Here is a 72,089-nt window from a genome sequence, read left to right as displayed (position 1 = left end):
GTTTAGTATTTTCAATATCCTTAAACATGGATGACATTACTGTACAAAAAAATGAAGTCTTATCTTAAGTAAGTGGCGACATCGAAAGGCTTTGATCATGTTGGACTTTCAAGCAGCAAAAAATAGGATTGGGTAGGGTAACATCCTTTTTAAAAGCAGGTAGTGTAGGTAGGAATCAGGCTTGATATACGATCTTTATGGTCATAATTGGAGAATTGGTATTAAAGTAATATTCTGTATAAAGATTTAAGGTTTTAAACTCCATATTCATACATACACTTAAAAAACTAGCTACCAACTGACTACAAAAAACGGTATGGTCTGTGCCTGTTTCGTAGGGAGGGTCTAATAACCCAAACCAAATGTATTTTTAGGCCTTATCGGGATACCTAAATGTTAAAGCCATTGTAAAACCCAAATACATTAACGTAGCATGCTGTTTAAATGTTTCTAGTTGAACTGCCTTGATGACTTTTGCTTTATATCCAGATTAACAGTTCAAACATTATGTGGTTTAGTTTCAGTTTTAATTAACATTTAAACGTGAAAAACTTGTGTGACAAAATGTCAAAACATCAGCATACATGTAGAAATATTTTAGATTAATACATGTGTATTTTAAAACTAAACTCACTTAATGAGATAAAATATCACATAAAAGCAAATAGTCCTTCGAGCTCAATTGCGAAAAAATATCTCAGAATGTTTTTTTAGAAATGGCACCATTTTTTCATACTGCAAAATAGTTCTGGTATTAATGTACCATCAAGAGTTTGAACCACCAAGCACATCATTCGCATTACAAACATTATCAGATTCTACAAGATCATTTACGTTGACCTCAATCGTTGTAGTGTTTCCTGAACCTTCAATGTCAGCATTATCTAAAACATCCTTACATCTATCCTGTATTGCATCACCTGTTTCCACTTCAGGTTTTGTTTCATCACTTGAACAAATATTAGAGGCAAGACCAGTGTCTATTTTTTGTTCTGTAAATTGTGTCTCATCATTTTCGACCTTTCCCGTTACACCATCAAGTGTCTTAGTAGTAACGTAAACCTCAACATCATCTTGCTGAGCATCATTTGTCATTTCTTTACCATTAGATCTAGTGCTTTTGGTATCTTTACTTTCTTCATTATTTTGTACATCAGAGTCACCATCATTTTCACCAGCCTTTTCCACTTCAATGACATCAACCCCTTTTTCATCTTCAGACCTTTCCACTGTTAGATCTTTCTCTATACCATCATTTACTCATGTGTCCTCACTTTTCTTTACAACGTCATCAACCCCTTCCTTATCTCCATTTTTGTCAGCCTCTTGCTGGTCCTCTATAACGTTAGTACCTGAGTCTCCACTAATACTAAAACTATCCCCACTCTTGTCAGTTATTTTCTGATCTTCTATGACATTGGTTCCTGTTCTCCTGGCAAGTTCAGTCCGATAATTCCGGAAGTCATGGCTGCAAGCTTGGACTTCTTTTCATTGATCAGATTTTTCACATTCGCATTGCTCACTGGTTTCCAGTCTGCGGGAAATAAAGATTTCGATTGAAATGTAAGAAATGAGCACAGTAATACAATCACAATCCATTCACAAATCTATGCAGTCAGGTAGTTGACCTTTTTTACATAATATTTGTCAATACTTGTGATATCAGATCTCAGTTCTTTTGTTGTTGTTTTTTGTTCAAAAATTAAGTTTATTGGCTAAAAGCATTACTTACGGTTTACCAAAATGTGTTTTTCGGCATAAAACATAAATTTTTAACTTAAATATGATAAATTGTAGTCTGGACCTTCAATATCAGTCTTATATCACTGATTCTTAGACATTTACAGACAATTTGGCTCATTGTAAGACAAGAAATAAAACAGGATTTAATATGTGGAAAACAAGAGTAAAAGTTCACCATATTTGACCTTTTCTATGTGCACTATTATTTAAAGGAATTGAAACAAAAGAGGAATTGTTTCAAATTTGAAATACTGACTATCAGACAATTTTAATGTTTAAATGAACTATAGAGAATCATTGATTTAAAATTAATTGATTTCATAATTACCCAATGAAGGACACAAAGTATGTGTCTATTAAATTGAAATCAATACCTTAAAGTTGGCATCACAGGCAGGTAGGTTGACGCTCGTTTGGAGACAGCTTTGAGTGTCTGTAGTATAGGGGTTGTGTTGGCCACATTCATCTCTTTGTGAATGTCGATGGCTGTCTTGAGTATATCCTTCATCTGGTCAGACCTGGCCCTTTCCAGGGTTGTCTCACCTCTCTGAAACAGAAAATATTACGTGTCTAACTTAGCAACTTAGCACTGTAAGGACTGTGGTGAAGACTGTGACTCCTTTTGATCAAATCCAAAAATGAATCATCAAAACATGCTTATTGCCGATTTTTCTGCACCGATTTTGGCAAATTTCCTCTGTGTTCTATCTTTGGTATTAAGGGTTTTTACCTGTGTTTTTTTCACCAAATTGTTGGCTTGCGTCCTATGTATGCTAGTGTCCTATGAGCAGTGTAATATGATAACATTATCAGATCAAAAAATATAGATTACCAGACACATTGTTATAAATAATATATGGGAGGAACTGTACATCTAATTTTGCTTCACATGTGTAAATGGCTTTAAGTCTGCATTCAAACAATGGATACATATCAATTTTTCACCTACATTTAAACACTGCTCTTCCAAACACTGTTTATCCAAAATCATGGCGGGGAATCCACGTGACCAAATGGTTGGTTTCAGTGCAAGATGGCGTCACCAAAATGCTGGACTCGAACCGAAAATCAAGGTAATACATATTATTATAATAGTTTCTTGGAGTTTAAACATATACTATCATATGCCCACCTACATAGTGTGTATAATCATATTCATATTTTCTTTGAAACTGTAACCGTTTTTGAGAACACTTCTGCAATGTTTCCAACATGTACGCAATCCGACTGGTAGGTTACAGGCCCATTTATCATTTAGGCTCGGACTTAGTGGAACATGAGGAATAGGTTGAGAAAACCGCATAAAACACGTAAGTTTTGTTTAAATATAACAGGTACGTGCGTTTGTGAACAAATATTTAAATGATTTTAAAAGATATGAGAACGAAAAGAAAATGATAGGCTGCAGCTCCGATTTTGGCAGAGGTAGGTTCCAGTTCCATATATAGGTTGCCGTCTGGACTACAAATTCTTTGACTTATTTTTAGTGTTCAAGCCAAATATTTACGTTCACCTGAACTTAAACTTATATTGTTCTACACCATTATCAATTTTTCATAGTTTAGTTTCTTAAAACACTTCGACAATCCCTTTTTATTATACGGCCGTCTGACGGAGCACTGTAAAATCATTATTTTGGAAAAAGGTTTGTTTTCGAAGCGTTTGATAAAAAAAAATCACATTGACAAACTTGGTTATAAAACGAAGGCGGGCCTCATGTGACCGGTGCTGTAAAAACTCGTCTTACACCCTCCATGTAAAATATAAGTATGCAATACTTTTAATTAAAATTGAAAACAAATAATCGTAAAACCGCGACAGCGTTGAGTTCACAGCCAGCGTCAATGAGGGCCATAGCAACCTCAGGTAGATTATGGAACGCACCCCAGTCAGGTCGGCCTGAAAACATCAGAGTAAGACATTCAGAATTTCAAGCACCAGCCAGACTTTCTTTCTTCTCTAATAAATGAAATATGCATTACCATAAAATTTCATCTTATGATAAGATACATGGTGTGAGAGTTTGTTCACTTGTTTTTACAACACAAATTTAAACAGTACTCAAGGGAAATGTTTTAAAAGGCAGGACTATTAAAATTCATTTTATCGATATTTAACAGCCTACACAAATACATTATTGTCTGAAGAAGCAATAAGCAATGTAATTAAAAGAAGGAATTCTTCAACAATGTTAAGATTTTATAAATGTAATATGTATTTTTTTATTTTAAGTTATAAAATATTATAATTTTGCAGTTTACATTTAGAACTGATTGAATCTTTTTAATTTCTGTTTAATTCTTATAGTGATTACTACCGATAAATATATACAATAATGATAATACTTGATCAAAAAGGTTTACCAAAATACATTTAAGTTGACATGTTTTTTCATATTTCTGAGAGGAATGTGCGGATATTTTTATTGTTTTGTTCGTCCTGAGCTCACCGATTTAAAAGAGCATATAAAGGACTCACACTGAACCTAGAAAAGTACAGCAATTTTCCAGGTAGGCCCTAAAAATACGGGGTGGGGCACCCCGCTGCCCTTTTCCAGTACCAAACTGCCTTTTTACTACACCCTGCTGTGCCCTTTTGTTTGACACAGTCAATTTTCAGAAATAAATATAAACAATAATAAATATACATAATTTTGACATTAAAGTAAAGATAACAGCTATTAAAGGTATTCATAACAAACTATTATTATCCACAATAAGAATTCAACATTGGCCATTGCAAGTGCCCCATTACGGCTCATTCAATGCGCATCATACTGGTAAGTGCCCTTTCTGACCTAGCACCCTGCCCTTTTCAAATCTTGGCTGGAGCACTGTACAGGTATAAGAAAACATCTAAATATTCACAATCGAACATTCTTTGATGTAACAATAAATATTTTCTCTTAAACAAGCACATTTAATTTAACACAATCCATTTCCTGGTTGTTACAATGGGCCTTGTTTACGCGGATTGAAAACGATGTTAATCGCCGGTGGCCGCATCGCACGTTCGTATAATCTCGAAGCTTGCCGGAGATAGCCGAGTTGTTACGATTGGAGTCTTGTATGAACCACACAGTTTAATAGATTCAAATCGTTTTGTACAATCAATCGAGCAGCGCCGTATCCACTAGGTCCAAAATTGATAGTTTTGATACGCACTTATGGGCCCTTAAAACCAACTGCACCGCCTTTAGTCCGCCCGGTTAGCTCAATCGGTAGAGCGTAGGACTGTGTATCGGACAACAAGGGTAAGATTCCCGGGCGGACCAGGTCACTTCTATTGTGATTGGTTACGAAATCCTTTCTACGACCATTTGCCCTGAACCACTGCCCCTGGCATGTACAGAAGTTGTCAGTTCCTTGCAGTGGTGAAGACACCTAGAACTGGTTAACCGCCTGATAGTCTGCCTAGGATAGTTGTGCGGTGGTTGAACTGTCACTCTGGGACCCTTCAATGTGCTCACGCCGGGACCAGGAGTATAAACTTCTTACACCACCACTGCACCGCTTCAAACTGGTTTGTTGTAGAACGAAAATAAGTTTCGGATAAATCACACTTTTGAACCTGTACAAACCGGTTTCAGATATCATTTTTTAGCTGCGCAGGACAAAAAGTTGGCCAAAATGCACAATTTGGTTCTAAGGGCTATAAAAACTGCTTGTACTGGTTCAAACCGATTTTATAGTGAAAGACGGATTCCACTCGGGTGAATCACACATATGAATCGGTTCAAACCGGTTTCAATAACGGGTTTAATAGGGAAGCACACGACCCCAAGTTGGACAAAATGCGCAATTTTGGTTCGCACTTAAAATCCATTGAAACCGTTCACCAAAAAGATGCCAACAATTAAAACTTTTGGTACACACTTAAGCGCTCCTGAAACCAACTGAAGAACCGATTATGTTTTGGAGTTTAAATGAGTCTATGTCGAGCATAAGTTTTAAACCGGCTCAAACCGGTTTCAAAAGCCGATGTTATGAGGCAGCATAGGGTACCAAGATGGCCAAAATAAGCAACTGTGGTACCAACTTCAGGGCCATTGAAAATGTCTGAACGGGTTCATATCGGATTCCTCGTGGAGTGAGGATGGGCCTCAAATATACCTCACAATTTAATTTGGAAATGCATGTTTTTAAATTGATTAAATCGAACAACGCCGTACCCAAAATAGAGACTTTCGGACCCTTCAAGCCACTTGAACCGGTTCAAACCTGTTTTGTCATGGTGTGTAGATGAGTCTCCTATGAACTACTTTTGAATCGGTTAAAATCAATTTCTAAAACCGGTTTAATGGGGAACGATCAGAACCCAAATTGGTCAAAATGCAAAACTTTGGTACGCACTTAGGTCCCTTGAAGCCGCCTTAATCGGTTTAAACTGTTTTTGAAGAGTGTGAATTAGTCTCGACTGAACCACACTTTTGATCCGGTTCAAATCGATTCCAAAAACCGGTTTTATGGGGCAGTCAATTCATCAGTTTTAAGAATCGACAAAATCGAGCGTTGCCTTACCCAAAAAAGCCCCACATGCGAGACCTTTGATACCCACGTAAGTGCCATTGAACTAACTGAATTAGTTTTAAACGGTTTTGTTGTAGAGTCTCGGATGAACCATACTTTTGATCCGGTTCAAACCGATTCCAAAAACCGATTTTATGGGGCAGCGTGGGTCCCGAACTAGGCCAAAATATGCAACTTTGGTACGCCCTTGAAACGTTTGGACACACTGAATATGATAAAACTGTTCGCAATTTGTTTATTTATATTACATCAACATAATATGCAAAACACATTTAATTCATCACTTTCAACTACCTAAATAAAAAATGAGATTCTTTGTCAAAGCAGTCCATGAACGACTTGAACGCGAGTACCCCTCCTTCCACTGATATATCCCCGGACACGAGGGCAGCCGCAGAGCTGCGTGATTCGGCCACCACCTCCTTCCAGACCGCCTCGCTCACCTTCACACGGATGTCCCAGTGTTTCGGCTCTTTGTGCCTGGAGATGGCCACACCGTTCCTTAGCTGAATGGAATGTATAGAGGGAGGGTCCGAGAACTCGAACACAATGGTTTCATTTCTGTCTTCACAGTCTTCAGGTTTAAAAATACGCGGAAATGTATCGATAATGTAGTCGATAGGAAATGCATTGATAAATTCAGCTTTGGACCCTTGTGGGGTTGTGAATTTGAGTCCTGTAGCTATTTCCATTGCACAGGTAAGATAGTAATTTCTACCGTTGTTACTTAACTGCCTAGACCCTAGTTCCGTTAGAGATTCTACCTGAATGTCTTTAGCGACATTATTCCCTGCATCCAACCTAGCCACGTACGAAGACAGTTCCAACGCCCATTGAAAATCGTTGTTTTGAAGAGCCGTTTTAGCATTTTCAATAAGTGTTTCAGCGCCGACCAACTCGACCATCTTTAGAGCTTTCTCATCCCTTGTGAGTGGGTCCAGGTCAACGGGGTCCCCACTAAACCAACCCTCATGCTCCGTAAACACAGATTTGGCTGACCATTTCACCGAACCATAAAATTCCTTCAAAAAAGGGCTGCTGGCAAGTTTTACAGGAAGTTTGACCATGTTAGCGATTTCATCTGGATGGTAGCCATAATTCGTCAACCGCAGTGATTGGTCGTGGATGAACTGAATGGCGTCCCGGTACTCGGTGAGAACCTTCATGACAGTGTCGTGGCCTCTGACGGGCCGAGTGTGGCTGGGAATAAGGATGTCCGGTTCCAAGTCTATTATCTTGTCCAGGGAACGAACCCACGTGAGCAAGGAACGCGTCTTGGTGCCCCTGATCGCGTACAGGTTGGGGAACGTCCGGTACAGATCATCCGCGCACAGGAAGGCGCGCTCGCTGGGGACCCACACTCCGATCTGGTCGTCAGTTTCACCCGGGATGTGCACGATTTTCAAATCAAGTCCTAAAAAGAATAAAAAAAAACATATTTAATCCTTATAAACGAATGAATGAAGAAGGTTTGGTCTCCTAATATAGGAAGGTATCATTTATAAAGTTACAAAATGTGAAGTTTGAATACTTCTTAAGATTGAAATTGAAGGCCTCTTTTTTGTTGTTTTTTGATGTTGTCAAATTGCTTACATTGCTAAGTTATCATTTATTTTCTACTATCTCCCTTAAATATGTCGTATCATAATATATTTGTCATTATGGTGTTATGCAAGATGATATAATGGTTTATCAATATTGATAAATATTTTAAATAGTCTCGATGTCAATATCTTAAATGCGCTAACATACTGTTCATGGATGGCTTACCTTTAAGTGTTTCTGTCTTCTATATGTATACTCATACACAATAAAATTATACAAACAAGATAACTAGTAAGACGTATATATATAAGGTTTTCAAAATATAATTCTCAACGGCTTCAACACAATTACCTCCCAGTTTCACGTCCAATTCATCTCCAGGGACAAACTTGGTCGGGAACATAGGACCGACATCGTTATCCTTGTCCCCATAATTCAGCCGGTACCCGATTCCCGCGGACACCCTTTCCGGAATAAACACGCCGAACTGCCGCATGGACCGCGCATAATGGGCGTCACTCGCTCCAGTAAACAGAACCTCAAACCCTTTCTTTATGGACTCATGGGCCCATACGTTAGGTGGTGTCAAAACGTCTTCGACAAACGCCTGGTAGTGAAACGTATGTGAAAAAACAACAACCAAACATTACTTATTTTGAGTACAATTTAAACAAGCAGTGTTTCGAAACCTCACTATTATCTCAATAGGTTAAATACTACCTTAAATATTATAAGCGTATTTGATTTGTGGTGACATCATGTTAAGTACTATCAGCAGTAAAAATGTATACATGTGTGTTGTAGGCCCTTCTCGTGACGCATTTAGTAAGCATTTTTGTATGATAACTATCGTACGTACTGTGGCGCCATTTACGTGGTCAGCGTGATTGTGCGTGAATATGATGTCAGTGACGGGTTTGTCCGAGATTTTTCGGAACTCGTCGAAGATTTCCCGAGCTCCTGTCAGCGTTTCCGTGACATCCACGATCACAAGCCCGGATGGACCGACCAACATGATCGAGTTGGCGAGTGCGTACCCGAGTCCAACATAGATGGAGTCCGTAGCCTTCGGAGAAAGGAATAATAGTAACGTTAGTTTATTAAGGGCTCACCACAATTTGAAGGGAAAAAACGCGTTCAAACAGTCAAGGGTATGTGTTTTTAAGCTTCAATGTTTCACAAACAGTCAAGGGTATGTGTTTTTAAGCTTCAATGTTTCACAAACAGTCAAGGGTATGTGTTTTTAAGCTTCAATGTTTCACAGACAGTCAATGGTATGTGTTTTTAAGCTTCAATGTTTCACAAACAGTCAAGGGTATGTGTTTTTACGCTTCAATGTTTCACAAGCATATTAATTAAATGCATTCGTTAAAAATGTTGATGTTCAGAGGTTTTAAAGAGATTATCATATTAATGAAAGGAAATAATCAGGTTTCGGCTTCCCAAGGTATGATTTGCAATTTCAAACGCAGAGCTCAATGTATAAGCGAGCCGTTGATGTCTGAGATCAATTAACAAAACAAAGCTTAGTATTACTGATTTATTTCAGCTTAATTGTGAAGAGTAACCCGATATAAGCACAAGCGGATCCAGGGGGCGCATCCCCCCCCCCCCCCCCCCCAGAATCATCCAAGTATACTTTTTATTTCAATGTAGGAGAAATGAGTAATAATACACGCCCCAAATGCACCATTGCAGAGAAGAAATTGTTAAAATTTTCTTAGGGGAGTCCCCCCCCCCCTCGCCAACGTTTTCAACCAAATAAATTTCGGTTCGGACGGAAGGTGCAAGTACAAAGGTTACCGTCTCCTAAGTTACACCCCCTCTAACGCGAAATCCTGGATCCGCCCATGATAAGTACATATATTTTAAGAGGTCATTTGAAGTTGCTGCAGTAAGAAACGAACCCACGACCACTTTGTTGAGACAACACCTCAAACGTTTTCGTACACACGTTTTCCCTTGTGGCGAACACTGCATTTAATTATAAAGTTTAAATTGATTTAAATATAATTTGCAACGATTTCACTCGCATTCTGATCCCAGTGAAACACATGTTAAGGTAAGCCATCGACCATTACTAGGATGCAAATATGCGTTAAGTGTATTTAAGATATTGACATAGTGATAGTGGCTATGTTATCTTATATTGATTACCCATCATATTAACTTTGCTTGGATTACATTTAAAGTACACGATAATGACGCGACTATTATGATACTATATATTAAAGGGCGGTTATACAGCAAAAATTAACAATGAATTTATAGCAATTTCTTGAATAATAAAATGTCTATATATAAAAAAAGCTCTCATCGAAAAAAAAAATAATTACACTGAACATTTCGTAATTTTACAATTAAACTCTACTGGAAGCCTTTTTTGTATTGCTAGTAATGATGGATGGTGTACCTTAAATTCAGTAAACGTATAGGCATCATATTAATATATCATCATCATCAGAGTACATTCATCTTATAGTTACATTGAAGTTTTATACTTGTATACATGTAGGCCATTAGTACGTTAAGCAAATTCAAATTTAATTTAGATTGCATTAAATACCATATATATACATATGCATGCATTCACACTAAATCATCTGCAACTTTTATAACTAGTGTGATGGTCTTGACTGACCTTGATAATTTCCTTCCTGTTGAACTCTTTGGCGTGCTCCTGTATCTCCCGGAGCGTGTCAGTACTCCTCACCAACTTCCGGTGAATGGCCTCTCGCGCAGCCCTGCTCCACTCCTTCCGCCCGTAATACACGGCCGCCAACAACAGGACGAGCCCTGTAAACACTGCCAGTTTACTCATTGTTTATAATCTATTCATAGATACAAAACTATGAAAGCTAGCGGTTTACCCGTGTAGTCTAAACGCCAGTGAACATACTGGATTATGCCCTGCATTCATGGTAGGACGTTTGTGTTGGTTAAGTTGTCTAAACAAGGTTAAGCATGGTCACTGGTGATATTAGATGGTCAGGAGTGTAGAAACCTGGTCAAGCGACGCTGTTAAATCTGATAGTGTTGACCGAAAGTTGAACACCTTAGGCCGGGATAACCCGAGAACATAAATGTATTTATGCATAGAATTACGTTTACCAATGATCAAGGGTTATTTTTTACCTATTTCATTGACTATATATGTTTTAATTGTTTAAAAACCGAAGTAATGTTTGTTCTGTTCTGTTCTGACAACAAAATAGAGTGAAATATAAAAAGGATCTATTTTACAACATCTGATCTTAGGGGAGAAAGTATGAACTACAACTGTACATTGCATATATTTAATCATGTTAATATACAACATGTTAATTACGTTTAGCTATGCATGTCTTCTATCTGTAGCAAATGATAAATGAGTAGCAATATTTTATCATTATTACAGGACATCAAGTTGTTAAATATGGTCATATTAACCAGTGAATGTATCCCACGGGAATATATTTACGGATCGCGCCGAATCATATTCAAAATTGTTTTTCTTGTTATTGTTTGTATTGTATAAGGCACCGACACTTAAATCAGCATATAAGAAAGTATATATTTATGGTCTGTAAAATGAATTGTTGTCATTAGTGTTTCAATTTACGTTTAAAAGTGATTTGAAGTGATTGATTTTTCACTGCGTTATTGTGGCGTCACTTGTTAACTGTTCCCGGTTACGATCGGGTCGTTCTATTTTTCAGCCTAGGTGAGAAATAATTACTGTAAGGCTTTCTTAAATGTTATGAAATATTTTTTTAACAATTCTTGAATGATTTAATAAACTGTTAGTGTAAATATAAGTAATGAATCGTGGGATTGATGTCATTGTTGGGGGATATGAACGCAATTGGGCTGGTCAAAGTTCGGGCTCCACACATTTTAACCAGTCCAACTGCGTTCATACCCCGATATTGACATCAATACCGCAGTTCATTTCTTACATATTTAATACATAAAACTAGCGGATCCACCACGGGGTGCACTCCCCCCCCCCCCTTAAATCGCCCATGTTTTCTATTTTATTTCAATATAGGAGAAAAAGAGTAATGGAATACGCCAAAATTCATTCATTAAGTTCATTAACTACAACATTAATCAAATTCATTTTCTACAGCATTCATAATACATTTATTGCATTTTCTATCTTCTTGGTTCATATTTTGTTAACTTGTTTATTATTAAGGTTGTGTGCCAATTTAAAATCTAGTAATTAATATCCTTAAAGTATTGTTATATGGAGGCTATTCGTTGCCAAAAGTCCAGACGTGTATGTGTGTATTTTAGGTTTGTATCATTGATGATTTACCAATTTACATTTTACAACCGCCAACTCATCGGTTGTATGTTTACATTTTACACTGCACATTTTCATTTTTCATTGTACCGATTGGAGTTTTATTCTCGTTGCATCCATTCATCAGACGATTCAGTCGTGTTTATAGTGTTGTGTATGTTAAACACACGTCATTCTGTGAAAGTCACATGCCGGGTTTTACATTGCGGTGTGTAGAAGACAGATTTCAGTTTGTAGTTCTACAAAATACATTGTATGGTGGTAACTTTTCATTCGCAGTTGAACATGTTTACGAGATGAATTTAATTTTATTTATAGATAGCTCCGCCTTAACCATGTCGTAACTCCGCCTTAACCATGTCTTAACTCCTCCTTACGTCTTTCGGAAATTTCCGCTATCACTCGTCTCTATTTAAACCAATTATGGATACTTTGGACCATGGACATTGCGAACCTTATTATGGACATTACGAATCATCTATATTATGACACTATGGACTATGATTTGGAAACAGGATAGATTATAAATTATTTCATGTCGAATAAAATAATATATGATATTACAACATGTTTTTGTCTATATAATAGTAATTAATACGCACATATGACATGAAATGAGATGTATGCAAAATGATACTTGACTCAAACACAACAAAATGTAAGCCATTAGCATTAAATTATACTTCAAAAATAAAAAGTCCCATTGTCTTATTTTTCTTTGAAAGCTGCACTCTCACAGATTGGCCGAGTTGACAACTATTTTTATTTTTTTGTTTTGGAATTAGCCAATTTTTGCGTAAATGTCTGGATACCAGTGGTATAAGACTGCTGACAAAAGATCAGATACAGTTTTTCAGTTTTACGTTGGCAAATTGATGTTTTATGGCTAAAAGTGATAATACAGTGACACAGTAACGTTTTAAGAAAAATGAAAAATGTCGGCAGTTTTCCAAACAATTTAGATCTGTTTTATTGTGAGTAATCTTATTATTTGTATAGAAAGCATTGCTGCCAAAATCAGCCGAGTCTGGGACAAAAAAAGGTTGTCAAAACTGTCAATCTGTGAGAGTGCAGCTTAACATTACTATAAACACTATTTTAAATTCAACCATTAGAGGACACTTTCTTGCCTTTTTGCAATGTTTAAGATTGCAAGTAATATTAGATAATTTAAAATTTGCGAAGAAAAAAATCTAAATTTTCATTAAGTGGAAATTATTCACTAAGATGCCCCAGAGGTTTCTTACCTGGTAGCTGGAACTGTATGGATAAAATACACTAAGATTACAACTTCATATAACTCGTACATTATACTGTAACGAATATTATTTTATAGGTATTTAATAAAGTATTTTAATGATGAAGTCAATTTATTGCTTATAAACAATTATTACTTGCTGCTAGCTTTTATACCCCACCCACACTCAACAGTCAGGGCTTTTTTCACATTTAGGTGAAGCGGACCTAGCCCTTTTGGAGGGGAAAAATCGCGCGTTTGTTTTTCTAATCTAAGACTCACGATATCTATTTTTTCATGTTCTTGAAATCCCCCACTTGATTGTTATGGTTCACAGTGGCAGATCCCGTAATTCATAACTGGGGGACACAAGTGGGTTGGAGGGCTGTTCTTCCATCCACATGGATATTTTGTTTCAATGATGTATTGAAATTACACGTTTACACCATACATGCTTATTAAGATAGTAAATGTATAACATCAGACAAAACTAGGTGGATATCATTATGATGTCCATCAAAAGTTTCGTGGGTTTGCTGGAGCAGGTTTTGAACAGGGACTTGCGTTAGAGGGGCGTTACTTAAGGGCACAAATTTTTGGACATGATCCCTCGAGTGGGCATGACATTAATATGTTTAAAATGTGGGAAGTGGGGTTAAGGGGTACTCCCCCTAGAATATATCAAATATTTTTAGTCTGAATTGGTGCATTATGGCGTAATTAAGTACTTTTTTTCTGAGAAATATTGACAAAAAAATAACCTTTAAGTTTACTTGCGGGCCAACTGGGGGGGGGGGGGGAAACAGGCCCTACAGCTCCCCCCCCACTGAACGACCCGCCCATGGTCCACTTGTAAATAAAATAAATGAACAATTTTTGCCTGCCTGGGTACATATAAGTAAAAAGAAACTGACAGTGTCAGTATAAATCTGGGTCCGTGAGCCCAGCTCAGATACACCCAGCTGCAATTGACTAAATAATATGGTGATTTAAAACCCATTTAGGAACATTGATCGTCAAAATTAAATATAAGATGAAGTTAATTTCAGTTTTTATTGTGAAATCAGAGAGAGTACTCGGACTTACAACCGGGAATTTACAGGAGGTAGGCGAAGATGTTATCTCCCTTGCTTGATTCGACGGAAATAAACGAAAGAAAATCTGATTCGTTAGCTCCGCCCATTCACCTTCGTTTCTTTCGGTGACATTTACCATATAAGGTATAGGCGAAATCGTCTATCCTTGTAATTCTGAACTTGTCAATTGACTTTTGTAAACCTGGACTTGTTGGACTGCAAATGTTCATTTTACGAATGCGAATGTCGACTGTAGGATTGCAGCTTTACATATGCATGATTCGGCTTTCTAAATTACATCATCATATTGTTAAAGGCAAGTTATACGATCTATGTTTTAGTGAGTTTATACAGGGTCGATCTGACAAATATACATTTTGACTAATATAATGACAAATGACAAATCAATACGGAACAACTGACGAATAAAAACAACAAATAGCACGTCTACATTGACATATATATGTAAGAGATATTTAGTACGATTAAGAAGCACATTGTGGGAATTACACGTCTGGACTTTAGGCAACGAATAGCCTACATAGACGGTATGAGTCCGTTCGTCGTCTGTCATTGCTTGTTGTAAAAAATCTTTTAAAAACAGATTTCACACAGATAGCTTTGGTAATTAACATGTATTCCATTGGGTTATACAACTATGTGGAATCATTTTTTGACGAGACAGAATTCCTGCATTGGTAGATTAAATGATTGAATAACAACCACCGCATTGTTACTTTGACAACAACAAATGCACAAACGTTCAAATTGCATAATACGCATAGTCATGGTTGCAACAAATGTTCTTGCCTGAAAGCGATGGACCGATTTGAAACCATTCAAAGCAATATTCCTTGTGTGATTCTCCGTCAAAGTACCTCATCCATCGTAAATCACAAGTACAGTATTGCAAAGGACAAAGGTGTTCATGTCCGATATGTCAGTAAAGAAAGACAACATTTGGCGTTATAGTGAAGAAGACTCATAAATAGTGTAGTATTATTGAAGATTTTAGTAGAACATAGAGGAACTGTCGGTACTCGAAAGGACTGAGGGTAACACCCTTAAAAGCAACAGATGACCACGTTACTAGCGATAAAGGCTTTGGCTATTTGTCATTGATATACCTGGACTATACCAGGATATTTCAAAATACGATACCTACTTACTGCGCAATAAGCTGGACATTACATGAATTTAACAATCAATTTATACATAACTCGTGTTTTGCGCTTGTTGCTTACAATTTAAATAGCTCGGGTAGTGGATGTATTAACGAGTTCTTGCCCTGGTTAGACATTTGGCATGACAAATGGTCCCATCTAGGCTAAGGGTTGTTTAAAGTGCCTGCCTGGTGTCAATTACAGCTATAGTAATCATGTGAACCTTACAGAGCTATATTTTCGATCACGGCCCCTTGGTATATTACATGTATGACAAAGGGTATAAATAATAGTATATGTTATCCTTTTTTCTATTTAAACGTTCCTGATTAGCCCAGATATGGGGAAACCTGTTCTCTTCTCTGGTGTTTCAACGGGAGATCAGCTTGAAGAACACGTCAGAGACGGCGATGTGTGGGGCTCGGTTCTGTCCTCTCATAAACAACACGGACATCGTAACCAGACCTCCGCAATCAGAGGTAAGGCATAACCAGACCACTGCAATCAGAGGCCAGGCGTAACCAGACCTCCGCAGTCTGAGGTTAGGCGTAACCAGACATCCGCAGTCAGAGCTAAGGCATAACAAGACCACTGCAGTCAGAGGCCAGGCGTAACCAGACCTCCGCAGTCTGAGGTTAGGCGTAACCAGACCTCCGCAGTCTGAGGTTAGGCGTAACCAGACCTCCGCAATCAGAGGTAAGGCATAACAAGACCACTGCAGTCAGACGCCAGGCGTAACCAGACCTCCAAAGGCTGAGGTTAGGCGTAACCAGACATCCGCAGTCAGAGGTTAGGCGTAACCAGACCTCCGCAGTCAGAGGTAATGCGTAACCAGACCACTGCAGTAAGAGGCCAGGCGTAACCAGACCTCCAAAGTCAGAGTTTAGGCGTAAACAGACATCCGCATTCAGAGGTAAGGCGTAACCAGACCACTGCAGTAAGATACCAGGCGTAACCAGACCTCCAAAAACAGAGAATAGGCGTAACCAGACAGGTAAGGCATAACCATACCACTGCAGTCAGAGGACAGGCGTAACCAGACCTCCGCAGTCAGAGGTTAGGCGTATCCAGACATCCGCAGTCAGAGGTGAGGCGTGTCCAGACTGCCGCAGTCAGGGGTAAGGCGTAACCAGACCACTGCAGTCAGAGGTCAGGCGTAAACTGACCCCCAATATAAAATTAAGGCGTAACCAGACCTCCGCAGTCAGAGGTTAGGCGTAACCAGACATCCGCAGTCAGAGGTAAGGCGTGTCCAGACCGTCGCAGTCAGAGGTCAGGCGTAACCAGACCTCCGCAGTCAGAGGCCAGGCGTATCCAGACATCCGCAGTCAGAGGTTAGGCGTAACCAGACATCCGCAGTCAGGGGTAAGGCGTAACCAGACATCCGCAGTCAGAGGTCAGGCTTAACCAGACATCCGCAGTCAGAGGTTAGGCGTAACCAGACATCCGCAGTCAGAGGTAAGGCGTGTCCAGACCGTCGCAGTCAGAGGTCAGGCGTAACCAGACATCCGCAGTCAGAGGTCAGGCGTAACCAGACATCCGCAGTCAGAGGTAAGGCGTGTCCAGACCGTCGCAGTCAGAGGTCAGGCGTGTCCAGACCGTCGCAGTCAGAGGTCAGGCGTGTCCAGACCGTCGCAGTCAGAGGTCAGGCGTAACCAGACATCCGCAGTCAGAGGTCAGGCGTAACCAGACATCCGCAGTCAGATGTGAGGCGTGTCCAGACCGTCGCAGTCAGGAGAAAGGCGTAACCAGACCACCACAGTAATAGGCCAGGCGTAACCAGACCTCTAAAGTCAGAGGCTAGGCGTAACCAGACATCTGCAGAGAGAGGTAAGGCGTTACCAGACCACTGCAGTCATAGGTAAGGCATAACCAGACCTCCAAAGTCAGAGGTTAGGCGTGTCCAGACCGCCGCAGTCAGGGGTAAGGCGTAACTAGACCACTGTAGTCAGAGGTAAGGCGTATCCAGACCACTGTAGTCAGAGGTAAGGCATAACCAGACCTCCAAAGTCAGAGGTTAGGCGTGTCCAGACCGCCGCAGTCAGGGGTAAGGCGTAACTAGACCACTGCAGTCAGAGGTAAGGCGTATCCAGACCGCTGCAGTCAGAGGTCAGGCGTAAACAATTGGGATTTAGATTACGTCTTAAAGTATATCAAGTTTCTTCCCGTATTAGCAAACATTATCCTTTTTAAACTATTGACTCAGAAACAATACTATAATTATTGACCCCGTACAGCAAGACGTTATCATAGATTTGAACAGTGACCGAATAGAAGCTCAAAGTTTCTGAGTAGCTGAAAACTAGTATGTTGTTATCCATGTTCTATGCCTTCGCTCACATAATCTGCCGTTTTTAAAAGTCCATATTTTTTTTATATTTCTAGATTAACGTTTATACTGCAATCTGCGTTGGATGCACTGTGATGGGCATTCTGGTTATGAGTTTATTTTTGCAAGATGTTCGATTTACAAAGAAAGGCAAAAAAGAAATTGTCACACATATCAAGAAGGTTGGAGCATTGTTTGTTAATTCCGCTGACCAAAGACTGCTCATAGTTCCGTCCTTGATTGGTGGGTTAAGTTCTGCAATTATTGCCAGTGATTTTACACTGGTAAGTTATTAAAAACATTTTCTACTCAACTTGCTATTTGGAGCGTCTCTAATATCTGCGTAATTAAGACTTGTTTCATAATGTAGTTTCGATATAATTAAAGGAAAAAAAATACGGATACATTTTAATATCATTGGCGTTTAGGGAATATTGATGCTTGTGTTCATACCACGAGCTGTTTTCTGATAGTTAATGGAATTCCAGTAGTATTGTTGTCGTGTCTGCTTGGCTTTTGCCTGCGCTCTTGTGACATTAATCATAATTGCAGTGGGTTTTTGACTGCTGGTTGCATAATTATGATGCACTTGTCTTTCCCCTAATACATTTAAAACAATCTAGTTATTCCGTACAGGCGTTTGTGAGTTGCCCTTTCGGCGTTGGGAGTGTTGGGCTTATGATGATCGCGTTCGGGGTTAGCGTGGCCGGATTCTCCGCGGGTTTCGGCCGCCTTACCAAGTACACCGGACACTACGGCTTGTTTGTTGTTGGTAGGGGTTTCTTTTTCTTCGTAAAGTTTCAGTACCTTTCCACATCTGTCTGAACATTTCAAATAAAACATATGTTTTGTATACATAAGAGTTATGATTATATAAACAGCTTTCATTGTAACGTATAGTTTGTATATGGTCATAGAATAGCTGTGCCTAATGCACCTAACTGCCTAAATTGTAAACAGTAAAACATGTGCACACGTTTTCCTCTAAACTTCGCAGCAATATTTTATTCTAGGTTTTGTGGCCCAGATGTGTTTCGCGGCTATCATCCTTACCTGGGTGCCGTCGGCGGATACATACTACGCCGTGTTTCTGGTAGCGGCCATATGGGGAGTTTGTACGGCTGTCAACATGCCGCTAGTTTTGGGTAATAACGACGATACGTGATGTTTTGTTTCAATGTGTTTTAGAAATGTTTTTGATAAACGTACAACGTGTTCCTGCTAGCGGTCATTGTGGAGTATGTACGACCGTCAACATACCGTTGGTGTTGGGTAGGGAGATATGTTGTCATTCTGATATTTTAGCATCTTACGCTCCAATAGCGAGTTAATGGTAGTGGTTATCTGGGCAGTTTGTGTCGCCTTCAAATTACCGCTTGTGTAGGGCGATATGCTTACTTTTATTTTGGCATTAATATTATGTGTTTATGACACAAGGACAAGATTTTGGAGACGGGCATCTGCGGAGTGAGTTTAACGACTTTTAACATATAACACTAGCGATGTTAATATATATTATGGCGATGTGTATAACTAATATCTCATTTGTTCATGTTTGTGTCCAACCCGAGGGCACCTGCGTTGCCAGGTAACGAGGCTTGCCGAGTTACCGGCTACGCAGCGTACCCGAGAGTCAGATTTTTCTATCCGGAACGGACACACATGCTAGATATTATTAATCCGACCCGTAAGCCGGTAACCGGCCTACGCGCGTGCCCGAGGGTCGGATTTTTCTATCCGTACCGGAAACACATGATAGAAACTTATATTCCTTTATGACTCTATAGGCGCTACACTGGATTTCACCAAAGTTGGCAATGGTGTGCAAGTTTGGCGTCATTCGAAGGTTTAACATGCGGACATAAGCAAGTATTATTAATCTCGGGCAGTTATCAGGTTTTTGTATACACATGTAGACTAGGAAACGCCGATACAAACATACAGCGTGATACAGACGAGTAACGTTAAGAACAGTGTAAGTCGCACTCTGTTTCTTGAATGGCACCAGTCGACTGCTTAAAAATCATGAAAAAGAACGCCGTGTCCGGGATTCCAAGTCTTTCCTTCGGAAGTTAAGGAAGGAGGGCGATGTATTTTTAAATAGAATAATAACGACAGATGAGACTTGGCTTTGGGTCTTTGATTCTGAAAAGAAATCACTGTCAATCTTGTGAAAACAAAGCTGATCCCCACCACCACCCACAAGAAGGCCCGGGTGACCCAAGAGTTGCGAAAATTACTTGTTCTTCATGTTTACAGACATTCACGGAAACGCAGATTATTATAGCAAGGTATGATTGTTTTTATAGTTGATGATTATGTTTGATTTAATATTAACAGTTTTGGTATATAACTATATGACTATGTGGTTAAAATAATTCCTTATGTGCAGATTTAAAACGATTAAATTACTATATATTTAGCACTTAATGTACCCCTAATTACATAAATAAGAAACAAAACATATTTATTTTAAAAATATATGATAACATACTTTTTATCTAGCATAATTTTGTAAGTAGCCTTCAAAGAATCGTTTCCTGCCATTCATGTTATTACATGAGCGGGTCGTAACTGTATATTTTACTTGGACAAGATACTCTGCCATGATCTTGTGCACACACTGCAAAAAAGACGCCGGGAATTCCCCTCGAGAATTTTATATCGCATATGGACAATGAACCATTCCATACTCAGTGTGTGTATACCGTGATAAATTACGTCATATATGCTACGTCGGAAGGCAATATTTTGCTTTAAATGAATACTTTAATCAAAGATACCTTTTGTTTTACTACACCATTTTAAATTAAACGAAGGGCAGTCTATGTCGCCTAAAGAGCCCCACCTACGTTTTATTACCGAAGTTTGATAAGGTGATTAGTTTCATCAAACACTTCGACAAACCTGTTTCCAAAATATTGTTCTGATAGTGCTCCGTCAGACGGCCGTGTTGTGAAAAGGTTTTTCGAAGTGTTTGAAGAAACTAAACTTTCGATCAAACTCTGGTAAAAGACTAAATGCGGGGCTCCGTAAGAGGCGTAGAATGCGCTATGTTTTATCTAAAATGGTGGAGAAATATTGAAGTTATTTCCGTTTTCCGTCTTCATTCAAAGGAAAATATTGCCTTCCGACGTAGCATTCATGACGCAGTTTATCACGTGGTATGCACACACTGATACTGCAGAAACGACACGTTTAGAGATTGGGGTCCTCGGGTCGAGACAATTTCCCACTCACCATACCCCCCCAGATTTAGCATATTTTGATTTGCCATCTTTCCGACAATCAAAACCAATTGAAACTAAGTCGATTTGATTTCCTTGACAGACCTTCGCATGGCGACATCTCAAATAATCAAAGAATATGACTCTGGGTGGTAAAGGAATGTATTCTGGAACCAAAGGATTCATCGCCATCAACGGTGTGTTCAGTGTGATGGCGAGTATTTTGAAAAACACTAGTTTGACGTCATTGATGCTGTTAACCTTATTTCAACGTACTCGAAGTGCGCCGGGTCTGCGTAAGTGACCATGTTTAGACTCCTTTAACTTTTGCACCGTACATACTAATGCCATAATATTTTCATTTTTTTTTGTAGCGGATAATATCTGCGTCTTATTAAACCATATTTTTTTAAAACAATACTGTTAATTTTGGATCATCCCTCGTACACATTACTGATAACTTATTATTGTAAAAATGACCAAGAAGCCAATATATAAATAATATACACGAAATTGAAGCACTATAAGTACGTTTTATGCTATATTTATACTTAATGGTATTCCGGATTTCAGTCCGATAGTATTCTGAACTATTTCCTGTTAGTGTTATAAACTTATCACTGAAAAGTATTACTATAAAACACATAAAATGGAATATTCTAGTAACCATCAGTAGCCATGAATCACATACAATTAAGAACTATAGTTATAAATGAACTCATTCCACGGTATAATTTATTTAACACTGTCGTAGCTAGGCGGAGGTGCTGTCGGGTAGGCCGAGTAAGCCTCGGGTGCAGGGGAAGTAGACGTTTGGTTGTTGAAGACAATTGGAGCTCCCTGTACCATTCCATATTGAGTAGACAGCTGATTCGAATATTGCCCATACGGCCGTGGTTGCGGAATGTTAGACACATCTAGCCTGTTTCTGTCGTCATATGCGATCAACTGAACGCCATTCTGTGTCATGACGGCCACGGGCGTCCTCCCGGTAAACATATTGCCATCTGTTGAGAATATAGGAGTCGAATTCACCCTGCGTTGTCTGAGAGTAATGCGAACGTTGAAGTGCTTTCCATAGTCACGGATTGTGTTCACAAAGGAAGAAGTGGCAAACATTGTCATTAGGCACCCGGCAACGATGCCGACAAGGATCATCATTACTGTTTTGCGGTACTCCATGCCTTCTTTCCCAGAGCCGGATAGGCCTAATAGCGCTGTTGCGCCAACCACGATACTTGCCAGGCAGCCAATAGGTACAATCTTTGATTGCATAAACAGCAAAGTCATCTGAAGAAAGTATATACACATAATAGGAAACGCACTTGTTTCTGCAGATATACTCAAAAATGCTTACTTTATTTAATGTGTTGTTTTCATCGCTTCATATTTGATTACTATGTTGAATACTGGCATACAATATGTGAAATAGACCATACTTGTTTGTTTCAGGTGGTTTCAATTTGTAAGCAATTATTTCACGAGTTGTGTAGCTCCATAAACTGCAATTGATATCCCACTGGAACAATTGTTTTCTTATGCTTTAAGCTCATTTAAAATGCTTTTGACTGATATATACTTGCAAAGGTATGTTTATCCGACCTACCAGACAAGTGATTTGTCTTTTTCTCTCTTCATTACGAGTGAAGTCTGTCGCAGTAAATCCGATGTATGCTGCCAGAAGTGCTTGGACTAAGCCCTGATGTGCAGCAAAAGTACAATGTTTTTGTTTACATCAAATTATTAAAACAACATTGTAAAGACATCTGTGTGTGTGTGTGTGTGTGCGTGCGTGCGTGCGTGCTTGCTTGCGTGCGTGCGTGTGCGTGTGTGCGCGCGTGTGTGTGCTTGTGTGCGCATGTGTGCGTGTGTGTGTGCTTATTCTAAAATTTATATGATATAAATAACACCATATTTCAGTTAGCAGAAACCTGTACTGGTGTGCGTTTTGACGGTCCAAAATGTCCCCAAGGTGAAATTTCAGTCTTAACCTCTTGGATGAGAGGCGGTCAGCTAAACACTACTGCAGACCACTCTCGACTATTAGTAAAAATATCATTGCGGTATTCAGCTTTGAGATAATTTTCATGTGCGCATTTTTGAAAGATGTAAACTTGCTGAATGTACATAAACTGCAGTCTACAAATATATTCTTTATTTTCAAATTAAAATTCCTACCAGTCCTCCAGCAATGAATCCGCCCAGATAGTACGGCGGTCCGAAACGCCAGGTGTTCGGGTATTTGGTGAGGCCTATGTACCCACACACCAGCAGCCCGCTGGCAACGACAACCAATACAGCACTAGCCACCCGTAACCTGTGTAGGGCAGTGGCGCGACCATGCTCTGTTTTTGAATATTTACACATATATATACAATCCCCATATATACAAATAATAATATCCAATTATTCTCGAAAGTCCTGTACAAAGCTGCTTTTATTGAAACTTATTACTTTAAGATGTCTGTGATATTCTATCTATAGGAATATGCAAATTTCAAATTTTCAATTAAAAATAAAAATTGATGAACGAAAAATTACTGAAAAAATACAACATTTCACAACAAAATAACAGGCACACGTACCTTCATTCACCATCAAGTTTTTATAGAGCGTATGCTGTCAGAATAGTGTGCAGTATGCTGTTTCCTAAGTAGATAAAACGCAAAATTATGACTTGTACCTGTTATGTTTATAATAATGGATTATTGACAACTACATTTAGAAGTCAATAATAATTGCGGCAGACTATATATTACTTTCATAGCCAACTGTGTAAATAATTATTTGATTAGATATGTAAACCATACCTTGAATAACAGATGCTTTTACATGTCTAAACGTGAAATAAACGTCAAATAATTTAAACCGTGCCAAAATATTAATACGTAAACGTCACGTCCTGTCCCGTGAGAACGTGACATATTCGCGGTTCACTTGAAAATTGCTGACGCACTTTTATATTCTAGTTAAGCAGTACCCGTAAATAAAACATTGCCAAAACTTATTTTGTGTAGGAAAAGCAGTAATAGGTGTTGTAAATTATGAAATGAATTATTGTATATGATGTTGACAAATTACTCCGATGATTTGGCTATTTGAACTTGGGTAAGCTATTATTTTGTGGACCGCTAAATTGGAAATGCCCCGTTTCACTACTCTCAGTCTGTGACTGATAGTGATTCTATCCTCATGTTATATGTACGATTTTACCCCGAATCCGTCTTAAACCGGCCGGTCTCGTATGTGATAAAAGATCAGAACTCAATTGTTGATTTTAACGCCATCGTTTAATGGAAACGCTCTTGTCGTTAACCACGTTGTTAACTTTAACAAAGATGTAGTAGAAGATCAGCCCTGTGTTCGCATTATAAAAATGTAGAATTTGTAGTCGGCTATGTCGCGGACCTACATATTATATTTATGTGGAAATGTAGTCTTATCCAGTTGCCGTTTTCAAAATATCCGATATGACTAAAAATATCACGTGACAAAATGCGAACGCAAGGACGCCATTTTCTTTAGAACACCATTTAATATTTTTTTGCGGAGCTGTAGTTTGTTTGTTGTACGTTTAATGATTCTATAGATACCTTTATGTACAATTTGCACTTTAAATGATTTATGAGCAACTAATGCAAGCATGTTTAAAATTCGTATATTGAGACTAGTTTCATGCTGAGCTGGCAAATATTCAATTTTTGACCAAATCATGGCAATTTTTTTCTTTCACTTTTTGTCAGTTTTAACTACAGTAAAAAGTTTAAAGTAAACACCAATAAACAAAATGTATGAAAAAAATCCCCCAAAACACATGCTGGAGAAGTTTAGCTACACACTGACAAATAAACAAAGCCCAAAGATTTATATCAGGTTCTTTTACTAGTCCAAATAATTGTACGTTGACGGATTTTTTTTTAGATTTTTGATATGGCAAATCCTTCACGTACAAATTGTTTAGTATCAAAAGTGGGTAGTTGTTCCGATCAGGATTCCGGGTTAAAGCATATAGCGTCTATAAAATATCATAAAAACAAGAAATATTACCAGATAATGTTATTTTATATTAGTTCCGTACACAAAAAATAAATATCCAACTTATAATTATGAGTTTGACAGCTTTTCTTCATTTCATTCTGTCAAAACATAACGATATATACATGAAGGGCACCTGCAAGGCTTCAGGGCACAGTTTTAAATCGCTCGGAACATTTCGGCCATGGCCGAGTAGTTACGATTGGGTAACGAGGTCTATCTTGAAGCTTTGTCGGAGGAGGCCGAGTTATTACGATTGTATCGAGTTGTTCCCCTTCGCATAATTGTTTTCTGTGTCAGTCAACTTTCGTTTTATTGGAAAGGTAAACAACTTGTTTTAATGCATTAAATGCTTGTTTAGTGCAAAATAGCATTTCACTTACATGGTAAAATATGAATATAACTCTTTATGATCAATTTCAACCATAAAATACTTCACTTAAAACAATTTCAATATTTTTAAAACACCCCCGTTTTTTGCACATTCCCGTTTAGACGTTAGGGATTGGAAGAATCCCGTATAACACGTCTAATATTTTAGACTAATATCTATAGATGATAACAGAATAATGTAACTAGTTGATATAACCTGAGCAATTTACAGATATCGATCACCTGTTAAAACAGGCATTCATTTACACTGATTGATTATTTGATGATTGATACTGAAGCTTGCCTTTGCAACGGCTTCCATGTTTCATTAAATTGACACGTGTATTATCCTTAAAAATCTCTGTCAAGGTCTCAAGCAGTTTTCATTTGAATACATGTATGTAACATGCAGAGGAATAAGGTCACAGACTGCTTGCAAATGTATGTTAAAGGCTCATCTTTTCTTGCAAATAAATAACAATAACTGTACTACAGGTACGTGTAGACGAATCTGTGTTGCTCACTCCTCTATTATAATTTTTCATTCCTTGGCTTCTTTAGGCTTATGCAAACATCTTATGTTTGTGTTATTTGGTTAATTATAAATAATGCTTTTTATATTTTTATTCATAATCATTGCCATTGGTAAGGAATATTATCAATTTCAAAGTAAGGGATGCAACTCTTTCAAATTTTTAGCTGAATTTTATTGAGTTGATCCCCATTTACAGCAGAACAGTATTGGAATATCAATTTATATTTAGATGAAAAATAATTTTAAAAGCTATAGGGATTACATACTCTATGCCTCCAAGTGAACGGTGATTTACTGTGTATAAAATGAAGGTTGTTTAACCTGTTAGTATGTACTTTCGCAGATGTTGAGGTTTGAACCAAACATGGTTCATGCCAAGTTTAAAGTAACTACAACCAGTTTACCAGTATAATCTATTGACAATGGGTTGAACACACATTATGCATTTTTCAAAAAATAAAGATAAACAATGTGCAACAGTGAAGTTGTTTTATTTATAAAATGGCTAATATAATATATAATATATATATATAAAATGACTTGTCAACACAGTATTGAGTTATCTTAGTATTAAAATAAACATATTGTTGTTTTTATTGTCAGACTATGTACAAAAATATAGTTAATTTGTTAAAAAAATGACATATTATATAAAGAAGGGATATCTCTTGCTCAATGGACACATTTCACAGCTCATTTTATGTATGTTTTATACAATAACATAGATGTAGGATATAATTTGTATTTTTTATTCGAATCAACAGGATTTAAAAAAGACAGCAATGCCTCTAGATACATTCATCTGTGGTACCTGCATGGTGTCGTTTAATGATATCCATGAATTTATTCTTCACAAAAATGACAATTGTGGGAAGCCAGCTGAGGCTGCTGTCAGTGAGGAGATGCCTGTTTCAGACCAGACTCAAGCTGAAGTTACTACAGTGGTTGACAACATAGGACATCTACCAGATCTTGACATGGGTATGTTGGATGCAAACATAGTCATCTTGTCTTCTTTCAAATTGTTCTGTTGTTTTCTTCAATTACGTATCTATTTTTATTTATTTTTAAAGACAACGACATTCTCTTGGTTAGCTAGCTAAAATGATCTATACATACTGAACATATTTGAATAACATCTGCTTGTTATAACTATTCATATATAATATTCTGTGTTGTTTTCTGCCTTGTAGTTCAGGAGAGCCCAGAGGAAGAGCAACAGGCAGTTATCTCCGCAGCTGTCTGCCTACCAGGCTCAGAGGCCCTCCTGTCTAATGCTGCTGAAATATTCCAACAGGTTAGGGCACACTCTTCATATTTTCAAATTATCATAAGTTGTATATGTAAGATCCATGCTAAAAATAATGGAGAAGGAAAAAACACTTCCTAATCCTGCTATGGTTATTTATGGCTTTGATAACAATATAGATCAAAAGAGCTTTGATAAAAATATTAATGTTTTTTCTTCAATATTCTGATGTTATAATCAGACCGGTGTTTATAGTATTGTTTAATCCTATTATAGCTACACTCTCGCATATTAAACGTTTTTCAATTTTTATTGATTATCAGATTGCCTTGAATGATCCGATTTATATAAAAATGCATGGAAACCAGTCATATAAGACTGTTGACAAAAAATCAGATCACAGATTTATATAGTTAAGTTCATAAAATGATGTTTTATGCATTTTTCTTAAACTGTTAGGAACACTTTTAGCCATTAAACATCAATTTTCAAACCGAAATATGAAAATTTGCGATCTGATCTTTTGTAAGCAGATTTATATCACTAGTTTGCAGATATTTACGCAAAACATTGCTCATTCAAAGGCAAAAAATTTAAAAGTTGCCAAAACGGTTAATCTGTGAGAGTGCAGCTTTAAGCCATAGCTGGACCAAAATTAATATTCTTGCTCCTGTAAGTGGTCTGATCTGGGTTCCTTGCAAAGATCTTTACAACTTACATTGTTGAGAAGATGATTAATCATCAGCATCTGACTTCTCACATCATAACTGTACAACATTATATTTGTGGATAACATCAAACAGACATACCTTGTATATTGAGGAGGGAAAGCATTCCATCAGTGTCTCATTTTCGAGTCACTGAAACATATTAATATGCTTTCACCCTGCCATATGTATGTACCATATCACATGTAGGTATTAAACTAATTTTTTTGGCAAGAATGGACACAGATAAATTGCCTAGAAATCATTACTTTATAAAGACATTGTAGAGGATACACAACCATGCATGGATAAAAGATGCTTGTTTCATTGAAGCAATTACACAAACAAATAAACAGAACAACTTAGAAATGTCTCAAGGGTTTTCCAATGCAGGGTGGGAATGGCCAAACAGTGATCATCCTTCAGGGGGACCTGCCCTCTCTCAACATGGATGCTGCACACCTCCTGGAGGTCGACAGAACATTTAACACAGAACTACTCGCTGGTAGGTAACACTTATATATTTTTATGTTGTTCTGGCCATCAGTATATTTATGTATGTCACAAAGTTTGTCGGTCTGAAATTGTCAAAAACTGCCTGAAGGATTTTGATAAAACTTCACTGGAGTGATAAGTATGATGAACCAGGCCTTGCTGTGCATTGACCATAGCATTGTTCTACTTAGGTAAATTTTCACAGACTTATGGCCCTTGATATTTTAAATATAGTGGACATAGTGGGATTCGCGCCACATAAGCTTCAGAACATGATCACAACGATTTTTATTACCTTGGCACTGTGACTCAGCACTTTGAGTGGATGTACGCTACTGAAATATGATTTCCATTCAATATGGCTGCCTGGAGGCCATACTTGATATTGTCATAATTTTGTAAAGTGAAATTTTACAGGAAATGCTGTATCTTTTTTATTTATAACAAAAAATAATTGTCAAGAGCAGGTGTTATGGTTAACATGAAGTTTTCCTGATCACATTAATGATGATCAACTGGCTGTCATATTGCATTTTCCCTAATTTTGTTTGTAAAACAAATTAAAATCATGATTTCTATATTTCTCTATTCATATTTCAAGCAGTTTTAAACATTCACTTTAATTTAACCATCAATTAATTTTGAATTACCGGTAACTCCCTTTATTGTTTTACGCCGGTTTTAAAAAATGGGACATATATTTTTACCTGCAGCGTACAGGCGGTCTGGCAAAAGGCAGTTGGCATTAAGTATGATGTGACGGTCATGTCTGCTCAATAACTTTAGAAGCCTTTGTTTATATTGTCAAATTTTGTCAGAATGTGTATTGGTATCTTACACAAGATCAATAACCAGCTGTAAAGCTGCAGTCACCGGAGAGTTTTCACCCTTTAATTATAGAAAATACAAAATATAGCTGAGACTGGTCTTGTCCACTCAATAACTTAAGAAGTCTTTGTCCAATCACTACCAAATTTCATCAAAATGTGTATAGGCAGAACAAAGAAGCCATATCGCTGTAGTCACTCAAGAATGTGGATGGACGCAATATATTGGTCAGTTTAGATGATCAGCTATGTTGCCCCCATCACTCCAGAGTTTTGACCCTTGACTTGGCTTAAACTGTCTTTACAGTATCCTCTCTCTAAACTTGGCTTAGTGTACCATATATCATGAAACTTGGTGCCAAAAATTAGGACGGTTGTATGAATAAGGACGGGTGTATTTGGTGACAGTTGGCATTCTTGTTTTGTCTGCCGTACTGTTTCTCAGCATCTGATGACCAGAACTCATTGACACTTCACATCACTGATTGTTACCAAATGTAATTGTGCGTATTGTCAGCAGGTTTAGCTTTGATGCTATAGTAATGGTTTTTGATTGTTTATACATAAGGTTTTGTTCTTACTGATGACTATGAGATTTGATATGTTTTAAGTTCCTGTGCATTTGGCATAAAGCAGAGGTGGGGGGCAACTCTTTAAGTTTTGCTCAATTTAAGTCTGCCAGTTTGGCTGTGAACTGTTGTCCAATGCTCATGTTGTTATTTGTTTTAGGCTTGTACAAGAAGAGAGGTAGACATTGTTCATCCTTTTCTAATATTGTTATTTGTTCCAGGCATGTACAAGAAGAGGGGTAGACCACCAGGCAGACCAAAAAAGAACAAAGAAAAGCAAGCACCTCTGGAGAAAAAACACATACCAGAAAAAGAACCTGACATTGGTAATTCCTGTATTTAATTAAACAAGAAGATACTAAATGCATATATGTCAGGGTATTTAATGAATGTGTTTATAAATAAAAAAATCAACAATGAAATTTTTATTTGTGCACTGTTCATCTATAGATTAATCAGATTCATCAGTAAAATATCATTACTTACATGTTTGCATAAAAAACAATGTAACATGAAGAAAATAAAATGGGCTTTTCATATCTATAATCCCCCAGTATTTATGTCTGTCTGAACTTTATGTATAATTTAGGTCCAGATGGCAAGATGACATGTCGTCGATGTAAGAAAGTGTTCAGTCGTGAACGTGTTTTCAACGCCCACAGGTGTATCGCCCTGTCCGAGTATGTAGACTTCACCACCAAAGACGTCCCTGATGTTGATCCAGGTAAACTGAAATGTGTCTTTCCATACCTTTGGACTATTTTTTTTATTATATTTAGCATATTTATTTTCAGATGTCAGACTTTTGTAATCTTGTATTCCTGCCTTTGAGCACCATTTCTGACATTCTGGAGTAACAAAAACTTGGGTTTACATTCTACCTAAGCTAAGAAATATTGTTCAATTTGGTTTTCAAGAAATAAAAGATTATACCATTCAAAGGAGTAACCACACAATGAGAGTATTGATGACTTTACATCAATGCTTGACATTGTTTCCTTTGTTCTGAGTTGTCAATAATTCTGTCATGTTGAGTCTGAACTTGGGATGTACATTAAATCAGGGCATCATAAATTTTGAAACCAGTACAGTGGTGAGACTCAGGAGAAAAAGTTTTCATTGAAATGATTTATTGTTCTACATTTTCCAGATGATAATGATCTACCTCAAGATGACCTGGAAGATGAAGGCGCCCTGGACCCAGACTACAAGGATGCGGAGTACAAGCTTCCCTCAAGTCTCAGACTGGATGACGATAAAAAAATGCTAAACAAGTTCTTTGTGCCAGTTGAGGCTGCTGATGTGCAGGGCCAGAACGCTGCAGAAAGAGTGGAGGGTCACAATGGTGTGTCAGAAGGACAGGTTGGTGGAGCTACAGAGGGGGGACAGGACGTTGACCCAGACGCTGCCCTGATGGAGGCAGCCCAACATGCAGAGGAGGGGACAGACGGGAAGGACAGGGAGGGGAAAGGCATACCTGTGGAGGTGAGGGGGCAGCAGGATTCTGGAATCATTAGTTTATTCATATTTTAGCAGTTTTTACAGTTAAACGTATAATGAATAGCCTGACTGTTATTGTTAATGCATGAAATTAATTGTTAAGATATGAAATGTTATATCTTTTTATTAATTTAGTTTAAATGTTATATATATTTTACAACGATTGTGAAGAAAGCTATGATACCTTATGCTAGATCACTCTCGTTGGATTTTGAGAACAGGGAGGAGATTTTCCAAAGTAAACATAAGGTTGCAACCAAAAAATTTCTCCCTCATCTTGAAAATAGATCTCACTTGAGAATTTGGGAAAACTTTCTTCCAAATCCCACTATAGCTTGATTCAAGCACTTTAAACATCTTCTCCTGCAGGTTCTTCAAGGCCCGGACATAGAAGAAAGTGGTAGAGAGAAGAAGGGTAATCCCCCACAGTTCGGGAGTGAGGAAGAGAAGGCTCAGTTCGAGGCCAGCCTCAACGTTGATCTCAGTGGCCTAGACAACATGTTCCGTACACACGCCATAGAGCAGGAACTCAACGATAACGTGCAGACTTCCAGGTGGGTGGCATAAGGTAGACGTTGCTCTCCAGATATGTTGGAAAATGGTGTATAGATAATGTTTTTATACAGCTCTGCAAGTGTAGTTCAGGAAGATGTTTGTATTTAAAATTCATCATACACTGCAGTTAGAAAGGTATCACTCTTTAACGTAGATGTATACATTCATAATATAATGAGAACTACAGGCACAAGCCTGGTAATTAAAAATAAAATAAGCAAAAACCATACATGTATATAGAGCCACATGACAAAGACTTGAAACACCGAATGAGAGACAACAAATTTACAAATAACAGATAGACCATGCATGCATCAAAATAGCATCATCAATATGTCTTGTTTTGGAATGGTCAGTGAAACTTGGAGCGGTCAGTGAAAGAGAGTTTATTGGCGTGGTTTCAACTTGGGGTCTTCCACGCCTAATGGAAATGCTCTATGACTTAAGCTAAAGGTTAACTAAATGTATGTATACCATGACATGAAAACCTGGTCTTAGCATCATTTCTACTGACATGAGATGTAACAAAGTAATATGCTTTTTCTATACATTAAGATATCTATTTTTTCATTTTAGCTTACATGTAATTGCCTAAGTATTGATGTAACACTGATCTTGTTTTTCGCCAGGTTCAGCCAGTCAGAGTTGACGCTATTCTCGTGTAACCTGTGTGATAAGGTGTTCAAGTCACTTTCCCATATGCGTACTCACGTTCTCACCCACACAGACCTCAAACCATACAAGTGCTTCAAGTGTAACTACGTCTCAAACTCCAGAGGTTGGTGATGGTGTTTTTAAGTGTTTAAGGACTACATCATCGTAACATGTCCGCTCTGTTTATAGATATTAAAAAAATATTTATTATTAATTATGTTAATTTAAGTACATGTTAACGCAATATGATACTCAAGCCAATATATAAATATATATATATATATATATAACATAATATATATTTAATCTTTCGTCTAATTATTTAAATAGTATAACTGTTGTAAAATAATTAAAATAACTATTGTGGTGCTTTTGCCCATTGTACAGTACATATAAAGTACAAAGAGAAGCAGTCATCTCTTACAAATTCTGGTCCTGTGACTCAGGTAACCTGTATACACACATGAGGAAACACACGGGCCAGTTCTACCACTGCAGCCACTGCAAGTTCCACTCTGTGAACAGAAGTCATGTACGGGAACACATGCTCACCCACACGTCCCAGAAGCAGCCTTGTGCCCTCTGTAACCGCATGTACAACACAGTCAAGTCCCTCATGAGTCACATCCGCAAGTACCATGACAATAACAAAGGTAAGAGCTAACTGTAGGGGGTAAGGACTAACTAGAGGGTAAGGACTAACTAGGGGGTAAGGACTAACTAGGGGGTAAGGACTAACTAGGGATAAACTAGGGGGTAAGGACTAACTAGGGGGTAAGGACTAACTAGGGGGTAAGGACTAACTAGGGGGTAAGGACTAACTAGGGGGTAAGGACTAACTAGGGATAAACTAGGGGGTAAGGACTAACTAGGGGGTAAGGACTAACTAGGGGGTAAGGAATAACTAGGGGGTAAGGACTAACTAGGGGGTAAGGAATAACTAGGGGGTAAGGACTAACTAGGGATAAGTATACATCAGTGTTGGTTATTCTGACAAATTTCATAATTGATTCAAATTGGAAATGGACAACCACAATTATTCAGTAGATCAGAAATAAACTATAGGGCATTTCCATACTAGACATTGGAATGGAAATAACGTTTATGTTTATTTCAACATTTACTAAATTAAATATTTATTTTAATATATTAATGACATTTTTTGTATTTTGTACATTCCTAGCACCAATTTGAAGATCTGATGACAAGAAGATAATTTTATACACATGTGAAAATTGATTATGAATGATCACAATCAATTAAGATGTTTGGTGTTTATCAATGATTATTTGATTATATTCGATCATTGCACTCTCACTAGTTTACTTTTACACATTTCTGTTACCTTTATTAAAGTTTTTGTGAAGTCATTTAAACTTGAGATGGGCAAACTGTTTATAAGTTCCCCTGTATGAATGCTTTTTTTGCTTTGAATTTGTATTGATAAAATTATTCACTTACTTTATTTTCAAATTATGTTAGATATCCCATCTTTCCCTTCACCGCAGGTCGCGAGTACCTGGGAACGTTCCAACAGAGTCGGGAGCTTCGGGGGACGACAGTGATCCACCAGTGTCACGTTTGTAACAGGAAGTTCAAGAAAAAGGCTGATAGGGACCGCCACCTGTTTGTACATGACATCAAGGACATGGCCATCGTTCAACACTGCCAGCTGTGCAGCTATTCCGCTTCCAGGATCAAATACCTCGAGAAACATTTCCAGAAACACAGGTGTATCTACAGGTCAGTTTGGAACAGGTGTATGACTACATTTTGTGTCGGCTCAATATATCTTAAACAGCTTGAAGGATTTAGAAACTATTTGCCAGAGAAGAGGGGTAGACATAAGTTTTTTATTTAATAAGCTAATATCTAGTTAATACTTACGTGTTTTGCAAAATATTAAGTAGAAAGCATAATTATATATCTATATATTGTAAAACGGAATCAATCTGGTGAAAAACTAGCAGAGTATATAATATTTAATAAATCATATTAGTATGGATTAAAAAATATACATGTTAATTAAATTCAAATTAGCAGCAATGTTACATGTCAATATTGATTTTGGAAGTTGTATTTTCCCATCACTACCTAATGTGGCGCATGTCTTCCAGGTGTTGTCGATGTGATGAGATGTTCCTGAGCACTGTGCGGCTGGTGGAACACCTGACCACAACACACACAGAGACAGGTGACCCCTTCACCTGGGAGGAGCTGTTTGAGGAGAGCATTGCTGCAAGCCTCTACTTACCCGAGCCAGATAACAAGATGTCGCCCGACGAGAAAGCCGTTGATAACCTTCCAGATGAACTCTCTGTAGCTGCTATAGAGAGAGAGGTCAGAGCTTTTGCGCTTGTTTTAGAGAATGTAAAGAACATGTAACATTTGCCTTGTATCATAAAACTTTTTGATTAAACATAAAAAAATGTTTTGTGAACTTGATATATGATCACTACTAAAAATGTCATTTTGAAGACAATTTTTGATAAAGTATCAATAATCAGTTATAGTAGAAGTAAGCTGGCTTTTTTTAAACATAGAAATCTGCATCTTGTTAATTTGTAGGAGCGTCTTCAGAACTCTGGAGAGAACTACTTGCCGTTCAGCGCGGCAGACCTGTACATCAACAAGGAGCTGGAGATACAAGGGCTGGGGGATGAAATACTCGGTCAGTGGTTATACCTATCTGGGGTTAAACATCTTGCGTTTATTAAGGGAAAGAAAGTATTTCAGAGGTATCCAAGGGATAAAGGAACTAGACTCTAAATGGTCCCGAAATCAGCAAATACAGTATTTTCTCAAACAAGCCTAGAATTATCAATATGAACTAGTATGTGGTCGAAAATACATAATTTTACATGATTTAATGAATGCAAGTCACTTGATTGTTTTACAACAATAGCAAACAAACCTGTAAATATGCGTTTATGCAAACATACTCACATATTTATCAATGGTAATCTCTTTGAAAAGTTTCTATCGAGCCCTCTACGTTGTATTGCAGCGGTTTTCTGCTTCCTTGTACTGTCCGCTCTTTTGGGAACCCATGTTGTGTGTATATTTAGCATGTCAAAGTCACATGATGGGTGTCAATAAATAAACCTAGGTTATTTTTTAACTTGTCGGGTAGACATACCCTAGTTAATTTTGAATTGGAAAAATACAAAAGAACTTCCAAAGATAAGTAAGATTCAATGTAATGTACACAATGATATCAATTATGTAAGTTTTTGACAATTTTAATTTTTTTCTTGCTATTGTATCATCTGGTGTCTAGTCCCTTTAAGGTAGAAAATGTCTTATGATGTTTTATTAATACCAGTTGATGTAGGAGTACTGGATGCTGATTGTAGCTGTTAGTAGGCTTAAGGATTTGTCTTTGGGGACATTAACATGTGTTTTCAGCTAACACTGGCTTCAAACATGTTTCTGCTCTCTTTTGATGAATTATCCACCTACTTAGAGCACCATCAGTATGCTTTACAACACAACAAATCTGTGATCGCATATTGATTTATACATTGCAGGGGTAAGCGAGGGGCAGAGAGAGGATACTCTTGCTGTTGAAGGGGTGGAAGCCATGGACACAGTCGCTGAGGACACTGAAATGGCTGTGGAGAACATAGAAAACAATGCTGATGATCTGGTTGAACATCACGATGATCAATCACTGAGTGAGGAAGTGAGTAACAAAGTAGAAACTAATAATGTAGAGGATAATAATGAAGACAGTTGTGAGAAAATGGATACACATGAGACAGCACTTGGAAATCCTTCATCTATAGACGTGATTAAGGCTGATGATCCCTCTGCTATTCAAGATGAAAATTCTGTTGAAATTGATAAGGAAGAGCAAGATAACTCGGCAGTTGTGGAGGAGACAAATCTCACGGAGGAAGACTTGCTGGGGGATACGAATTCTCTAGCAAAGCCCCGGGCCAGTGCCAAGAGGCTTATAGACAAACTTGGATACAAGACGATGACTCTGAGGATATTTCAGAAGATGCGGGACACATTTGGCTCAGAAGAATGTGAATACTGTGGACGGTTGTTTTTCAGTCGTATGGACTATGAGACTCATGTGAGAACACACACAGGTAAGAGCCATCTTAATGTTTGAGTAGGAGTTGAAAATGAGTGTCTTGTACTATGATTCAGTGAAATTACCAAAAAAATACTGAATCACGTAATAATTTCATAAACAGTATTTAGATAACCCTTATACCTCAAGACTGACAAACAGCTTTTCTTCTGTATCTGTGATCTATAGGAATTTGTCGTTATTCTTTTATAAACTTACCGTTGTTGTTTAACAAATTTAATGTAACAAACATATTTTTTTTGAGCAATTTTGGAAACATTGTGATTTCACATATTCTGTATTTATAAGCTACATAGGTCATTATCTTTACAACTGTTAACAGTCTATCCCAATCACAGTTTGTTGCATATTTCAATACAAGTGTAAACCATCCTTCAGGTGACAAGCCATTTGTGTGTACCAAGTGTGGTTTCCGCTCGATCACAAAGGACAACCTGCGTCGTCACGTGGAGAAGGAGCATGAGAACATTACATACCCGTGCCGTGACTGCGCGTACGTTGCATACACACGCACACAGCTCTGGAACCATGCCATGAAACATCGTGGGCTCAAGGGTCTTGAGTGCCCTTCTTGCAGGGAACAGTTTGAAACGTATGTGATGTTTTGAGAGTTTATATTACTCTTTTTCTTTTGTCAACAATTATCTTGTAGTAGTAAGTATAGTATTATACTGTATAAAGGAAGCTAAAATAGGTAGGTGCAGGCAACAAATTTGGTAAAAACGGGTAAAAACCCTTAATACCATAGGTAGGACGCAGTGAAATTGTCAAAATCAGAGCTAAAAAATCAGCAGCCAACCTATTTGTTTTCAAGATTTATTTTTGTATATAGAAATATTGGCAAAGGTTGTATAATGGTACCAAAGTTTGTCAAAGCTTAACATGGCATGTCGCATATCTGACAACTAAAGATACTTTATATGTGATAATAGGACACAGTACTGATAACTTGAAATAAATTAATTCAAAAATAGTTTTTAGTTAAATATGGAAACTTGCATTTAAATATATAATATTTGAATACTATAATGTATGTTTGAATTAAATGTCTGACTTCTGACTGTTCTCTGAAGAATGACAGAGCTGAAGGAGCATGCAGACCAGATTCATCCGAACGCCAATATCGAGGAGCTCGACAAACTTCTCTCCAGCAGGCACAAGATACAGGGCAAAATAGGTAAGTGTGGTTTACACATATGTGGTATACATACTCTTGATTATACCAGTTTTGTGTTTAGTAGTTCGTGTAGAACTCTTCTACAACATGCACAATATGCAGGCCACGTTGTTTTTGTCTGCAAACTTGCACACAGACTTCTAATGTTTGATTCACTTCTAAAGTCAAGACAGGTCCAATATGCAGGCCACGTTGTTTTTGTCTGCAAACTTGCACACAGACTTCTAATGTTTGATTCACATCCAAGTGGAAGACAGGTGCAATATGCAGGCCATGATGTTTCTGTCTGTAAACTTGCACACAGACTTCTAATGTTTGATTCACTTCTAAAGTCGAAGACAGGTCCAATATGCAGGCCACGTTGTTTTTGTCTGCAAACTTGCACACAGACTTCTAATGTTTGATTCACATCCAAGTGGAAGACAGGTGCAATATGCAGGCCATGATGTTTCTGTCTGTAAACTTGCACACAGACTTCTAATGTTTGATTCACTTCTAAAGTCAAAGACAGGTGCAATATGCAGGCCATGAGGTTTCTGTCTGTAAACTTGCACACAGACTTCTAATGTTTAATTCACTTCTAAAGTCGAGACAGGTGCAATATGCAGGCCATGATGTTTCTGTCTGTAAACTTGCACACAGACTTCTAATGTTTAATTCACTTCAAATGTCGAAGACAGGTGCAATATGCAGGCCATGTTGTTTCTGTCTGTAAACTTGCACACAGACCTCTAATGTTTAATTCACTTCTAAAGTCGAAGACAGGTGCAATATGCAGGCCATGTTGTTTCTGTCTGTAAACTTGCACACAGACTTCTAATGTTTGATTCACCTCTAAAGTCAAAGACAGGTGCAATATGCAGGCCATGTTGTTTTTGTCTGCATACTTGCACACAGACTTCTAATGTTTTATTCACTTCTAAAGTCGAAGACAGGTGCAATATGCAGGCCATGTTGTTTTTGTCTGCATACTTGCACACAGACCTCTAATGTTTGATTCACATCCAAGTGGAAGACAGGTTAATTGCTGTTATTTCTATTATACATTGAATTACTTCAGGTATTAAGTTTTTGAGATATAAGTTGTTCAATGAATACTATATAGCTTCAGGTATATTAAACATTTTCACACGATTATAAGCTCATTGTTTTTTTCAAAGAAACACTGTTGATGTATTGTCATGGCCTTGGTGGTGGTGTTGTTGTCGTGTCTTTCTGCAAATTTTTTGACCTGGGCCTACCTCAAAAAGGCATGTACTATATTTTAATGAAACTTGATACACATGTTGACAAAAACAATACGCACATGTGAAGCAAGTACCATAACTCTGGCTTTTATAATTGTTGTTTTGTGCCTTTTTTTCTACTTTCAAAACTACTTCAAAACAACGGTGTTCTGGTTTAAATGTTGTCATGTACCGGGTATATTTACAGGTCGGCGCACATACAAGTGTCCACACTGTGACAAGGTGTTCCTGCGGGCCAGCTCGGAGCTCCAGAAGCACATGTGGATTCACGAGGGCATCAAACCATTCAAGTGTCCCCTCTGTCCCTATGCCTGTAGGAGCAAAAACAACCTACAGGTCAGCTTGAATGAGATTATCTGCAATCTGCAATGTTTGGTCTTATTTTTGAATCTAAACTTTGCTTGTTACTGCAATAAAAAGAAAAAACATTTTAGGATCTTTAATAGTGCATTTTGCTATGAAACCTAATTTGTTACTCTAAACCAAAATAATAATCAAGTTAACATTTACAACCTTTTCACAATTACCATGCAGGCTCACATGTTACGTCACTCAAAGGACAAGCCATTCCAGTGCGGAGATTGTGGGAAGGCCTACAAGTCCAAGACTGCCTTACGTTGGCACGTTCGATCCCACACAGGGGGCAAAGCATTCAAATGTGACAGGTAAGACACTCCTATCTAGGTCTAAATATTCTGAGAAATGTTATACTAGTATTTGATTTTATGCAATTTGTGGACTGAAATATTTCAGGGTATTTTGATGGAAGTGGAATGAGTATATAATACAGTAAGTCCCAATTGTGTTTCTAAGTCCCAAATGGTGGGTACTTATGCTTTATGTATAAATAGAACTGATTGGATTTTATATATATATATATATATGTTTTTTACGTACAATGATATATACCATGCAGGTGCCCATATGAGGCTGTGCAGGCAAGCCATCTGAAGCGACACATGGAGACCCACGATGTGATCAAGAAGTTTGTGTGTGGGGAATGTCAGTTCTCTGCCAATACTCTGGGCTTCCTCAAGGTCCACTATGCAAGGTATACATGTAGCTTGTGATTGTATGTAATGGTGATGAAGTTTTTATGCTGTGAACTGTGAAATATCAGTTCCCTGTTACCGTTGCGGGATTTCATAAGGTTAACAATGCAAGGTGTAGGTGTACATGGAATGTTGCTTTATTTGTGGTTGTGGGATTAAAAGAAGATGCGATTATAAATGAAATCATAAAATGATATGAAATAATTATGATTTTGCTGACAACAGGAACTTGAGCATAAAAGTACAATCTATTTATGACTATCATGAGGATGTCGTAGTTTAAGTGAGTTTCCTGCATTCAGTAGTGTTTTGTTTTGCCATGACTTTGTAGCCCCATAATGTAGCAAACAACTACACATAATTATGTATATGTCTGTCTTACTGATAGATTTCACAAGCACATAGACACTAGTAACTTGCCAACCGTTGCCATGGCGCCTGTGCAGCCGCCTGGAAGCGAGGTGAATGCCTTCAAGTGCCTCAGCTGTGACTACCTCTTCGGCAATCTGTCCGACCTCAAACGTCACCTAAAGACACGACACCACTTCAACCCCAAGGAGCTTGCTAATATCATCAGTGATGAGCAGGAGAATAATGGAATTCAGGTAAGTCACTATACTGGGAAAAAAACATATAATAAAAGTGTTTTTGCAGGATCTTAATAAAGTCATGCAGTTTTATTGAATGTTTTAAATATGTTTAGGATCGATTAAACTAAGTTGATGATAGCAATGAAGAAAAACATCTGTATTGTATAAAACTTGCTATTTTTGGAAAAGTTATACAACATGTTAATTGATTGGTTAATATATACAATATTTACTACCAATCAATTCCATCATTTAAATGTTAAAACTAGTCAAAGATATCATGTGGACAACTTCTACAAAGTTGCAGTACATGGCATGTAAACAGTGTTAGTATGAGTGTTTCCTGTGTCCTGTTTTACAGGAGGTACTGTTTGTGATGGAGGACAAGACTGATTCCAGCCAGCAGCCTGTTGCCATGGAGATCATTACTGACCCCGCTCTTGACATAGGTAGGGTTAACAGTGCAAACATGTTGCCATGGAGATCATTACTGACCCCGCTCTTGACATAGGTAGGATTAACAGTGCAAACATGTTGCCATGGAGATCATTACTGACCCTGCTCTCGACATAGGTAGGATTAACAGTGCAAACATGTTGCCATGGAGATCATTACTGACCCTGCTCTCGACATAGGTAGGATTAACAGTGCAAACATGTTGCCATGGAGATCATTACTGACCCCGCTCTTGACATAGGTAGGGTTAACAGTGCAAACATGTTGCCATGGAGATCATTACTGACCCTGCTCTCGACATAGGTAGGATTAACAGTGCAAACATGTTGCCATGGAAATCATTACTGACCCCGCTCTTGACATAGGTAGGGTTAACAGTGCAAACATGTTGCCATGGAGATCATTACTGACCCCGCTCTTGACATAGGTAGGATTAACAGTGCAAACATGTTGCCATGGAAATCATTACTGACCCCGCTCTTGACATAGGTAGGATTAACAGTGCAAACATGATGCCATGGAGATCATTACTGACCCCGCTCTTGACATAGGTAGGGTCAACAGTGCAAACATGTTGCCATGGAGATCATTACTGAACCCGCTCTTGAAATAGGTAGGATTAACGGGCAAACATGTTGCCATGGAGATCATTACTGACCCCGCTCTTGACATAGGTAGGATTAACAGTGCAAACATGTTGCCATGGAGATCATTACTGACCCCGCTCTTGACATAGGTAGGGTTAACAGTGCAAACATGTTTCCATGGAGATCATTACTGACCCTGCTCTTGATATGGGTAGGATTAACAGTGCAAACATGTTGCCATGGAGATCATTACTGACCCTGCTCTTGATATAGGTAGGATTAACAGTGCAAACATGTTTCCATGGAGATCATTACTGACCCTGCTCTTGATATAGGTAGGATTAACAGTGCAAACATGTTTCCATGGAGATCATTACTGACCCTGCTCTTGATATAGGTAGGGTTAACAGTGCAAACATGTTTCCATGGAGATCATTACTGACCCTGCTCTTGATATAGGTAGGATTAACAGTGCAAACATGTTGCCATGGAGATCATTACTGACCCCGCTCTCGACATAGGTAGGATTAACGGGCAAACATGTTGCCATGGAGATCATTACTGACCCCGCTCTTGACATAGGTAGGGTTAACAGTGCAAACATGTTGCCATGGAGATCATTACTGACCCGGCTCTTGACATAGGTAGGGTTAACAGTGCAAACAGTTGTTTATGATAATCAGGTTACTTTACTTCTTATTTGCCAATCAAATGATAAGGGATCTTTCCATGGATTTACACTAAGCTTGCAGAAGAAACATATGTATGTACATGTACACATCACTACTACCAACACTGTTGTTGTTACCTTTCAGAGGGATCAACAGTAGAGGTACGTCAGTCATCCGTGGCAACCCTGTTGAATGTTCTAATGGATGGCCAACCAGGGGACCCCAACGCAGTGTCCCCGACATCGCTCGGCACAGTCAGTCAAGAGAACATTATTGTGGAAAATGTAAGACATGTTGACACCAGTAGTTTAGTTGTTTTTAGCTTACTCATTTTTCGAAGAAAAGGATATATTACTTACTCTCCTGGCCAAAGGCTAGAAGAGCTTATGCAACGGGGTGGTGGTCTTCGTTCTTGTGTTTGTAAACAATTGCTTGTAACATGATACAGTCTTCAGTTTTGATTGGATTTTGATCAAACTTATAAATTAGTTACATATCCATGAAGCTCATTTCCTTACAAAAACCATCTGCCCATGCGTAAATAGATTTTAGCCCTTGAAAGGGAGGCAACTTTGTACAGAGATTTGTTTATTGATGTAGTTTTTTCCCCTTTGCTCAAAAAAAGTATTTTCTAAGGGAGACAACTTTGAACAGAGAGAAATGAGTAATGTGTATTTTTTTCACACTTGCCCATTGTGAAACAGTGAATGTGTGTTCAGTATACAGCCAAAAAAAATATGCCAGTAGACAGGGCCTTTTGTTATAAAAGCCTTTTTTGGCAGTGTTGTCTTCGTGTAAAACAATTAATCTTGAAACTGTTCAAGATGAGTACAGTATGTTTTGAATGTTTTCTAGGAAGGTCAGCCAGTGTTTGTGAGTTCAGACGGGATCACGGGAACCACAGAGATTGATGGGAACCAGTATGTGATCTGCATACCTCAGGAAGTAAGAAGTTGTTAAAATAGATGGGAACATGATCTGTATACATCAGGAGCTGAGGAGTTGTGATTGGAACCAGTGTGTTATATATACCTCAAGAGGTATAAGTGGTTAATGTAGATGGGAACCAGTATGTGATCTGCATGCCTTAAGAGGTAAGAAGTTGTAATGATGGGAATGTGATCTGTATACATCAAGAGCTGAGGAGTTGTGATTGGAACCAGTGTCTTATGTATACCTCAGGAGGTAGGAGTGGTTAATGTAGATGGGAACCAGTATGTGATCTGCATGCCTCAAGTTGTTATGTTGTGATGGGAACCAGTGCATGATCTGTATACTGCTGGAGGTAAGATGTGATGGGGACCAGTGCATGATCTGTATACTGCTGGAGGTAAGATGTGATGGGGACCAGTGCATGATCTGTATACTGCTGGAGGTAAGATGTGATGGGGACCAGTGCATGATCTGTATACAGCTGGAGGTAAGATGTGATGGGGACCAGTGCATGATCTGTATACTGCTGGAGGTAAGATGTGATGGGGACCAGTGCATGATCTGTATACTGCTGAAGGTAAGATGTGATGGGGACCAGTGCATGATCTGTATACTGCTGGAGGTAAGATGTGATGGGGACCAGTGCATGATCTGTATACAGCTGGAGGTAAGATGTGATGGGGACCAGTGCATAATATGTATACCTCAGATTAGCAAGTCTTTGAGGAGAAAAAGAATGACTTCGGTTCTTATCATTGTAGGCTTCCTTGGTAATATTGCCCCCGATTTGGAGAGATATAAAAATGCATGGCATTTATTATGTTACATGTGCAAAGGAAATTAAATTTAAACTAATGCTTCATGCATCTTATATTCATAAAATAACTTCATTAAATCAAACAATAAAACAGAAGAGTTTAAATTACTTTTTTAAAAATGAATTGTCAATAGTGTGATGTCTGGCCTTCTTGGCTTTCAATACATCTTTGCAATTGTTACATATATTTGTATCACATCATACTGTTTATTATTTCAGGGGGTGGATGGTATTGGTATGATCGAGGTTCAGGGCGAGGAAGTGGAGACAGAGTCTGTTCCAGCCATTGAAATGCCTCCTGTATTGTCGTAAACATGACTCGACTCATACTCAAAGTTGGCTTAAACTCGTCAAGTGTACTTTTGCAACAGCTGCATTTGCCTGACCTTGGAAGTACACTCTGACTTCCATGAACAAGTTATTGTCTCATTTATGCTGCTGACTGCTGAGTCCTATGCAAAACATGACTAGCTGTACACAACATATGTCACAGAATGTAGAAATACCCCCAAGTAAAGTTGTATCAGGAAGCAGATCATTATCTCAAATATACCTCATAAAAATTGGTGAATGTGTTCGTGCTGGTGAGTCGAATGTGAGCAGAGATATGCTAACAAAAGTGACATATAAGAAGACTTCATACAGAATAGAAATAATATTGTCACAATTTGGATTTTTGAAATCTAGTACAGAAAAAATAGGAATGACCTGGTTAGCCTATGTAACAAACGCAGATTGTGAATATTCCCAGGAAGTCCAGTGATTACTTACTGATAAGCCAGCGTGTCATTGTTCAGTATCTTTCCTTGTACACATGATTGAAAAAAGAACTGAACTGTACTTGTGTGTTTTCATTATCTAGGTAAATAGATAATTAACATATACATTTTATGTGTATGTAGGCATTTAAACAGCGGCAGTGTTTAGCATTATACCATTTATTTATATTGAATGTCAGTCTATTTATTTTGCACAATCAAATGAATTATATTGATCCATGTTCCTTGTTGACTATTTTTGAATAAATTTATTGAAATAAGTTTATTGTTAACTCTGTTTTATATTCCCATTGCAATATTAGCTGTAGGGGAATAACAAAAACTAGACATAAAATATGTTGACCCAGATTAGTTTTCTGCAAAGTTCCAGTTTACAAGTAGTATATGTTCAGTAACTTTGAATAACCAGGCACAAAATGACGTGCGTTTGGAGTATCAATCACATTCTAACTGATCACAGATGTTCATTCTCATAAACTATTTTCATATATCTACTAGTTGGCACTTTTTGAATTACAAAAACACATTTATTGAAAAAAGAATTCATACAAATTTGTTTCAGCATTTTCTTTAATAGAAATGCAGGTTCATTATAGAGAGGAATATAACTCTTGGCACTCATTCGGTGAAATGTGTTGCGATCTACACTGAACAAACATTTTTTTTCTATGTTAAAATTGTTATCAAGACATTTTTAAATTACATTTTCTTACAAAAGCCAATTTGTATGCGCACATATTGTGTCACTGTGAGCTATGTGTTAGTTGATGTCTGATTTGATTGTGAGATGGGCTAAAAAATTAAACTGAATAAGATAATATTGATATTTTCATTGTTTAAAACAGGGAAATATAAGTTTTATTTTACTGACGACTCTCCATAAACCAACCAAAAGCATATAATAAATGCATATAATAAATGCTTTTAATCATCAAGCCTTTACACTCAGTAAACATTTCTGCTAATGAATATCATCATAGATGGGGCTAATATTTATAGTGGTCTAACACAAGCCTGCAAACCTTGCTCTGGTAAAAATCCCTTAATACTGCTCAAATCATGGATTTTTTATAGCAGGTTTTTTTTGAATGGTTTGATGTTAAGCACTGCCACTAGTGTTATGACAGGCATGTCTGAATGCAGTTTCAAAATCTATTAAATCAAGTCGAGCCGTACGTGAAATTGGCCAAAATTGAGACTTCTGGTATGCTCCTTAGGGCCCTGGGGTGCGTTTCAGAGACGATCGTTAAGGCGATCGTTAGCTGATTTTGGTAGTACGACCAAAATTACCGATCGGCACCGTTTCAGAGACGCAACGTGCACCTGCTTTATCGTTAATTTTGCTCGTAAACCTACGACCGGTAAGAGGCACTCGTTAACTTAACGATCAAGATGGCGGATGAAGATTTTCTCCATATCAAAGTATATTTTTACTTTTTATCAACGTTTGAGAGTTTAATAATGCGTGTAGCATGTTCGCTGGTGTGGAATTTTCCAACTATGTCTAAAAATAGCTGATGTGTTCTATTTCCGCCGTTCTGTCAAAAAAGGATTTTAACTGTAGAAGATGTAAGCTTTTTGTTATATTTAGTTAATGTGCAGATATTGTGTACATCTAAAACATGGAATATGATGTACAATTTAATTTGGTTTCATTGCAGTTTAATATGTCATGTAAAACATTTTCTTGAAATTCTTCTATTTCAGATGGTTTTTAATTCGGATAAATAAATGCCTGTACATATTTTGTTGTAATATTACCGGTCTTTGTGACATGTAGTCAGTGAATAATTAATCCGTGTTACCATTTTATCATGTTATAATATAACATAATTATTTTTCTTATTTTTACACATCTAAAACTGATGCTAAATATGTAAATGTAGATACTGTACAGTAATGTAAACAAACACTGTCACAACAAATAAGTTGATTATTGGCACTTTAATACCATGGACACTATCAGGTGACAATGTAATCATTTTGTTTCACCTTTACTTGTAATTGAAATTTGTTTTAGTAATCATATGGTTTATGTAGAACTTTGTAGTATATATATACATATGTGAGTTTTCAACTGACAAAGGTTAAATCTTGTCTGTTTCAGTCATATCATTTGATGCCAAGTGTACAATAAAAACTGAAATGAAAATTGATAACAGAAGTGTCATGGTCTGGTTGGAAAATGCTGTGTTCTTCATTGAACTCTGGTTTAATAATGGTATGGAAAAGGGAATTAAATTCTAATGTTGGTTTTATGAATAATAATGGAGGTATATTCACATATGAACACATTGTCATAAGGACTAATGTAGAAACTAAACTGCAAAACCATATTATGTACCTGCAGTTAGTGCACAGGCTATGTACAGATGCTTATTGATATTCTGTTTTCATTTTTTTAGTTGTTTTGCTTCTTAAATATTTGTTTTAGTTAATTATTTCAGGCTGGTGATAGAAAAATATCAAGAATGCTTCAAGCTGGCAATGGAGGGAAATTTAAAAGTAGGTTGGAAATGATAAAATGCAATAGAATATAAACCAATTTTATGAATAATACAATAAAATAAATTTTTATATTGTTACAATGTTGGGCATCTTACTTTGAGCAGTTAACTTGTATAACAAAATTGTTATTTAACTTATATGAACATTAAACAAGAAATAAAATGTGACCAGAATGGTGTTTTTCATGTTTTCTTAAATACCCTACAGTACTTACTTTTTTTTAAAAAGACAATAATTTTCATAAAATATGCAAACTATTTCAGTTGAAAAATGGGAATGTAAATTATGTGTTAGTTGTAGTTGAACCATTTTAAAAGGAGTTTTCAAAATGTATTATATTGTGCTGTATTAAACAATATTTTATAACTTTTTGTCTTTTCAGGACACTGAGAAATCACAAGGTTTCAAACATCTAGAATATGCTCACAGTCAGTCTTCAAGATACTCACCTTAATGATTCCAGTGTGTTTTAGGAGACTTTGTCAGAACAGTACTTTATACCTACATACACTGGAGATACCAGACCCAGCAGATAACTACAGATATATTGACACAGAACATGGAATTCATTGCATATCCAAACACAACATAAGACTTTAAACTGTTAAATAGGCAGTGAGGCATTTGTGTGTAACCTTCATTATTTCAAATGAAATTTCTTATATTTATTTAAATTTGACTTTGCATTTAAAAGCCATTACAGTAGCATTAGATTTTCCAAATATATATATATATTTTTATACAGTTTCAACTGTGATGTATATCCAGTTGTACATGTTTCCTCTAAAGATTAAAACACTTTTGAATTATATAGCAAAATTTAAATGATAATTTATTCAAACTTATGATAATATAAAACACGCACTACCATGGTTGATCATGTAAACCTTCATACTATCTTTATATAGAAATTAAGTGAATCTTTTGAATTTCTGAATACATTTATTTTTACTTTGACTGGCTCATGTTTAAACACAGAATGCTACATAAAGTGTATACTCAAGTGTATACCGTAACATGATTGAAATAGATAATAGATAATATTTGCATGAAACTCTGAACACTTAACCACTATGGCAATCTGCACCAGTTAAGATACTTTTTGTTGAATAATGTGTTTTGATGAGACCAGCTTGTAAAATATATGTATTTCTTTTAGTAATTTTGTGTATTTGAAGCATGTCTGCAAATGTAGATTTTATCATGTATTTTGAATGGATCTGAAATACTGTTTATTTAACTGTTATTACAACGATTGACACAATAAAGATAGATTTATGAACTGTCTTCATACAAAAAATCCAACCAGTCAAAATTGCATTTTCGAACTGTTTCCCAATACAATAACTCTCAGTCACAGTTTTGGTACATAAACGTATGAACTTTACTTGTGATCTGAACTAAGGCCGGTTGTTGATGATTGTAATCAGTCATCATCATCACCCTCATCATCATCATCATCATCCACCACAGCCACCACCACCACAAACTTCACCACCTTCATCATCATTCACATCATCAATCATTAACAACATCTACGCATCATCATCTCGTCATGATCATTGTCGTCATCGTCACATCATAATTATTATCATCTTAGTCGTCGTCGCATTATCCTTATAATAATTATAATATTCGCCTTCGTCGTCGCTGCATTATCACTTTCGTCTTTATCGCATCATCATTATAGTTTCGTTGTCGCATTATTATTATTAAATCATCATTGTCGTTGTCGTCGCATCAGCGTGACCATCATCATCAGCACAACGCTGCACGTTTGCTTTTACTTTACAGAACATTCATAACACGCATACTATAATATTTCACTTATCAAAGACGAATTTAAAGTAAAAGCACCAGCCTAAAAAAAACAACGTATTTTGTTGTTGTCCGATTTTCATTATATTACACCAATTTTAAAGGGACTGCCTCCATCACAAAAAATCCCGGATGGTGATTTACTTAAGATACAATTGTAACATAAATAGCAGATGTTTAATCAGAATAGAGGCCACGAGTTTGTATCATTTGTGTCAATTATTATAAAAAGGAGAGTTACATTAATTGATTCCCTTCAAGAGATTATCAGTATTATTATTATTATTATTATTATTATTATTACTATAATTATCATTAGTAAAAAAGACAGGTGCGCTCATCAGATTAATATGACGTAACGTCATTTCACTTTAGACTGGGTCACTCACTTTAACGCTGTGCTTTATCGTTATTTTTTACGTACGACCGGAGAGTTTACGAGATGTTTCTGAAACGCCTTTATGATTATCGTTAAGTTAGTCGTTATTATGATCGTAAATTTACGATAATGGCAGATCGTAAAATCTATCTGAAACGCACCCCTGGAGTTTTCTAGGATTCTCAGAAAGAATGCCAGTGAATAAATTAATTTTCTAAAGTCTTACTAAAGATTAAAGCATACACAATCCCATGGAAGTCCTCCATAAACTCTACCTACATATCAAGTTTGGTCACAGTATGTCAACCATAATTGAAACAGTAATTTATTTTTAGTAACAGTGACCTTGACCCAAGGGGGCCAAAAGCCAATCCATTAAAGCTCTGCATAAACTTGTCCTATATACCAAGTCTGGTCACAATATGTAGACCCTTACCTAAGTTATTCAATACCAACCTCATCGATATTCATCTATTAATAGTAACCTTGACCTTGATCCTTGGGGCCTCAAACGCATTCCCATAAAAGGTCTCCATAAACTCTTCATATATACCAAGTTTGGTCTCTTTATGTCAAACCTAGCTAAAATTATTCAATACATAGGTGACTTTGTCACTGCCCTCCCACCAGCCCAATGAACAATGAAGCAAGTCATTCAAATAACTTGTTTTCCCTTTATGAAAATGTGGTTAAGAATATAAAAATGTGCATTTCAAAAAAAATTAAAAAGAAAAATTTAAAAAATAAAATTAAAATCATTCAAGGGCCAAATTTTTTATTTAGTGTTAAAATGGAGTTATGTTCCTTATTGTAAGATGGTCGTCAATAATTCTGTGAAGTACTAAGTGTATTGAATGAAGGGTATAGATTTTTTTTTATTAAAATCCCAACTTGCCCTAAAACTTTTAACCTGCCCTAAAATTTTAACCTAGGTCAATCAGGGGCCATAACTTGTATTAGGGATAATATGGAGTTATGTAACCTCATTGTGTGATGGTCCTGAACAATTGTGTGAAGTATTAAGTCAATTGAATGAAGGCCGTATAAAAGTTATCAATAAATATCCCAACCTGCCCTAACACTTAACCTAAGTTCCATAGTCAATCAGGGGCCATAATTTGTTTAAAAGATAATATGGAGGTATCTAACCTCGTTATGTGATGGCCCTGAACAACTGTGTGAAGTATTAAGTAAATTGAATAAAGGGTATTGGACATATAAGTGAAAATCTCAACTTGCCCTAAAACTTTAACCTGCCCTAAAACTTTAACCTAAGTCAATCAGGGCCCATAACTTGTATTAAGGATAATATGGAGTTATGTAACCTCATTGTGTGATGGTCCTGAACAACTGTGTGAAGTATTAAGTCAATTGAACGAAGGGTATAGAAGTTATTAATAAATATCCCAACCTGCCCTAAAACTTTAACCTAAGTTCCATAGTCAATCAGGGGCCATAATTTGTATAAAGGATAATATGGAGTTATCTAACCTCATTATGTGTGAAGTATCAAGTCAATTAAACGAAGGGTATTGGACTTCCAAGTCAAAACTCCAACTTGTCCTAAAACTTTAAACGGACGCTGACGCCGATGCGAGTAGTATAGCCCTCCCTATTCTTCGAATAGTCGAGCTAAAAATCATTAGAGTATGGCAAATAATTATCTACCAGTTATGTTTTCTTCTTGAATAATAAAATATATTGCCAAGGTTTTATTATATTGGCTACAGCAGACTTTCATTCCTATATTGGTAAAATGATACATTGTCTGTTGCCGTGAGTGTCATCAATTACAAACTAGAAAACACACCTCAAAGACATTGAGTATGTATGTTTTATTTCCATTTCATAAATATTTAACAATTATGACTTTATATTCTTGCAAGTGCATAAGTATATCTATAACTATTTTCTATTCTATTTAACAATATTTGACTAAATATTCTTGTAAATGCACACATATTTCTATACAACAATAATCACTAAATATTCTGGCAATGGATATTTCATCAAAACAAAAACACATAACATAAAATGCTTAATATCATTATTTACACATGGTGTAACATTTTTAACAATCCAAGAAATACAGTCTGTCTATGTCCTGTTTGGCATTAGGCAGCGCTACCTATTTTCCGTGAGTTCATGCAGTATGTACACTTTCATGCAAGCTTCTACATCAATGAATTATTAAATACAACACTTCTCAATTCTTTCTCAATTACTTGTATTTTAATATTACTGTTTTTCAAATTAAATGACGGATGTAATATACTTTTTGAAGTCGGATATCTGTACCATATTGGGAGTGTTTTTGTGATTCCGTTTTTGTTGTTCATAATTTACATATCAGAACAGTGACCAGTAGGCAGAGTTTCTACTATGCAATAAGTACCATGCGGATAAATAACTAGATATTTCAATACATGCACAATATCTACATGTGTATTGCGCGGTATCAAGCTTGACAATAACTACACCAAACAGTCATGATTTTAAATTCATAAATATCTTGTGCTTGGCACTTATTGTGTATACCTTCAATAACTTGGGCTGTGGGTGCTGTAACTATTACATTTCAGGTAACTGATGTTTCACTAGAAGCTATAAAAGTGCAGTAATAAAATAAACAATGATGTCATAACCATACTTCATACACAATAAACATTCATTTTTTCTGTAGGCTTAAATAATTAAGCAGGCCCTTAACAAATGATTACCTTCTGTTAATGTCTGCTTCAAACAGGCTAATTTTATGAAAAACTAGTATGTACAAATGAAAATATAAACAAATGATTAAGAACATGATTTGAAGCAGCATTTATGTTTGGCTTCATGGCTCACAAAAAGCCATGACATGGTTGTTTTGCAGCACTTACAATCACTCACTTTAGAAAAACAATTTAGTGATTCCTATATATAGTTCCACTTAGTGCTTTCTTGCACTAGGACGACAATATCATTAAATGTTATGGCCTCCCTGAACGGATTTACTGCGTAAAAAACAGAAAAGGCACATTTACACAGTGCTTCCACAAAATTACATAGTCTATGTAATATGCATATACATAATTGTTCAGTCAGTACAAAAAAACACACTTTATAAACAATAAAAAACTGTCCTAATATACCGTACACAAAAAATAGAATATAAAAATACAAATCTTATATTTAAATGTGTATGCACAACCAAATAACAAAAATAAGAAAAATCTGTAATTCTCATGAAAATCAAGTGACAAGTTTCTGGTAGAATATAATAACCACAAAAAGAAGAAAAATACTTGTCAGATTGATAGCCAATTGACTTTAAGAATGAGACAAAACTGCCATAAATCAATGAAATGGTAGTTGGAGCATTGCATAAACCAAAAGACACTCTATAACAACTCTCAGTCAAACCTTTGCCTTCTTCAATGAGATTCAGATCCATTTGCATGTAACAATTAGAAATGTAATAACTCATAACATCTTATAATACAACAGAAATTGCACTTGACAAGCACAAACTTAATTATGAATAAAACCTAGGTGTATTTATAATGTTGCAAATTAAGATGTAATTACAAACCATTCTAATAATACAATTAACCAAAATAGTATGTACATGACATCCAGTCCTAAATAAAGTGATCATAAAAAAGTAGAAAAAAATTATCACAGTGAGTGACAAACGCCCCTGAATGGATTATGCAATAACTTATATTCTTACATACAGGAGGATATGCATATGTCAGACCCCACGATGGTTGACCTCAAGTGTGGGGGAGTGAAGAAGTAAGGAGTGTTACATGGGACACATTGTCCTCATGTTCAAAAGACATGTGTCAAGACATTTTAAAACCCCTTACAGCTTGACAGTTTCAGCCCTGACATGACCAGCTATACTGTATGTACATAATTATATACAGCACCTGTAAGTGTGAAGCAGGGCCATGGGTTTTGCACATGGCACCTTGACTTTATGTACATAATTTGCAGAGTTATTTTAAAATCCATCGCTCGCATGACCAAGTTACAGCCCATATACAGAAAACTGAACAGATGCACAGGCTGACGGACAGTAGGATTTTAACATTTTCTCCTTTTGAGGCATAAAATCAATACTTTGCTCCAAATTTGACATTGAATTTTGAAATGTTATCCCAAATCATCAAATGACGTGTGCTTCACCTTCCAATTGAGGGTTACTATTCTGTTCTATTTAATTGAATTCCCATTAATAATAATAATTATAATATCAGGCCAAAAAGGCCTAGCTGTGAAGTAAATATGGTTTAACATTGACCTCCAAGTTGTGACTTTATTGTTCGAGTAATAGTTAAAAAGTTATGGCTCAAACAAGAATTATTGATATAAAACCAATATTGTATAACTTTGACCACCAAGTGTGACATTGACCTTATGCAATTATATGAAGTTAAAATGAAATCCAATTAGTAATTAAGTTGTTATTGAGACAAGAATGAAACAGGTAGATGGACACACAGACGGCGCAATTACTACATGCTACCCTTCAGTGGCATCTAAATGCCTGAACTCTGCTTGGCTCAAGGATTTCAAGTTCAAACAATACACGTATATACACACAATTACACACAATTTACACCTAACTCACATTCTCATTGTTATTAAATCACTAGGTGCTACAGGAATGTCTTGCTTGTAAATATTCCAAAAAAATATGATATCAACTTATTGTAAGTGTATATAGTTTACATATTACAATGTATAGTAATACGGTTTTGAATGTATTGATAGGAGTCTTGTTGACATAATACATATCATTAGAGTCTAGTTGACATAATACATATCAGTGTACCCTTGTGTATTAGTAGAATTGCACATTTAACAATAACAAGTGGATTGACAGTGAGATTTGTGCTCTATTTAATGGACTTATGGGGACTTCAGTGGACTCCTTGTTCACCTTTTATAGGGTCAAGTAATGAAAAACCCATGTGGAATGTGACCAAAACAATTGTTGCTATGATAAAACAGCATCACAAGTTCAGATAAGACCTCTATTGTTAACACTTCTTTAAACATGTAACATTTTAAGAATGCTATATCCATCTAAAAAGTTAGGAATAATTATTGAAAACTTAAATGATTTTTCGGTAAAAAAATAATCTGTTCAAATAAGTATCTGCCAGCTGTTGTTCGGTGTTTGCTAATAAACGTAAGTAATATGATGTTAGAAAAACAAAAATCAGTAGAAAATAAGGTATGAAAACATTTCACTTCTATGTTTAAGAGAATGAAGAAACAAAATAATTAGCCTGATAAGTTTTAAAGTGAATGATAGGTAAAGGGCTTTATCATGTTAACTGTATTAATTGGTACCCATTATTAAAAAGGGGTCGTCCACTGGTAGTGTATAAACTGCCTACCAAGTATAGGGTTCTTAAGCCCAAGTGTTCATCAGTTATTATTAACCTTTTATCCACTAACTTCAAAATCAATAGGTTCATCTACTGGTCATGACCATCCCACCTATCAAGGTTGACATACCAGGGACCAAGTGTTCTTCTGTTATTGACCTGAAACAGATTTTTAGCTCAAAGTCACCACAACCTTGACCTTTGACCTTAAAATAAATAGTGTTTATCTGCTGGTCATGACAAACCTTCCTAACAAGTTTGAAATCCCTTGGCCAAAGATGTTTTACCATATTGATCAGAAACAGATTTTCAGCTTAAGGTCACCATGACCTTGACATTTATCCCACTTAACCTCAAAATCATAAGGGTTCATTTACTGGTAATCACCAACATACCTACCAAGTTTGAGGACCCTTGTCACCAGCATACTTCAATTATTGGTTGGAAACAGATTTTCTGGTTATTAATATAACAACAACCTTGAGCTTTGAAACACCAACTTCAAAATCAATAGGATTCATCAGCTGGTCATGACCTACCAAGTTTGATGACCATAGGCCTAAGCATTTGCAAGTTATTGATCAGAAAACATGGGGACAGAAGGACAGACAGAGTTACTGACAGATGGACAGATTACTATATGCCCCCCCCTCATATAAAATCTGTGGACATGTTCCTTTATAATTCTTTCTGTGTCATAATTTAAGATCAATGTAAATATGACATGCTAAAATTAACGTATGCATGTGTTTCAAAAATTGATAGGGTAATATAAGACAACCATAATAAAACGTTACAAGAATTGCGAAATATTCGACCACTGATTTATGTTTTAAGCATAAGATATCAGTATACAATACAATACAAAATATACAATTGGCACATACACTGTACATGGTTTATCTATGTAATTACTCAGCAGCCAGGTTAGCAGTATACTTACTATCTGCATGCAAGGAACATATATATACTTACTACAGATATTGGAAAATTATGAATTACATAAAACTTGCTTCAGATCATTCAATAAAATTTCAGCAATGTTTGTCATATTCAAAGGTTTTGAAATAATGATGCTTCTTAGATGATTAATATCAATAATTTTTTTGACCATGTTTAGCAGCTGTTTCTCCACTGCATAGAATTTCATGGTGTAACTGTAAAAAATGCTTTTCAAGCTATCTGATTTTATGCCATGCGAATTTACATCATATATATAATCAGCTGCATATATGGCCATAAATTAAACAGTAAATTCTGAAACAAAGTTAACCAGCCTTTATAACAATTTAAATTGTTGGCTCAGATCAGCTTAACTCGAGATTGCTGCATAGTGGAAATGAAAGTGAAAAATGGTTTTTCCTCCAAAATCTCTTCAATTTTGCAATGTTGGAAGAAACATTTCTTTTATGTCAAACATATTTTTGGTAAAACGATAATGGCACGTTCTTGTATATATAACAAAACAAAACTTATACAAAACACTGAATGTGTTCAAAAAATGTTCTTTATATGAACTAAATACCATTACCAACATCAAACAGATCTTGACAAAGTTCATACATGACACGAGCAATGCTCCCAAAAATACCTAAACCCCTGCAGTCAACTGTATAAAACTGATTAATTCTTTAATTAGGTTCAAGTCGGTGTAAATGTTTATTTATCCTATAATGACTTAAGCTATGACCAATTCAATTGCTTGCATATACAAAATAACAAAAAGATATCCTTTGGATAAGTTCTCCAGTTTTATACAATTTAAACCTGATGCTCAGAAGATGATACAGAATGAGTTGTCGGAGCGTCTGTTTGCAACATGCTCCCCAGCTTCACGTTTCCGGCGCTCCTCCTCGCGTATTGCCTTCACCTTTCTGTAGATCAACATCGCGTCAAGAAGGTACACGAAAAAACCAGCCGCACAAAATGCCTGTAGAATATCATATATTTTATACACCTTTATTAAAAAGACCTCAAAAAGCCATAATTAAAAGTGTCCTATGAATTTAAGAATTACCGTTTTAATCCTTTAATTAATGAATACTAAGCTCAACTTGTGGTCATAAAATACAAATATTATATACAAGGCAATAAACTGGAGATGCATAGATGGGAATTAACAAGGTAGTCATTTCTTAAACCACATTTTTAAGATTTTTTTCTTAATCAAGTGAGGCAGTTTGGCATCAATGGGTCACCAAGTTATGATTCTTGTAAATTGATTTGCTGAATTTCAATAAGTTTACAAAATTCTATGAATCTGACAATATTTAAGTTATTTAACTTGTCATAAAGAATCATATTCATACTGTGTTTAGTTTGAAGTTGATATTTAGCATTCACATGTACCAAGTATGCCACATCTGTAACCTAAACAAGGGCCATCATTTTGTCCATCCTTCATAAATGTGCATCAAAATTATGAGTTCCTCAACTTAATAGAATCAAATATCTTTCCCAACTCATGAGTGTATGACCAATATTTTAAGTCATGAGATACACAAGTTCAACAAGTCCATAAATGCCATAATTTTTCCTTATCCAAGGGCCATTACTCAGGATTACTATGTGCAGTGCCTAATAGAAAACCAGGTCCACAACTTTATCACCTTTATTACATACCACAAGATTCTTGACTCATGGTGAAGTAGTTTTGGAGTTTTGTTTGACCAAAAGTCCAGAAATGCCATTTTTTCCTAATTCAAGGGCCATAACTCTGGTTTTACAGTGCAGCATGAAAGGAAATCCCAGGTACACAACATCACCACCCCATTAACATTCCCAGAGGTTTCACGACTCTATGTAATATATATTTGGATTTTTTTAGTAACACCAGTCCAGAAATGCCATTTTTTTTTTCAAGTTCAAGGGCCATAACTATGGTTTCAAGGGCCATAACTATGGTTTCAAGGGCCATAACTATGGTTTCAAGGGCCATAACTAAGTGCAGCAGGAAACAAAACTCCAAAACTTCATCAGCTAAATATTATTCCACCAGGGTTTCTTTCACCCTAACTAATTACATAACAAAAATACATAAATGTAGAGTGATTTTTGCGTCACTATTGCGACTGTTCAGCATGAATATTTAGACTGTAAGTCAACATACACGTACATACAGTACATACTCTATATTTGTTGATGTAAGCCTAAGGACCTTATACACCCATTATTTTTACAATATACAAACTTAAAAGTAAAGTCTTACACAGACTGCCACAATGCTGGGCATCAGGGAGGCACCAACTCCTGCTATAATTGCAGAAATGAAGTACTTCAAAGCATACAAGATACAGTAGATCAACTCCTGGAAAAAAAGAAAGTATTTGTTCAAGTGTAGGCAATAAACATTCAAATGACGGACAACTTGCCACTGAAAATGGAAATAAATACTTAATAGGAAGTTAGCAACATTATTACTAAGAAATAAACTTATATCATGGTGTCTATACATGGAAATACAAGCTAGCTTAATGTGAACATTTTCTACTGTTTCTTATGCGGACAAAGTTTTCACATGGACTGTTCACCTTTTTTAAAAAACACACACAAGGATTGAGGTGAAAAGTTTAGAGGAATAAAATCTGCTGAAACACTTACATATAGAACCCAAAAGAAAGGGAATCGGGTGTAAATGTTGAAGCCAACTATGAAAAAGATGATGGTTGTGGTTATGAAGGCAGAGATGGTTGTCCAGGCAACAAACCCTGACCCCGACCAGCCACCTGCCATCACAGCAACAAACGCTATCAGGCTCAGCACCTGCAAGAGATATAAACACACTCACATTACCAGGCAACAAACCATGACCCAGACCAGCCACCTGCCTTCACAGCTACAAACGCTATCAGGCTCAGCACCTGCAAGGGATATAAACACACTCACATTACTAGGCAACAAACCATGACCCAGACCAGCCACCTGCCAACCATGACCCAGACCAGCCACCTGCCATCACAGCAACAAATGCTATCAGGCTCAGCACCTGCAAGGGATATAAACACACTCACATTACCAGGTAACCAACCATGACCCAGACCAGCCACCTGCCAACCATGACCCCGACCAGCCACCTGCCATCACAGCAACAAATGCTATCAGTCTCAGCACCTGCAAGGGATATAAACACACTCACATTAACAGGCAACTAACCATGACCCCGACCAGCCACCTGCCAACCCTGACCCCGACCAGCCACCATCACAGCAACAAATGCTATCAGGCTCAGCACCTGCAAGGGATGTAAACACACTCACATTACCAGGCAACGAACCATGACCCAGACCAGCCACCTGCCTTCACAGCAACAAATGCTATCAGGCTCAGCACCTGCAAGGGATATAAACACACTAACATTACCAGGCAACAAACCATGACCCCGACCAGCCACCTGCCATCACAGCAACAAATGCTATCAGGCTCAGCACCTGCAAGGGATATAAACACACTCACATGCCCAGGCAACTAACCATGACCCAGACCAGCCACCTGCCATCACAGCAACAAATGCTATCAGGCTCAGCACCTGCAAGGAATATAAACACACTCACATTACCAGGCAACAAACCATGACCCAGACCAGCCACCTGCCATCACAGCAACAAATGCTATCAGGCTCATCACATGCAAGGGACATTAACACACTCACTTTACCAGGCAACAAACCATGACCCAAACCAGCCACCTGCCATCACAGCAACAAATGCTATCAGGCTCAGCACCTGCAAGGGATATAAACACACGCACATGCCCAGGCAACTAACCATGACCCAGACCAGTCACCTGCCATCACAGCAACAAATGCTATCAGGCTCAGCACCTGCAAGGGATATTTACACACTCACATTACCAGGCAACAAACCATGACCCCGACCAGCCACCTGCCTTCACAGCAACAAATGCTATCAGGCTCAGCACCTGCAAGGGATGTAAACACACTTACATTACCAGGCAACAAACCATGACCCAGACCAGCCACCTGCCATCACAGCAACAAATGCTATCAGGCTCAGCACCTGCAAGGGATATTAACACACTCACATGACTGGGAGGGGGAAGAGTATACAGAGGTGGAGTAGAGTGAAAGGCAAAATATGACATAATATTATATGTCATATATATATTATATGAAAGCCTTTAATGTACATGAGGGCTGTCCGTGGACATGAGTCAATTCATTCCACCAATTACGAATGTAAACAACACAACATAAACGACATGTCAATTAATATATTGCAAAGAAGTATTGACTATTGCATTCCAAAATATTGATTGGAAGCCCTTCAATGTGCAGTTTTTAGCAACTAACCCTTACGACACTGAGCACTTTAACGTTAAAATGTGGTTGCACAAAAATCATGAATCCATTTGAAAACAGTTTCTGGTCAGAAACCTTTCGTTTTAAGCCGTATTTTACTTAATACTATGGAGCAAACATATGCACATTCCAATCAGATGAAAAAATAACCAGGTGTTAGAGGTCAATGTTAAGAATAAATCGCAAAACATATCATGTCGAGGAATTTTTGCTCTGTATTTATCATCAATTACAAGGTTTTAACATTGCTTCTTTTGCCAATGAGTTTGTCAATCCCATAAATTTGTTGTAATGTTTATCATCGCATTCAAATTCTGAACAGAGTGAACAGGTATTTTATATGTATCCCCTAAAAACATCTAAGTGCTCTGTGTATCCAAACCCTTAGTGACCTTATCAAAGATAACTAGAATATGATATGGACATGTCTGCACAATATGGTTCTTTAATATGTGATCCATAATAGGTGAATATTTGAAGAGTTAAAAAATTACAACATAACTGTATCCATATCTAAAAATACAAGTACAAACACCCTTTAGTATGGTGGAATATCATTTTGGGGATTTTGCAATTTGTTGGAGGGAGATTTGTTTGATTGACTAAAGTAAATATCATCATATCACTTCAAGAACTAATATGTTACTGATTTATATCTCATGATTCAAAGTAAATATAGTTATCCAAAAAGTATAAAGAAGTCTTACAATCTCGATGCATTTCAGTGCACCCTCCACAGAGAACAAGTATTCCCTTCGGAACCCAATTTCTCTGTCTTCCTCATTCTTCACAGTGGTGGCTGAGTATGGCGGCGGGTAGTCGGCCTCGTTCCATACATCATCTTCCAACTCCACGTTGCGCAGATTCTCAGAAGTCATAATCTTACCAAATGTCACTTTGGCTGCAAAATAATATTTGGATTAATTAAATTAATTGATCACTTGATAGGATTAATTAAATAAATTATCTCCATATCAGTAAACAGTAGTTTAACTTGTTGTATAATTAAAAGTTTTGATAATCTCAATAGGGCTATCATGATATGCCAAGAGCGTACAACAGTATATAATATTGCAATACAAAGCAATGTACTGCTGCATATTGCTTCTTTAAAAAAATATATGAATTAAGAATTTTATTGAAATGCAAGCTGCCAAAAAAACACCTGCATGCGGTAATTCTATTGTTTACCAATTAGAGACTTTTGTCCAAAAAACACACATTGCCGCACAAATATGAACATTGATTGGTTAATGGGCGTATTTCTGCAATGACCATCACTACTGATTGGTGGACGTCTTTAATTAAGAATTATCCATATTAATGAGGTAAACATTATAAAGATTTACAGTATTATGAAATTTCATACTAAAGTAATAATTCATAGAGTCCATATATTTATAAAAAGAACTACAGAAACATGTCCAGTAGTGAATAGTTTACTTCAAACAGGCAGACCTGCATTGTTTCCCCCATCAGCTGGTTTGTGTTTACTACATCAGTATTTCAGTACATTATATACATATAAGTTTACAGTTCAGACCATTTAACCTACTCATCCCAGGTGACAATTCCTAGTACATACATGTTGCTGATGTATGAATTTCTTTAGTAAGTTAAACTTGCGGTAATTTAATAATGTAATGTTATTTGAGTATTCCTTCTTAGTTTCTCAATAGTTACACAGTTCATTTCACTTTGTCTTTTAAAAGCAGAATTTATAAAATCAAATTATTTAAATAAATACATGTACATGTACCACACTGTATTCAATGATTGATACTTATAAAATCAAATTTAACTAGACATTATTCTTTTAATCAAAAAAAATATGTCTCCCTTTTGGTTGTTTGAGTTCCACGACATTTGACATTGGGAAATATTAGTCATATGACCTTTAACCTCAAAGTATGAAATATGACTTTTGACCACTAAATAGGACCTTGACCTTGAGCCAAGCAGGCTGTAACTTGCGCTCTGCACATCATCTCAATATGGTGAACATTTGTGGTGAGTAATTAAAAAAATCCTGGAAGGGGATCATGAGATATGGAGCAGACACGAATAATAGTCATATTCAATTCATCTGACCTGTGACCTTGAACCCAGCTGGTTGAAAGATCAGCTCTGCACATTGTCTTAATATGGTGCTCATTTTTGGCGAGTTATTTCAAAATCCTTCAAGGGGTTCAAGGCATATGGAGCTGATACGAAAAATGGTCATATTATAGTAATTTGACCTTGACCTCAAAGAATGACCTTGACCTTGAACTGAGCTGGTTGTAACTTGCCCTCTGACCATCGTCTCAATTTGGTGAACATTTTTGGCAAGTTATTTTAAATTCAAGAGATATGGAGGGGACACGAATTGTAGTCATATGACCATTGACCTCTAAGTGTGACCTTGACCAGAGATGGCTGTAATGTGTGCTCTGCAAATTGTCTCGATATGGTTTCATTTGTGGACAGTTATTTTAAAATCCTTCAAGCATTTCAAAAATTATGGAGTGGACATGATTATGACTGACAGATGGATGGACTGGTGCTTCTAGACCTCCTGAGATTCCTTTCTTCTCTGGGGATGGTCCGACCCAAAGAATAAAAACAGCTTTTACGAATGGCAACATGAAGTCTGTTGTATTTGTACAGATTCATCTTTGTATGAGTTTCAAGTTCTTCAGGCTATCCAAGCTTCCCTCAGTGGTATAACCAGACACCTTTTGTTTCTTTAGGCGATAGTTTTTTTATACTCCTGTTTACCTCATTTTTAAGAAACTTGTCGACTTAACTTAACGATCCTGCTAGGCAAGGTGTTACAATGCGTGAGTTTTTTCAATGCCACACAGAGACCAGATAAAACAGCCACAGCTTTTGGCTGTCATCTCGAGACAGTTTTGAAACAAGCAGTGTTTGTTCAATCTTATTAAAGAGAAACTTTCTTCCCCTCCTGTCCTTGCTTTTGCCGACTTCTCTAAGACCTTTTTACACTACCAACCAAGCATTTTTAAAAAAAACTTGTTGCCATCATCAGGGTTCGAATTTAGACTCGCATACTCGCAAAATGCGAGCGACATTTGCAAATTGCGAGTGACTTTTATTCAAGCTCGCAAAATTCTGCGAGTGGCTTTTTCTAGACCACAAAATGTTACACGGAAAGTAGAATAAACATGAACTTTACTCCGCAACGTAGTCGAGTGTAAACAACCTTTAAGTGGCATGTTTACACTACCAGTAGAAGACAGTACGGAGTCACGCTCTAGTAAGTTTTCAAAAATAAAACAAATACGGAAAAGGCCGGGAAAAGGCCGAGTTTTATCTCGAATCTTTCCGGGATGCTCCGAGGCATGCATATTTCAAAGCGAATACAAATGACGTAATCACCTAGCTCAATCATTGGCTGAATTTGGCGCTTTCGCGCACTATATGTAAACCCCATCAACCTTTGAATATATTTCCGCCCAACTGTCAAAGCGAATAGACTTCATAGATCGATATATTTCATGGTCTAAAGCATCCTTGCTACATTTGCTGTTGCTTTTATTTATTTTGAATTTATAATGTTATTGTTTTTAATACTTAAATAAGACTTAATGAAATCTGTAGCTTGCTTGCCGAATGGGTATTACCCGATGGCGAGGGTGAATATACAATTTTAGTGAACAATGTCAAATTATTGGACAGCTTTGTTATCAAAAAGTGGCCAGCATCTGATGAGTCTTTCCGAACCCCCCAAAGTGAATAAGCCATCAACAAGTTCCAGCAGTCGGGTGACTCGAGATTTATACGTTTTAATATTCATAATATGTCTAAGCAGGGTTCGAATTTAACTTTGAGGAGCACTCGCAAAATTTTGCGAGTGCATTTTGAGGCAACTCGCAAAATGAAAATTCAACTTGCAATTTTATTATTTGCTTTATTCCCTTATAATATTGTCTAATTAAAGTAGAAATTTACACCTCAGACATATTATGAACATTAAAAAGTATCAATCTTGAGTGACTCGACTACTAGAACTTGTTGATGGCTTATTCTATTTGGGGGGTACGGAAAGACTCATGTGATGCTGGCAGCTTTTTGATAACAAAGCTGTTCAATAATTTGACATTGTTCACTTTGTATATTTACCCTCGACATCGGGTAATTTAATACCCATTCGACAAGCACGCTACAGATTTCATTCAGTCTGTAAGTATTAAAATCAATAAATTTGAAATAAAAAAGCAACAATAAATGTAGCGTGGATACTTTGGACCATGAAATATATCGATCGACGTAGTCTATTCATTTTGACAGTTGGGCGAAAGTATATTCAAAGGATGATGGGGTTTACATATAGTGCGCAGAAGCGCCAAATTTAGCCAATGATTGAGCAAGGTGATTACGTCATTCGTATTCACTTTGTATAATGCACGCCTCGGAACATCCCGGAAAGATTCGAGATAAAACTCGGACTTTTCCGTATTTGTTCTATTTTTGAAAACTTACTAGAGCGTGACTCCGAACTGTCTTCTTTATACTGGTAGTGTAAACATGCCACTTATAGGCTGTTTACACTCGACCACGTAGCGGAGTTAAGTTCATGTTTATTCTACTTACCGTGTAACATTTTGTGGTCTAGAAAAAGCCACTCGCAGAATTTTGCGAGCGTGAATAAGTCACTCGCAATTTGTAAATGTCGCTCGCATTTTGCGAGTATGCGAGTCTAAATTCGAACCCTGCTAAGGTGTAAATTTCTAATTAAATTAGGCAATATCATAAGGGAATAAAGCAAATAATAAAATTGCAAGTTGATTTTTCATTTTGCGAGTTGCCTCAAAAAGCACTCGCAAAATTATGCGAGTGCTCCTCAAAGTTAAATTCGAACCCTGCATCATAGTAAATCGCAGGGATATATGTCTAGGTAGCCAACATGGTAGTGCGCGTTATCATTGCGTTCATCTGCTTCCGCATACAACTTCTGAAGACACATCCAGGCAGCATATCGCCGTGATGCAGCTTACCGAAATATGCAGGTATTTTAGCAGGTACCGTTGGTACATATAGAAATTTTGCATTGTCCCATGCTCGCAAAATGGCTTTTTTTGTAAGTGTCAAAAGTACTAAAACAAAATTGAACTTAGTTATCAATGCTGCTTTATTCAATATACAGTACACTCCATGCTGAACTACCACTTTCTGTTTTCCTCGGAGAATTTTCATTATCGCGGACACGAAATCCAATTGACCGAAATCTGCTTTCCTCAGCGTTTTCACTCGTTCACCCTCCAAGACTGATCAGTGAACCGTATAATTACAATCGCCGTGAAAACACCACAAAACTACGAGGAAACAGATAAGAATCTCCTATTGTACATGTATCTAATTTTGTGTAATTTTTTTGAATACTCTTCTTTGATTGTGTTGTTTCAATATTTTTCAGGCTCACTTGCACATAATATGACTAGTAATCCTTAAACGGCGCAAAAATGCAATATATGTCAATGTCCATTTTTTACCCAGTTCTAATTATATTTTACTCATTTGACTTTAGTCCCAGAATCTTAAGTTATGTAAACATTCTGTTTGCTACGCGTATTCAATTAATTTCTCGTAACTTTTTGACATTTTAAACCTCCAGTTTGATAAAAAAAAATGCATTTTTGTAATAACAAACATGCCAGGTAACCAAAAGTAGTCTAAATTTAGAGCACAATACGTCACCAGTCTTCATCGTAACTGGGTTGCCAGAAGCCCGGGACATGTAAATACCGTTTCGGACAAGTCAAAATTCCCAGGTGGTTGCACGAATGGGCATTACATTTTTTCGAAATTCAGATTCACATTGCCAAAAAATGCTAGACTGTGTTTCATACTAATAATTTCCAATTATAAACTAAGAAGTAATGGTTTCAATATTTTTTAAACACAATATTCATACTAACACCGTAACTTTCATAAAATAGTTCAATTGGAATCTGAATTATATTCATTTAGAGAAGGAAATAGATTATGACAAAATCTTCATACAGATGTAGATTAAATCGGCACTTTTTAAACCACAGAACATGAGTTACCTTCATACTTTTAGAATGCCATAATTAACAATGCAATTAAAATATTATCTGGAATGTGGAAAAACAACTGATAAGTATCACAAAAGAATAAGTGACAGGAAAAATATTCACACTTACATTCATTACTCCAATCCAATTAAGTTTTCAAGAATTTAACACAAAAAGAGTATGACGTAATAATGGTAAACAAACAAACATGTGGTGTTATATCTTAAATATGTGGATATCAACAGGTAATTAACCACTATTAGTTGAAAGGTAAATTAATAACCAAACGTGATATAGACGTATTGTTTTATTGAATATGTCTTTCTTTACGAGGAAAAGCTAATGAATGTGAAAATGATTGATTTTTATAAACAAAATAACTGCAAATGTAATTATTTATTTTCAATTATAAGTAGAAAGGAAGTAGCAAAGCATACAACTCAGAGTTCCACTTTGAGGCCAATTAAACAACTGACGATACCAGCAATAAAACCCTCGGCGGAAAACTAGCAACTCAGCCAAACTAGGTAGATTTTAGCGAGGAAAGCGGGTTACATACTAGGTCGATGTCCACGATAAATTAAAAAAAAACTCGGAGTGACCGAGGGAAGTGGTAGTTCCGCGAGGAGTGTACTGTACAATAATGAGTAATACTTTTTTAATAATTTTGACATTTCTTATGTATCCCTGTCTGGAGTCGGCCATAGTAAAAAAAAATCTTCAAGACTCCTTGACAGTCATTTATGTGGACTATCCAATATATGATTTGGTCCGATATCTTTATGATACAGGATTAGTCTAAAATAATAGACGTGTTTGTGCAAAAACCGGGGGTGTTTGAAAAGTATTGAAATTGTATTTAGTGAAGTATTTTATGGCTGAAATGGATAATAATGGATTACGAAGTATTCATATTTTACCATGTAAGTGAAAAGTTATTTTTGCACAAAACAAGCATTTAATGCATTAAAACACATTATTTACCTTTCCAATAAAATGAAAGTTGACTGACACAGACAACAATTATGCCAAGCGGAACAACTCGACCCAATTGTAATAACTCGGCCACCTCTGACAAGCTTCGAGATAAACGTTGTACATACAATTGTAACAACTAGGCCATTGCCGAAATGGTCCGATTGTTATAAAATTGTGCCCTGAAGCCTTGCAGGTGCCCTTCATGTATATATCGTTATGTTTTGACAGAATGAAATGAAGAAAACCTGTCAAACTCATAAATCTTCGTTGAATATTTATTTATTTTTGTACGGAAATAATATCAAATAACATAATCTAGTAATATTTCTTGCTTTTAGGATATTTTATAGACGCAATATTAGGGCTGTGTATCGCGGGACAAAAGGCGATCCGATTCAAATCGCGATCTTTGACTTGCGATCCACGAATCGATTCACGATTCACTTGGTTTTAAAGCAATACATATTTTGAAAGGAAATGAATAATAAAAGTATAACAAAAGCCTCATTTTTGTTTATTTTTTATTTTTTTTGTCATCCTTTATATCCAACCCGAAATATTTCCAGATTTTAGAAGAATAGGATGCTGGGTCATTTCTATATAGCGCTGGATTTGATGTTTTTGTTGAAGGGGATGCCATGTTGACATTGAATTGCAGACGAAAATAAATGATAGCTGTACATAAGTTTCGCATTTTATTTTATTATTGTAGATCTTGTCTTTATAATTTCTTTAATGCCCTTTGACTTTTTATTTATTTGTATTCTTTTTGAAACATTATATTCCCTTAAAACCTTGACAAGAAGCATTCTTCATTCGAACACCGCACACTGAATTGAATGCTAGCTCTGTATGAATTAACTTCCGGTTGTGTCAGTGTAACGTATTTCGGACATTTCGGATAAACAATGCATTATAAAATTTAAAAAAAAAACATTTTTTTGCTGGAATTGAATTAAATCATTTTGTTTTATTCTTTTATAAAATTTTGCACTGAATCGCGATCCAGCGATCTCAGCACTGGCGAGTATTTGTGTTGAAAATTTTGCTTTGATCCGCGATTACTCGGGTACTCGTTACAGCCCAACGCAATATGATGCTTTAAGCCGGATTCCCGATCAGAAAAACTACCCACTTTTGGTACAAAACAATTTGTACGTGAAGGATTTGCCATATCAAAAATTGTAAAAAAATATGTCAACGTACAATTATTTGGACTATTTTCCTCCCAGGTTTACTTTATAATACCTTTATTTTATTTTTAAATAAAAAAAATTTGGAATGATGATACGACTCTCGGCAAGTCAGCAAAGTACCTGCCTTTAAGTTTTTGTTCCAATCTATGCTAACATGCCATTGCATTGAATAGCGCTTATGGAAACTGCCCGGTGACTATGTCAGTGATTTACACTTTACAGTGTGAACAGTGATGAACTAATGACTATTTTTATCCTTTATCTACGGCAGTATTTTTACAATAAATGAACAGTATATCTGCTACATTTCAAAATAAGAATAGATAAAAAGTGAAACTATTTTACCTTTAATTTATACAGTAATGACAGGAGCACAAAACGCGAAAAAAGTAAAGAAGTTTAATTTTTGTGTACAAATTTCGTAAATTATAATTCTGAGTTATTGGTTTCCGTCCATTGGTCTCCGGCCTTTCAAAGGTTAGATACCACCATTATATCGATCCTTAAAGGCGGAACGGAGATTCAATCGACGCACGTCGGAATAACCGAATCCCTTGCGCATTGATACGGGGTGGTTTTTTCGAAGCATGTTTCTTCCACCTGTTTGGGCACTTTTTTCGAATACAAGTAAAGACAGGGCTTTCGGATCGACAATTAGATGTCTAGTTTAGGTTGTATACAATATATGGCACGGGAACAGTTAATTACATTGGGGTCGTGCTAAACTGCTGACCGATTAGCTGACCATATAGGAATAGAAGAGATTTGATGACGAATTGCTGACCATATAAACAAAGAAGGATTTTTATTTTTTAAGTTTTTCTGTTTGTTATGTTTGTTTTCAGTGTTTTAAATGTTTTAATGTTATATGAAATAATTAATTGAATTGACGAATATTCTTTTTTGTTATTCCAAGAGCGTTTCGTTGCAGATAGATGTCTTTTTATCAGTAGACAAATCTTTCTCTTCTGCTAACTTTAATGACCTTAAAAAAAAAATCTTATGAAAAAGTGCCTGATTTGCAAGTTTAATAAATTGGAAAGTATGAGATAATTTTACTTCGATAATTGATTGGTCTTGGATGTTTAGGGTAACAGTTTATACAAGCCAATCAAAACTCGAAATTCAAAACTCTGAAGAGCATAGGTAAAAGCAATCTCAGATATTAACTAGAAAATAAATGGCTTTCACGGAGTCAAGCAGACAGATAAATGGACAATGCAGTATCACTCTACCTCTTCTGAGTATGCAACCATTCACATGTCTAATGAATTACCTCTTTTCCTCAATTACCACATCTGCAGTGTCTTGGGGAAATATCATGTCCTTTGTAATGCTCTGACCCGGGTTCACATGGACTCTATTTTCTGAAGGTAAGATTAATAAACTGTCATAAAAAAGGCCGGGCTCATTTCAAGAAGAAGCATTGAAACCAGACCTGTCACAGGAATAGGCGAAACTCCCAGTGCAACAAAGGGCCTTGTTAGATGATGAATCTTTTTATAATATGCAGTTATTTAGAATCAAATCGTATTATGCATTACATTGTAGTTTGGTCTTCAAGTTCTACCTTGACATTTAACCGGATACCATACTCAGTTGATCTCCTGATTTTTTTCTTCCAGCTCTTCAAATATATCCCGATCAGAAAGCACACGATTGTTTTTCTCTCGTATCTCCTACTATCAATTTGTGAAAACATTCGGTGAAAACCGGTGCGGGGTGATACAGGAACCCACGTGAAATCCACTCAAAACGTGAAATCCAATCAGAACTCATTTGTTTTAATTAATAATTATTACTTTTTGTATACATATTGGAAAGTGCCTCATGAAGGGTTTATATTTCAAATTTATTGAAATTGGTCAAAAAATAAAGAAGTTAGAGAAATTTTTCATTTTTTTTTCGAAAATAGATCGGAAATCGAGGTGAAATCCAGATTTCGAGAAGTGAAATCCACTCATAACTCATTAATGTTAATAAATAATTTTGTGTTTTTGTATACTTATTAGAAAGTGCCTCATAAAGGGTTAATACTTCAAATTTTATTAAAATTGGTCAAAAAATGAAGAAGTAAGAGCAATTTTTCGAAAATAGATCGGAAATCGAGGTGAAATCCAGTTTCAGAGAAGTGAAATCCACTCATAACTTATTAATTTTAATGAATATTTTTTCCTTTTTTGTAAATTTAGTAGAAAGTGCCTCATAAAAGGTTAATATTTCGAATTTTATTGAAATTGGTCAAAAAATGAAGAAATTAGAGCATTTTTTCTTTTTTTCGAAAATATATCGGAAATCGAGGTGAAATCCAGATTTCGAGAAGTGAAATCCACGCAGAACTAATTCATTTTAATTAATTAATTTTCTTTTTTGTATACATATTAGAAAGTGCATCATGAAGGGGTTATATTTTAAATTTTATTGAAATTTGTCAAAAAAATAAGAAGTTATAGAATTTTTTCGAAAAATGATCGGATTTCGAAGTGAAATCCACTTTTTGAGACATGATATCCACTTATAACTCATTTAAATTTAAAATTGTTTTCGAAACAACTTCATCTATAACAAAAATTGGATAGTTTCGTTCTTCAAAATAGGTTTTTAGTTTATCACATTCCTCCTGGAAACGGTCAACACTTTATGTTATTCTTCTATAGCGTTTAGCCTGGCTGTAGGGGATGCCGACATTACACTTTTTGGGATGACACGAAGAGTATTCTATGTATTGGTGGCAATTCGTTGATTTTTCAAAAACGTTTGTTTCCAAACCACCCTTTAAGGTACATGACCACGTTCCTCCGAAAAATATGAATGTCGGCCGATTTTAATGAAATTTGGAACAAACAATCGTCAATGACTGTACTTGAACGAGGTGTATTTATTTTGATTAAAAATCCCGTTGTTTGTTGATTTACAGCGCCACCTAGCGGACACGTGCTATTTGGCGCAAACGTTGATAAAACCGTAAAAAATATTCAATTGTACGGCTTGTTTTAATAAAAAAAATCGGAATATAATTTATTGTATGCTGAATAAATAATCCTATAATCTTAGTACTAGTACTTAAGTTTTTTATTATTAATTTTAAGTTTTATGGCGAAAAGCCTTATATAAAGAATCGTCAAAAACAGATACCCATCGATGAATGTGACGTATTTATTTCGAAAACGAACTCGGGTAGGGTATGTTTTTATTATTTCATAGGAAATGGAATAGAATAATTGATATAATTATATAAAAAAATAAAAATTTGACGGTGAGGTAAATTGCTGAAAGATATAAGTAGCATAAGAAAATTGATAGAGTTAGCGTGATTTCTACGCCACAGTCAACGTCAATATAAAACACGTCAAGTTAGTGACGCCATGGGTTTGTTTGATGCATGAGAATAGTTATGGAGTGAAACGTTATATTCG

The 72,089-nt window shown here is 36.6% G+C and overlaps 4 protein-coding genes across 11 annotated transcripts; 2 read left to right on the top strand and 2 right to left on the bottom strand.

Moving 5' to 3' along the window:
• Positions 1-6,515: 6,515 nt before the first annotated feature.
• LOC128244580 (linear primary-alkylsulfatase-like) lies at positions 6,516-10,661 on the bottom strand. Its single transcript, XM_052962571.1, has 4 exons — positions 10,459-10,661; positions 8,677-8,883; positions 8,169-8,424; positions 6,516-7,686 (listed from the first exon to the last, which is right to left on the bottom strand). The coding sequence occupies exons 1-4, from the start codon at positions 10,636-10,638 to the stop codon at positions 6,563-6,565; spliced, it is 1,767 nt and encodes a 588-aa protein (XP_052818531.1). The 5' UTR covers positions 10,639-10,661; the 3' UTR covers positions 6,516-6,562.
• A 13,976-nt stretch (positions 10,662-24,637) lies between these two features.
• LOC128244717 (zinc finger protein ZFAT-like) lies at positions 24,638-45,313 on the top strand. Of its 4 annotated transcripts, XM_052962768.1 has the most exons (25): positions 24,761-25,013; positions 25,307-25,498; positions 26,847-27,063; positions 27,276-27,379; positions 28,432-28,543; positions 30,151-30,255; positions 30,519-30,653; positions 31,080-31,414; positions 31,799-31,983; positions 32,614-32,762; positions 33,085-33,291; positions 34,147-34,381; positions 34,756-34,978; positions 35,207-35,309; positions 36,169-36,738; positions 37,122-37,335; positions 37,817-37,920; positions 39,355-39,503; positions 39,702-39,832; positions 40,084-40,218; positions 40,608-40,824; positions 41,171-41,258; positions 42,668-42,807; positions 43,379-43,468; positions 44,493-45,313. In XM_052962768.1, exons 3-25 carry the CDS (start codon positions 26,865-26,867, stop codon positions 44,583-44,585), a joined length of 4,023 nt encoding a protein of 1,340 aa, XP_052818728.1. In that variant the 5' UTR covers positions 24,761-25,013; positions 25,307-25,498; positions 26,847-26,864; the 3' UTR covers positions 44,586-45,313. The 4 variants fall into 4 exon arrangements, with proteins under 4 accessions (XP_052818727.1, XP_052818728.1, XP_052818729.1 ...); XM_052962767.1 differs by lacking the exons at positions 24,761-25,013; positions 25,307-25,498 and adding an exon at positions 24,638-24,708; XM_052962769.1 differs by lacking the exon at positions 25,307-25,498.
• A 1,229-nt stretch (positions 45,314-46,542) lies between these two features.
• Positions 46,543-48,842, top strand: LOC128244970 (uncharacterized). Of its 3 annotated transcripts, none has more exons than XR_008263020.1 (4): positions 46,548-46,621; positions 47,160-47,273; positions 47,500-47,557; positions 47,943-48,842. XR_008263020.1 is itself a non-coding variant. In XM_052963139.1 (4 exons), exons 1-4 carry the CDS (start codon positions 46,570-46,572, stop codon positions 48,012-48,014), a joined length of 309 nt encoding a protein of 102 aa, XP_052819099.1. In that variant the 5' UTR covers positions 46,548-46,569; the 3' UTR covers positions 48,015-48,842. The 3 variants fall into 3 exon arrangements, 1 of the variants encoding a protein (XP_052819099.1); XM_052963139.1 differs by having other exon boundaries at positions 47,487-47,557; XR_008263021.1 differs by lacking the exon at positions 47,160-47,273 and having other exon boundaries at positions 46,543-46,621.
• A 2,726-nt stretch (positions 48,843-51,568) lies between these two features.
• On the bottom strand, positions 51,569-69,147 carry LOC128243306 (uncharacterized). 3 transcript variants are annotated; one of them, XM_052961005.1, is made up of 6 exons: positions 69,019-69,147; positions 61,166-61,359; positions 59,630-59,666; positions 58,742-58,866; positions 58,350-58,448; positions 51,569-57,071 (listed from the first exon to the last, which is right to left on the bottom strand). In XM_052961005.1, the coding sequence occupies exons 2-6, from the start codon at positions 61,334-61,336 to the stop codon at positions 56,916-56,918; spliced, it is 588 nt and encodes a 195-aa protein (XP_052816965.1). In that variant the 5' UTR covers positions 61,337-61,359; positions 69,019-69,147; the 3' UTR covers positions 51,569-56,915. The 3 variants fall into 3 exon arrangements, with proteins under 3 accessions (XP_052816965.1, XP_052816966.1, XP_052816963.1); XM_052961006.1 differs by lacking the exon at positions 59,630-59,666 and adding an exon at positions 59,532-59,568; XM_052961003.1 differs by lacking the exon at positions 59,630-59,666 and having other exon boundaries at positions 58,742-58,903.
• Positions 69,148-72,089: the final 2,942 nt, after the last annotated feature.

Source organism: Mya arenaria, chromosome 8, assembly GCF_026914265.1.
Source record: "Mya arenaria isolate MELC-2E11 chromosome 8, ASM2691426v1".
NCBI lineage: Eukaryota > Metazoa > Mollusca > Bivalvia > Myida > Myidae > Mya > Mya arenaria.
The sequence above is the reverse complement of the archived record's forward strand: the minus strand, read 5'-3'. Positions and strand labels throughout refer to the sequence as shown.

Bases quoted from the DNA above. Each gene is read 5' to 3' on its own strand.
- LOC128244580 (XM_052962571.1), bottom strand. From the start codon at position 10,638: ATGAGTAAACTGGCAGTGTTTACAGGGCTCGTCCTGTTGTTGGCGGCC. The intron at 8,425-8,676 runs GTACGTACGATA...TTTCACTACCAG, and splicing joins ACCACGTAAATGGCGCCACA to GCGTTTGTCGAAGACGTTTT. The intron at 7,687-8,168 runs GTAATTGTGTTG...TATTCTTTTTAG, and splicing joins ATTGGACGTGAAACTGGGAG to GACTTGATTTGAAAATCGTG.
- LOC128244717 (XM_052962767.1), top strand. From the start codon at position 26,865: ATGCCTCTAGATACATTCATCTGTGGTACCTGCATGGTGTCGTTTAAT. The intron at 27,064-27,275 runs GTATGTTGGATG...TCTGCCTTGTAG, and splicing joins TCTACCAGATCTTGACATGG to TTCAGGAGAGCCCAGAGGAA. The intron at 28,544-30,150 runs GTAGGTAACACT...TATTTGTTCCAG, and splicing joins TAACACAGAACTACTCGCTG to GCATGTACAAGAAGAGGGGT.
- LOC128243306 (XM_052961005.1), bottom strand. From the start codon at position 61,336: ATGACTTCTGAGAATCTGCGCAACGTGGAGTTGGAAGATGATGTATGG. The intron at 59,667-61,165 runs GTAAGACTTCTT...TATTCCTTGCAG, and splicing joins CACTGAAATGCATCGAGATT to GTGCTGAGCCTGATAGCATT. The intron at 58,449-58,741 runs GTAAGTGTTTCA...CTTTTTTTCCAG, and splicing joins CTTTCTTTTGGGTTCTATAT to GAGTTGATCTACTGTATCTT.
- LOC128244970 (XM_052963139.1), top strand. From the start codon at position 46,570: ATGTGTTCTATTTCCGCCGTTCTGTCAAAAAAGGATTTTAACTGTAGA. The intron at 46,622-47,159 runs GTAAGCTTTTTG...TGTCTGTTTCAG, and splicing joins GGATTTTAACTGTAGAAGAT to TCATATCATTTGATGCCAAG. The intron at 47,558-47,942 runs GTAGGTTGGAAA...TTGTCTTTTCAG, and splicing joins CAATGGAGGGAAATTTAAAA to GACACTGAGAAATCACAAGG.